The sequence below is a fragment of the Nerophis ophidion genome, linkage group LG07 (assembly GCF_033978795.1).
Source record: "Nerophis ophidion isolate RoL-2023_Sa linkage group LG07, RoL_Noph_v1.0, whole genome shotgun sequence".
In the NCBI taxonomy this organism is placed as follows: Eukaryota; Metazoa; Chordata; class Actinopteri; order Syngnathiformes; family Syngnathidae; genus Nerophis; species Nerophis ophidion.
The window spans coordinates 62291364-62353274 of NC_084617.1; the positions used below are offsets into that span (position 1 = coordinate 62291364).

At 41.5% G+C, this 61911-nt stretch overlaps 2 protein-coding genes across 4 annotated transcripts; both read left to right on the forward strand.

The window, feature by feature from the left end:
* The first annotated feature begins 2463 nt into the window (after positions 1 to 2463).
* On the forward strand, positions 2464 to 5345 carry star (steroidogenic acute regulatory protein). Its single transcript, XM_061905024.1, has 7 exons — positions 2464 to 2636; positions 2753 to 2860; positions 2940 to 3067; positions 3345 to 3503; positions 3569 to 3753; positions 4703 to 4796; positions 4873 to 5345. The coding sequence occupies exons 1-7, from the start codon at positions 2573 to 2575 to the stop codon at positions 4990 to 4992; spliced, it is 858 nt and encodes a 285-aa protein (XP_061761008.1). The 5' UTR covers positions 2464 to 2572; the 3' UTR covers positions 4993 to 5345.
* Positions 5346 to 12256: 6911 nt separating this feature from the next.
* On the forward strand, positions 12257 to 36726 carry elmod3 (ELMO/CED-12 domain containing 3). 3 transcript variants are annotated; one of them, XM_061906803.1, is made up of 13 exons: positions 12257 to 12408; positions 22468 to 23199; positions 23628 to 23693; positions 23774 to 23848; positions 25439 to 25508; positions 25719 to 25781; positions 25882 to 25970; positions 27762 to 27885; positions 27977 to 28099; positions 30258 to 30388; positions 31641 to 31717; positions 31804 to 31931; positions 33342 to 36726. In XM_061906803.1, the coding sequence occupies exons 2-13, from the start codon at positions 23164 to 23166 to the stop codon at positions 33593 to 33595; spliced, it is 1236 nt and encodes a 411-aa protein (XP_061762787.1). In that variant the 5' UTR covers positions 12257 to 12408; positions 22468 to 23163; the 3' UTR covers positions 33596 to 36726. The 3 variants fall into 3 exon arrangements, with proteins under 3 accessions (XP_061762787.1, XP_061762788.1, XP_061762790.1); XM_061906804.1 differs by having other exon boundaries at positions 25722 to 25781; XM_061906806.1 differs by lacking the exon at positions 22468 to 23199 and having other exon boundaries at positions 12334 to 12408.
* Positions 36727 to 61911: the final 25185 nt, after the last annotated feature.

Consider the following 61911-nt stretch of genomic DNA (forward strand, 5'->3'; position numbering starts at 1 on the left):
ACTTATACTTCCATAATTATTTATATCCCACGTTTAGTTTTGCAATTAGTTTTGTAATTAACATTGATCATAGGATTAACTACTGGTGTTGATTCAAGAGTGATGTATTTTTCTAAGACACACCACTAATTTGTATAATTTAGTTTAATTTATAAATAGAATTGGAAATTGTATGTACAAACCCTGTTTCCATATGAGTTGGGAAATTGTGTTAGATGTAAATATAAACGGAATACAATGATTTGCAAATCATTTTCAACCCGTATTCAGTTGAATGTGCTACAATGATGTTCAAACTAATAAACTTTTTTTTTTTTTTTTGCAAATAATCATTTACTTTAGAATTTGATGCCAGCAACACGTGACAAATAAGTTGGGAAAGGTGGCTCTAAATACTAATTAAGTTCAGGAATGCTCATCAAACACTTATTTGGAACATCCCACAGGTGTGCAGGCTAATTGAGAACAGGTGGGTGCCATGATTGTGTATAAAAGCAGCTTCCATGAAATGCTAAGTAATTCACAAACAAGGATGGAGCGAGGGTCACCAATTTGTAAGCAAATTGTCGAACGGTTTTAGAACAACATTTCTCAATGAGCTTTTGCAAGGAATTTAGAGATTTTATTATCTACGGTCTGAAAAATCATCAAAAGTTTCAGAAATGCTGGAGAAATCATTGCACATAAGCGATGATAATACGGACGTTTGATCCGTCAGGCGGTATTGCATCAAAAACTGACATCAGTGTGTAAAGGATATCACCAAATGGGCTCAGGAACACTTCATAAAACCACTGTCAGTAACTAAAGTTGGTCGCTACATCTGTAAGTGCAAGTTAAAACTCTTCTATGCAAAGCGAAAGCCATTTATCAACAACACCAAGGAACGCCGCCGGCTTCGCTGGGCCCGAGCTCATCTAAGATGGACTGATGCAAAGTGGAAAAGTGTTCTGTGGTCTGACGAGTCCACATTTCAAATTATATTTGGAAACGTTGGACGTGGTGTCCTCCGGAACAAAGAGGACAATAACCATCCGGATTGTTATAGGCACAAAGTTCAAAAGCCAACATATGTGATGGTATGGGGGTGCATTAGTGCTCAAGGCATGGGTAACTTACACATACGTGAAGGCACCATTATGTATAGCTCAGTTGGTAGAGTGGCTGTGCCAGCAACTTGAGGGTTGCAGGTTCGATCCCTGCCTCCGCCATCCTAGTCACTGCCGTTGTGTCCTTGAGCAAGGCACCTTGCTTTACCCACCTGCTCCCAGTGTCACCCGCACTGGTTTAAATGTAACTTACATATCGGGTTTCACTTTGTAAAGCGCTTTGAGTCACTAGAGAAAAAGCGCTATATAAATAAAATTCACTTCACTTCACTTCAATGCTGAATGGTCCATACAGGTTTTGGAGCAACATATGTTGTCATCCAAGCAACATTATCATGGACGCCCCTGCTTATTTCAGCAAAACAATGCCAAGCCACGTTTTATAACAGCGTGGCTTCGTAGTAAAAGAGTGCGGGTACTTTCCTGGCCCGCCTGCAGTTCAGACCTGTCTCCCATCGAAAATGTGTGGCGCATTATGAAGCGTAAAATACGATAACAAGACCCCGGACTGTTGAACGACTTAAGCTATATATTAAGCAAGAATGGTAAAGAATTCCACTTTCAAAGCTTCAACAATTAGTTACCTCAGTTCCCAAACGTTTATTGAGTGTTGTTAAAAGAAAAGGTGATGTAACACAGTGGTGAACATGCCCTTTCCCAACTACTTTGGCAAGTGCTGCAGCCATGAAATTGTAAGTTAAAATATCTTGTCTTCGTAGTGCATTCAATTGAATATGGGTTGAAAAGGATTTGCAAATCATTGTATTCAGTTTATATTTACATCCAACACAATTTCCCAGCTCATATGGGAGCGGGGTTTGTATTAGGGCAAACAAGATGGTTTAGCCCTACTCTTAATTTATTAATAAATCCACTAATTTTTGGTGTGTTCCAAGAATGTCTTCCGTAGTGTTTCAAGGTGATCACATGACGCAGTGTCCAAGCCCACCAACAGAACATCAGGGTTAATGCTTCACCATCAATTACAAATGACAAGTGTGTTGAGCTCATGGCAACATACTCTATCAGTCATAATGAAGGTTAGCCGGGAAAGAGCCAAAACCAGCAACAGATTTTTTTTTTTCTCGACAGTTTCAAACCATGAAGGGATAAGATGAGTCATTCTCCCACTGACCTTTCTGCGCTATCCAGTGTTCGCCTTTAGGCACTGGACGTTATCTAACATCGTGTGAGAGTCGGACAAGCAACAAGCAAAAGTACAAGCAACCTTGGCGAAGACTGAGGTGATGTGTGTGTATGTGTGTTTATCTGCGCGGTGATAGCACAGTGGCCTTGTGGGTACATTTTGTATATATACAGGCCCTCTCAGACATCCACAGTCCAGTAAATCCAAGTTCTCTTGACAACACCGTCCTCACCTTAACTATATTTTACAAACTTGAATATCATATTAATATTGAGATTTATTTGCTTTCATAGGTTTTTAATCTCTTCCAGACAAAATGCTGCCCGCAACCTTCAAACTGTGTGCCGGCATCTCCTACCGTCATATGAGAAACGTGAGAGGTGAGTGAGGGAATTCCCAGATCGACACTTTTCTGTTGTTATGGTTTTAAAAATGCATGTTTTCTAAATTGAACTTAAATAATAAATTGGTCTATATTTTTGTCTCCATCTGCAAGGACTGAGAAAGAACGCCATGGTGGCTATTCACCATGAACTAGACCGACTTGTGGGTCCTGGCCAGAGTAAATGGATGAGCCAAGTGCGCAGACGGAGTTCACTTCTCAGTGAGTTATTTAATCCTGGCATACAGGCATGATTGACACATCAAATCTTTTTTTGATTTTCATAAAAGTTTGTTGTAAGGTTCTCCAATTCGGGAGGACGGATACAGTGAGGAGGAATTGTCTTATGTCAAGCAAGGTGAAAATGCTCTGCAGAAGGCTATCAGCATCCTCGGTGAGCAGGAGGGCTGGACTGTTGAAACTGTTGCTGTAAGTACAATCTCTTGTACAGTGCTACCTCAACTTAAGAGTGCCCCAACTTTAGACTTTTTTTTAAGAGAAGAGCTGTCTCTCGGCTAATTGTCATGCTTCACGTTGCAAGCAAATGTCAGGGTCGGTGAGATACGCCCAAAACATGGGGTCTTAGTCGCTGCCATTAGCTGACAGTTAAAGATCGATACAGCTTTGTTTTTACGAGCATGGGAATGAAGAAAGTGAGTGGATGATATTGGAAAGTGACTTACTGTATGTCTGTGATGCACCTCAGGAAAATGGAGACAAAGTCCTGAGCAAAGTGTTGCCTGACATTGGGAAAGTGTTCCGGCTGGAAGTGATGCTCGAGCAACATCCAGACAGTCTTTACGAGGAGCTGGTGGGAAACATGGAGCAGATGGGGGACTGGAACCCGAATGTGAAGCAAGTAAAGGTAGGCTTGGTTTCTAATATAATTCTGCATCTTCTTTCATGTGCTAAAAATGGCCCATCCGACAGATCCTTCAAAGGATCGGCCAGGACACAATGGTGACTCATGAGGTATCTGGAGACACCCCTGGCAACGTTGTGGGGCCTCGAGACTTTGTCAGCGTTCGATGTGCCAAACGTCGCGGCTCCACCTGCTTCTTGGCTGGAATGTCCACTCAGCACCCCAAGATGCCTGAGCAGAGGGGTGTGGTCCGGTAAGGAATGACTGACTGTTGAATGACTGAATAACTTGCACTGTTGCTTTATATCAGGGACCCCAAACTACGGGCCGCAGGCCGCACATGCGTCTCAAGTTTAAAAAAATTAATAAAATAAATTGAGATAGACACCAGGCCCCCCGCGACCTTTTAAGGGAATAAGCGGTAGGGTATGGACGGATGGAAAAATTTTGGATATATTTAATGTTAGGCACAGCTGGACCGTAGAAGAAGGGGATGGAAAGAAGAAAAAAACTGAGGGGGAAATTGTGGGGACAAGAGGGGGGACAAGACAACAACAAATAGGATATATATATATATATATATATATATATATATATATATATAGTCGAGATTTATGTGGTTTATCCATTATACAGTCCTTGATACCAGGGTAGAGCGGAATATACATTAGGTCAGGAAAAAAAAACGCCGAGGGTATTTCATCCCTACAAGCCTGTTTCGCAGGTTTTTCTGCTCTTCAGGGCATTTTATTGATTTTTTTCAAGGGTTAGTTTATTGATTTTATTCAATAAAATCCCCTGAAGAGCAGGGAAACCTGCAAAATAGGCTTGTATGGATGAAATAGTCTGTGTTTTTCCCGACCTGATGTGTATATGTGTATATATATATATATATATATATGTATATGTATGTATGTATGTATGCATGTATATATATATATATATATATATATATATATATATATATATATATATATATATATATATATATGTGTATGTATATATATATATATATATATATATATGTATATGTATGTATGTATGTATGCATGTATGTATATATATATATATATATATATATATATATACACACACACACACAAATAGATAGCCCGGGCCCCCAGCCAAATTATTTTGCCCAATGTGACCCCCACGTCAAAAAGTTTGAGTATCCGTGCTTGAACTACATTTGCATTCGCCAGGGCGGAGAATGGACCCACTTGTATCGTCATGAAGCCGAGCACTGAAGACCCGACTAAGACCAAGTTCACCTGGTTACTCAACATAGATTTAAAGGTACTCAGCAGTCTTTTCTAATTCATTTTTTAATAGCTAAAAATTCCATTCCAGTGACAATGTTTGTTGTGTGCAGGGCTGGATCCCAAAGACCATCATCAACAAAGTGCTCTCTCAGACACAGGTCGACTTTGCCAACCACCTACGGCAAAGGATGGCCGATCACGTGTCCATGGAGATGGCTCACGTCTGCTGACAGAACATTTATAAAATAATAACAGAAGAAACATAGACACTGCATGATCATCATCAAAATACAAAATGGGACATAATAGGGAGATTCATTGATTAGTCTGAGCATACATGTTTCCTGGACTTCCTAGGCAATCCTTCGCTGATATTTTGCAGCTCTCACTCCAATCATACATTCTTTACATTCGCATTCAACCACTCTAAAGTACAATAAAAACACTGTTTTAAAGTAATATCTTTTTGGGTATCGCCTATTGCACTGCCATGAAATGTTATTGTGGTTCTTTATTTATTGATATTGTGCACTTGCCTTGCAATACAATGGCTACCATGTGAATAAACAATTTTCAAATGCCATTGATGTCCACCGTTGCATGATTTTATCCTACTGACCAGTCGAGTCATTACTTCTATTCTAAATGTTACAACAACATCCAGTTTCATGTTGACATTATCATTGGCTCAAATTGTCAACCATTTTTTTCGTCAGTCTAAAGCAGGGATACTTAATCTAATTGTTTTGGGGCCCCATTTCCACAAAGCTAAGACTTCTTTCTTCACTATTATTCTCATTTTGTATTGTCGGGAGAACCAGCATCCACTGAAGTAGACAATTAATGTTGGTATTTTTTAGTGTATCACAGTTACAGGAGCGCTCTGCTTTTTTTAAAGAAAATGTGAGTAGCTCATAAATGTTTTGAACTGAACCTTCGGGCCACCAGTTGAATAGCCCATACAATAAAAAAGAGAGGACTTAAAAATTAACCTTGAGGAACACATAGTGGCGGGCCGTGCATTTGTCATCTAGGCCTTCAGTGATGTCTTACTTATTCCGAATTCACCTCTTAAAATATCGGAATTTATGTCACCACATAAACATGGCTGGAGATAATATACAGAAACACACTTGCACGCTATTGCGTATTGAACCACCTCAACAGTGTACAAAAGGGTCTAATTTTCAGCACATTTAACATTCAATAAACCCGCTTCAGCAATTAAAACATCTTAGGTGGCACTGTCAAAATTAAAAGAATTGTATTAAACAAATGAAACATGAAAAAATAAAGAAATAAAATATTTGAAGCACCCATCCTGTGCCGTGTAAGTCAGTGGTACTGTCTGTAGTCGGTTGATTCGTGTGAAGGTCTCCCGTCCAAAGGCAAAACCCAGTAACTCAATTTTGGTCAAAACTGAGCTGATAATAATTTTGGAGTTCCTAGGTGATATGCTTTACATTAGTGTATGCGATATTGTAATTTGTTCCGTAAGTAAGCTGTTACGCGCATGGCAGGACCTAGCAACTACCACATAACCGCGTAGATACAACAGAAAAACCTAGTATCTCAAGGGACCAATCGGAGCTTCTTTGTCAGTCGCCTTATTGTCTTTAATGAGATATTTGCACGAATGGGGGCCGACGGTCAACCTGATTATGTGATATTATGGCACGAGGGGATATTTGGAAGATTGGCCCAGGACGTTGCAAGCACCTTCATTAAATGTATTGTTCTTGATTCTTCCCCTAGCATACTCTTTTGGGCAGATATCTGTGGAGGTCAAAATAAAAACTGGACGCTGTACACAGCTCTTGCCCAATGTGCAAACAAAGAATGGGGCCCACCCGAGATTGTAATAAAATATCTGGAGAAAGGACACACGTTCATGATGGCAGATTCAATCCATCACTCAATCGGCAAGAAAATGAAAACTCAAGAAAACATTCATACGTTTGATGACTTTGTAGATCTTTGTAAGACAGCATCAAGATAGATTGGTTTTCCTTTGTTTTCTCAAAATCAGCTAGAAGTGAGTTACTAGGTTTTGCCTTTGGACGGGAGAGGTGGCGGGCATTTTTCCATTTCACCGCCGGTGTTGTGCCAAAATGTGGTTGCCTAACATAAATCGATTTCCTTCGCGGGAGCGCGCACCGCTTGCTAAACCTGCGTTGCTAGCCTTTGTCTGTCCACAAGGTGTAAGATAACACTTTAGCTTCATGGTTATTGTATGGGTAAGTTTTCTGAGGCTTGTATGGTTCCGGTGCCACTTCCTGTTTTCGCAACTTGAGATCGGATACTCGCTTGGGACCAGGGTTGCCTAGGGGTGCAAAGTTTTCGGTAAATTTCCGGAAAGTTTCCGGAAATTTACCACCGGAAGTTAAGCTCGAGAAGTTTGGAAATTTTGACCATTTTTTGATTTTTCTAAATTGGACACCGTCCATTTTATTCTGTAGAATAAGATTAGAAGCTTGTAAAACACTAATGCAATGGCACACACATATATAAATAGTCAGCTAAACAATTGGAGTAGTCTTTAAAAATATGCTACTGATGGACAAATAGAAATAGGCTAGATTTGTAAATGAACACTTAATCGGCATGCTAAATCAAACTATAATCTACATTCTTGTATGACAACAGGATGGCTAGCAGAACAGAAAGCAGAGGAAACTACATGTTTTGATTTAGTATTTGCTAGTTGAACTTTCAAGAGGCCTGTTTTATTTATTTTTTTGAACCTGATGCCTCTTTGTTGGTTGATCCGCAGTTTTAAAAATGTTTCTTACCATTTCTATTCAGATGATATTCAACTTTATTGTTCCTTCAATGATTCAGAGTTTCACTTTTTATCTGTGTTCTTGGAACGTGTATCAAAAACTGGTTGTTCTCAAATTTCCTTCAGATAAATTCTAACAAAACAGAATGTCTGGTCATTGCTCCTGATGAAAAGATCCCCCTGATTTAGAGCTACCTTGGTTCTCTTGGTGCATCAAAGCCTGCCTCAGAAACCTTGGGCTTGTGTTCGATCAGTCAATGTCTTTGGAGGGTCACTGTCGTCAACTGACCAAAACTGCTATAATCACCTAAAAAAATGGTTCTAAAGTGAGACATTTGTTGTCAAAATCAGATCTCGAAATGATCATGCATTAATTTCGTCTTATTTATTTATTTTATTTTTTTCCCATCTCCTATTACCTATTGCAATTCTCTTTTCACTCTTTTCAACAAGTCAATGCTAAAGAGACTTCAGAATGTACAGAATGCTGCTGTCAGACTTTTGACCGGTACACCCAAAACAGCTCATGTTACCCCCATTCTATCCGGTCTTCATTGGCCTCCAGTCAAATTCTGAATACAGTTTAAAATGTACATACTGTTTGTTCAATTCAGTTTTTTCAGTAAAGAAAATGAGTCACAACCCTCTGGCCGCACTTTGACCACCCCGCTTATAGGTCTGGTAAAAATTCTAAGTTAATTACCTCATAAAATTAAAAAATACATATTGTAAACTACTCGGTCACATCCTATTCAACAAATAATACATTTTTAGTAGGCTATGTCTCCTCCTCTTTATGTGCACTACACATAGTTTATATGTGTGCATGATTCTACATACAGTAGGTTTGCACAATCAATGCTAAATAAAAAATTATATATAAAAAAAACCACTTCTTGAGCTTTGAATTTGTCTCCTAGTTCAGGGTTCCACAAACTTTTTTGCACCACTGACCGGTTTAATGTAAGCATTATTTTCACTGATGAAAATGCATGAAAGTGCATGAAAAATTAATACATGAAGAACTCATTAGTGGAATTAGTGGGAGCCCCTGGCCTTTTCCCTTTGCAAAAAAGCCCTCCGTAGACTTTTGTTTTTTTACGCGTTTCTTTTTTTGGCATTAGTTTCTGATGGGTTGTAGGTGATACATCACATTCAGGGACAAAAGCACGGATATATATTCAAGCTAGAAATATTTGCCATTAGTTCCAGTATATTTATGTCGATTTTTATTTCCATTTTTATTTGCAATATTTCATACATACATACACTAATGTTAGCTTTTTTTGGTCCAATTTCTCATGCTTAAATACATCTGTTATTGCTAACTACTTGTATAATAGGACTACATGCAATAATAGCAGCACTTTAACTTACTGGGCCAAAGAAGATGTGTATTTTCTACCTTCAGCACAATTATTATATGCAACAATTTAGCACTTCTCCATCTGCCTTATGTGTTGCGATCCGCTACTCTGATTTTTACATATTTCTTGTTTGTTGTTCCTTTTCTGTATCACGTTTTGTAGTTCGACCTCCTTAGTTCCTGTTTAGTCTGTCACCATGGTTTCAGATTGTTTTCACCTGCTACTCACGGTCCCTGCACACCTGTTGTAATAATCACCTTCCTTATTTAAGCTCGCCCCTTTTGTTAGTTCATTGTCATATCTTAGTTTGCTTTCACGCAACTGCTGATGACTTGTCTTTCATGCTCTATCTTGCTAGCTTTCACGCTAAGCTTTATTTTATTCCTAGCATTCATGCTAGTTGGTTTTTTTTTCCCTTTTTGTGCCTTCGTGCCAAGTATCGTGTTTCTGTTCTTATTCCTAGCGCCCATGCTAGCGCCAGTTGTTTACCTGTTTCTATTAGCACCAGTGTTTTTGTTCTTGCCCGTTTTTGAGTTTAATAAATCTCTTAGTTCCTACCTTTTGCTGTGTTCTTGCTGACCCATCAACTTAGGACCGAATCTGGCAACAATATGCCACACAACCCTCACATTATGCACTTTAACTATTGTGATCACTTTGTTCCTGATCGTCCCCGATCCTAGGTCATCAACCTGCTGCGGATTGCAGACGGAACCTAGCTTTTGGCTACAATTAGGCACCTTTAGATTGTATTTTTTTCATTGTCCCATGTAACAAAGATGTAACAAATACAGCAAAGGGCAACTTGGTATCAGGAGTTGTATAATAAATCTATGATCAAGCTCACAGGTGTGTCTGGTGGGACTGGCGAAAGCTAAGTATGAAGAAATGCGGTCGGTCGGTTATAAATTATTTAATGCAAACTGGGTAACACATGGCACACTGACAAAGCTTAACCTATTGTTACTATAAGTTCCCCAGGGTTCGGTCCTTGGCCCTGCACTCTTCAGCATCTACATGCTGCCGCTAGGTGACATCATACGCAAATACGGTATTAGCTTTCACTGTTATGCTGATGACACCCAACTCTACATGCCCCTAAAGCTGACCAACACGCCGGATTGTAGTCAGCTGGAGGCGTGTCTTAATGAAATTAAACAATGGATGTCCGCTAACTTTTTGCAACTCAACGCCAAAAAAACCGAAATGCTGATTATCGGTCCTGCTAGACACCAAACTCTATTTAATAATACAACTCTAACATTTGACAACCAAACAATTAAACAAGGCAACACGGTAAAGAATCTGGGTATTATCTTCGACCCAACTCTCTCCTTTGAGGCACACATTAAAAGCGTTACTAAAACGGCCTTCTTTCATCTCCGTAATATCGCTAAAATTCGCTCCATTCTGTCCACTAAAGACGCTGAGATCAATATCCATGCGTTTGTTACGTCTCGCCTCGACTACTGTAACGTATTATTTTCGGGTCTCCCCATGTCTAGCATTAAAAGATTACAGTTGGTACAAAATGCGGCTGCTAGACTTTTGACAAGAACAAGAAAGTTTGATCACATTACGCCTGTACTGGCTCACCTGCACTGGCTTCCTGTGCACTTAAGATGTGACTTTAAGGTTTTACTACTTTCGTATAAAATACTACACGGTCTAGCTCCATCCTATATTGCCAATTGTATTGTACCATATGTCCCGGCAAGAAATCTGCGTTCAAAGGACTCTGGCTTGTTAGTGATTCCCAAAGCCCAAAAAAAGTCTGCGGGCTATAGAGCGTTTTCCGTTCGGGCTCCAGTACTCTGGAATGCCCTCCCGGTAACAGTTCGAGATGCCACCTCAGGAGAAGCATTTAAGTCTCACCTTAAAACTCATTTGTATACTCTAGCCTTTAAAAAGACTCCCTTTTTAGACCAGTTGATCTGCCGTTTCTTTTCTTTTTCTTTTATGTCCCACTCTCCCTTGTGGAGGGGGTCCGGTCCGATCCGGTGGCCATGTACTGCTTGCCTGTGTATCGGCTGGGGACATCTCTGCGCTGCTGATCCGCCTCCGCTTGGGATGGTTTCCTGCTGGCTCCGCTGTGAACGGGACTCTCGCTGCTGTGTTGGATCCGCTTTGGACTGGACTCTCGCGACTGTGTTGGATCCATTGTGGATTGAACTTTCACAGTATCATGTTGGACCCGCTCGACATCCATTGCTTTCCTCCTCTCCAAGGTTCTCATAGTCATCATTGTCACCAACGTCCCACTAGGTCATTATTGTCACCGATGTCCCACTGGGTGTGAGTTTTACTTGCCCTTATGTGGGCCTACCGAGGATGTCGTGGTGGTTTGTGCAGCCCTTTGAGACACCAGTGATTTAGGGCTATATAAGTAAACATTGATTGATTGATTGATTGATTGATAACAATCTACAAGGTTAATATAGCTTGCTTCTCTTTTTTCCCCTCCATTTCTATGCTTTTTTTTGTATCTCTAGTTATCATTACGCATATGTATTGTTGCATTTGAACAACTGTATTGTTGATAATTATTCATTATAAATAACGCAATTTCTATTGGTATTTGTATCGCTCCATTTGTAGTGTAAAAATGCTCATTGTCATTTCTGTATTATTATTTATTTCACTAACTGCTTCTTTGCTATTACTTTTACCATCATACTTGTACGTATCGTACTTGCTGATGTTGCTCCATTGTTGTTGTTGTTATTGTTGTGTTTGCTGTTGTTGTTTTCGTCCCTCAGTCTAATCCCCCTCTTGTCTCCACAATTTCCCCCCTTGTCTTCCTTTTTTTCTCTTTGTATCCCCTCCTGCTCTGGCCCGGCTGCACCAAATGATAGTATAAAGACATTTAATAAAGTCAAATGCAGCTGAGATAGGCTCCAGCACCCCCCGCGACTACGAAAAGATAAGCAGTAGAAAATAAATGGATGAATGGAAATACAAATAAGAGAAGTATTCCACCCTCGTGACCCCAAAAGGGACAAGCGGTAGACAATGGATGGATAGATGGATGGCGAAGTATCCCACACTTCCCTTTTGTAGAGTAAATTTGTACAGCTGATACGGGCATCTACATCAACAATATGATCTGCCTAAGAAGCTGGACAGGAAAAAAATAAAAATAAATAAATATATATATATATATATATATATATATATATATATATATATATGGATATATGGATATATATATATATATATATATATATATATATATATATATATATATATATATAATGTTTCTTTTTGACAGTTTCTGACTGTCAAAACAGCCCTTTTTTTTAACTCTAATGTGCGCATAAACGAGCCTTCTTGCAAAAAAGGGAACACGCCATCAGAACCTGCGCACCAGAGAACAATGACGTAATGAATTCAGAGCACGACATGAAACGACAATTCCCATGATGCATTGCACTACAGTGGCCGCTGGACGGGGGAAGGGAAGCTGAGATTGGAGGGAGTAACAATCAGAAACTGAGGTACTTTTTTAATTTCTTCATATACCACATATTATACACTGGCGGGGGGCACAGTGCTCACTTGTGTTGTGTTTGAACGGGGCCAAGAGAATAAATTACATTTACTTGGATTTTTGGGGGGGATTTGGGCTCGGACTCCATCACCGTTACACTTCAATAGCGCTACAGTTAGCCCTTTAGTTAGCCTGACAGCTGGCTTTTCTTGTCATAGCCCAGCCTTTCAGCCTCTGTGCTGCACACTTTCTTTGTTTTAATGGCATGATTTTCTTTTTGCTCTGCATCGCGATGACAGACTGCTGTGTTCACAAGTGTGGTGATAATTCCTTCCGTTGCTGGCGATGAAGCTGGAGCTGCGTCTTTGTGCCTGCGGGGTTGCTAGCTTGCTAGCCAGTTGACGTTACAGCTGTCAACTTCTTGCTAAACGCTTAACACACCCAGCTCTTTAATGTGCGAATAACCTTGATATTTTCCAATCCCTTTGTGCTGTTTATTGCCTTTTATAAACTGTTATTTAGCAGTGACTATAAGGACGTATTCATTGTGAAAGTTTTTGAACAATGACTACGGCAGTTAATGTGTTGCAGGTGTGTATTATGCCTCATTACTAAATATATTCAATATATTAGTTCCAATGTGAAAATATTGCCCACTCCACGGGTGTCCAAATTGAGGCCCGTGGGCCAAATTTGGCCCGCCAAGTTGTTTAATTTGGCCCACCAAAGGCTGAGAGCTTTAAAGGCCTACTAAAATGACATTTTCTTATTTAAACGGGGATAGCAGGTCCATTCTATCTGTCATACTTGATCATTTAGCGATATTGCCATATTTTTGCTGAAAGGATTTAGTAGAGAACATCGACAATAAAGTTCGCAACTTTTGGTCGCTAATAAAAAAGCCTTGCTTGTACCGGAAGTAGCAGACGATGTGCGCCTGACTTCACAGGTTGTATGGCTCCTCACATTGTTTAAAATGTGAGCCTCCAGCAGCAAGAGCTATTCGGACCGAGAAAGCGACAATTTCCCCGTTAATTTGAGCGAGGATAAAAGATTTGTGGATAAGGAAAGTTAGAGTGAATAAAAAAAAAGCGACGGCTCCAAGCGGCGGCAGTGGGATCATTTCAGATGAAATGAGACACATTTAATAGGATAATTCTGGAAGATCCCTTATCTGCTTATTGTTTTAATAGTGTTTTAGTGAGATTGTAAAGACATACCTGAAAGTCGGACGGCTGCGGTGAACGCCAGTGTTTCTCAGAGAAGCCGATGGAGGAGCCAAGATCACAGCTGCCTTTTTGAGCTGCAGGAGGAAGTCCCATAATCCACTGAAGTCTCCGTTAAGAGCTGACTTAATATCACAATTTTCCCACCCAAAAACTTGCTGGTTGAAAGTAGAAAACATGTTCGCTTGACCGCTCTGAGTTAAAGCTTCACAACAAACAAAGAAACAAAGGCTGTGTTTCGGTGCTAAAGGCAGCTGCAATCCACCGCTTTCCAGTCTTTATAGTCTCCATTATTAATTGAACAAATTGCAAAAGATTCAGCAACACAGATGTCCAAATTACTGTGTAATTATGCGATGAAAAGAGACGACTTTTAGCCGTGTGTAGAGCTGGGATAATATGTCCCCTCCAACCTGAGATGTCACGCGCACGCGTCATCAATCCACAACGTTTTCAACAAGAAACTCCGGGGGAAATTTAAAATTGTAATTTAGTAAACTAAACCAGCCGTATTGGCATGTGTTGCAATGTTAATATTTCATCATGTATATATAAACTGTCAGACTGCGTGGTCGGTAGTAGTGGGTTTCAGAAGGCCTTTAACCTCTTCAGGTGCAAGCTGTTTGTTTTCATGCTTTTTTAAATGTCTCTTTGCTATTTGGGCTTATTGGACCCTAATTAGAATAAAACTAAGAATCATCTTGTGATTGATTGATTGATTGAAACTTTAATTAGTAGATTGCACAGTACAGTACATATTCCGTACAATTAACCACTAAATGGTAACACCCGAATAAGTTGTTCAACTTGTTTAAGTCGGGGTCCACGTACAAACCCCATTTCCATATGAGTTGGGAAATTGTGTTAGATGTAAATATAAACGGAATACAATGATTTGTAAATACGTTTCAACCCATATTCAATTGAATGCACCACAAAGACAAGATATTTGATGTTCAAACTCATAAACTTTATTTTTTTTGCAAAAAATAGTTAACTTAGAATTTCATGGCTGCAACACGTGCCAAAGTAGTTGGGAAATGGCATGTTCACCACTGTGTTTCATCACCTTTTCTTTTAACAACACTCAATAAACCTTTGGGAACTGAGGAGAGATATTTTTGAAGCTTTTCAGGTGGAATTCTTTCCCATTGTTTTATGTACAGCTTAAGTTGTTCAACAGTCCGGGGTCTCCGTTGTGGTATTTTAGGCTTCATAATGCGCCACACATTTTCAATGGGAGACAGGTCTGGACTACAGGCAAGCCAGTCTAATCCCCGCACTCTCTTACTATGAAGCCACACTGTTGTAACAAGTGACTTGGCATTGTCTTGCTGAAATAAGCAAGGGCATCCAGGATAATGTTGCTTGGATGGCAAGATATGTTGCTCCAAAATATCTATGTACCGTTCAGCATTAATGGTGCCTTCACAGATGTCTAATTTACCCATGCCTTGGCCACTAGTACACCCCCATACCAACACAGATGCTGGCTTTTCAAATTTTCCCCTAGAACAGTCCTGATGGTTATTTTCCTCTTTGGTCCGGAGGACACGACACAACGTTCACCGTTTCCAAAAAACAATTTGAAATGTGGACTCATCAGACCACGGAACACTTTTCCACTTTGCATCAGTCCATCTTAGCTGAGCTCGGGCCCAGCAAAGCCGGCAGTGTTTTTGGGTATCTTTGATAAATGGCTTTGGCTTTGCATAGTAGAGTTTTAATTTCCACTTACAGATGTAGCGACCAACTATAGTTACTGACAGTGGTTTTCTGAAGTCTTCCTGAGCCCATGTGGTAATATCCTTTACACACTAATGTCGCTTTTTGATGCAGTACCACCTGAGGGAACGAAGGTCTGTTATATCATCACTTATGTGCAGTGATTTCTCCAGATTCTCTGAACCTTATGATAGTATTACGGACCGTAGATGGTGAAATTCCTAAATTCCTTGCAATAGCCCGTTGAGAAATGTTGTTTTTAAACTGTTTGACAATTAGCTCACGCATTTGTTCACAAAGTGGTGACCGTTTCCCAATCTTTGTTTGTGAATGACTGAGCATTTCACGGAAGCTGTTTTTATACCCAATCATGGCACCCACCTGTTCCCAAGTAGCCCGCATACCTGTGGGATGTTTCAAATAAGTCTTTGATGAAAAAATCCCCAACTTTATCAGTATTTATTGCCACCTTTCCCAACTTCTTTGTCACGTGTTGCTGGCATCAAATTCTAAAGTTAATAATTATTTGCAAAAAAAAAAGTGTTTATCAGTTTGAACATCAAATATGTTGTCTTTGTAGCATATTCAACTGAATATGGGTTGAAAATGATTTGCAAATCATTGTATTCCGTTTATATTTACATCTAACACAATTTCCCAACTCATATGGAAATGGGGTTTGTAAAACAATTCATGGTATGATGTAGGGCTGGGCGATACAGCCTTTTTTTTAATATCTCAATATTTTTAGGCCATGGCATGATACACGATATATATCTTGATATTTTGCCTTAGCTTTGAATGAACACTTGATCCATATAATCACACCAGTATGATGATTCTATGTCTACATCAAAACATTCTTGTTCATACTGCATTAATATATGCTAATTTTTTTTACTTTCATGCAGAGCGGGAAATTACAAGTAAGTCAATTTACCAAAACTGTATTTTTTATACAGTTATTAAGCAGTGGCACAAACATTCATGTCATTTCAAAACTGAAAGTTCAAGATTGTCAGAGACATTTTTAAACAAGCTATACGTGTATCATTTGAAAAGTCACCTGCTAATAACTTTAATAAATACAGTTTTGGTAAATTGACTTAGTTGTGATTTCCCTGCATGTTTAAAAGTAGCTTATATTAGTGCAGTATGAACAAGAATGTTTTAATGTAGACACATAGAATCATCATATTGCTGTGATTATATGCATCAAGTGTTCATTCAAGCCTAAGTCAAAATATCGTAATATATATCGTATATTGCTATATGGCCTAAAAATATCGCGGTATTAAAAAAAGGCAATATCGCCCAGCCCTAACTCGAATATCACGATATAGTCATTTTCTATACTGCCCTGGGAAAAACCTGCGATATATCGAGTATATCAATATATCACCCAGCCCTAATATGATGTACTTCATGTGTAGTGACATGCTCATTTTTATTTTTACACTTTTTTTTTTCCAAATTCCATTGTATGTTATACTTTTCTGACACCACCAAATAGCAGTATAAGTGTCTACATAAGCGGCATAAGACCCCAATTCAGTAGTGTACACAATTTTGGAAATAAGAATGAAAAGGGGCATGTGGCCACTAAAACCTTTATTAATATTTACATATCTGATTTTGATATCTGATACTGATAAGATATCAGCAAAATAATATATGTGAGGGACATGCTTAGCAGCCAATCATGTAACAGTATCAACTATCATATTTACTTGCGCCATCTTGCTGTCTCGCTGTTGATTCTCTGCATGGACTGAAAAGCTGAACTGAAAACGAGTTGTCGATAAAACAGGAAAAGTCTCCTTGACAACAGTATGGATTTTCGGGGGATTTTTTTCTAACTGATCATAGTCCTTCACCGCTCTTATCTTTTCTTTTCAACACACATCCGTTCCCTATTAGGTTGTACAGAAATTACAAGTGGAAACTTAAGTGCAGGACTGTATAAAAACAATAAATTCCTAAATTTAAAAAAGTAATGATTTTGTCCAATATTATTTGAATAACAATTACTGCATAACATTAATTAATTTCCTTTCCTAAATAAGAATAACAAACCAAATTGAATGTTACAAAGACTACGTATCTTCCTGGCAGTAAACCTGCAACAAATTGTTGTCGTGTTTCTTTATGTTTCTATTTTCACACTTTGCACTGTTTTGTTACACTTAATTAAGCATTTCTTACGTATTTCTTATTTTTGCACCTTAGTTTAAAGAGGTTATTGTTAAGTGTTTATTGTGATTTTAGATTTGTGTTTACATTGATTGTTTGTGTGTTTTCCATGGTTGAGTTGACGTTTCCTTTCCTTTATGCCTTGATAGCTGAGGGGATCACAATCAGAGGAAGGTTACATTTGAAATAAAAATGTTAACATTTAATGTATTTTTCAACTGGTCTACATTTTCCTTAGGTCATAGAAAATATCAATGGTTATCGATATTGACCAAAATAAAAAAAAACTTGTGTCGTGCAGCAGTTTTCAGCCAAATCGCCCAGCCTTTATGTAAAAATGTCCAATATCAGTCTTGCAATTCCTTCAATCAGCACACAAGTTTAGTCTTTTCTTGTATTTTAGTCAAGTCTTTTACAGAAAGGCAAAGTGGGAGGCTATAGGGACTGGCACCTACACAACAGCTAAGCACACAATAATAGCACACAAGCTAGACATAATGCAATAAGTGTCCTTATTCAAACAAATAAAAATTTCTGTCAATATAAACAAGTATCAAATAATAATATTTGCATATTACTTTTACCTACAACTCTTAAAGGCAGAATTAGAATGTATCCAGTAACAAACATGGCCACATTATTCCAGCTTATTACATAACAAGCTTAACTTCATCAATTATTATGTGGGCACAAGATGTCACTAAAATACCAATTACCTCTCCACTTCAGTTCAAAGCCAGCATAAATCCATTCCAGACGGTTCTTGCTATTTTGGCATTATTTTGTCAGGGTAGCTGTTTTTGCAACAATGACCCAGACAAAATCTGATTATGTACTTGGCAATGAAAACAATTCTGATTCTGATTAATAATAGGTTGGTGTTTTTTATACCTACCGGTATCATTGTTTGAATTAATTAATTTGATGAAATATTTGTAATCTTTCCGCACTACAAAACAATAAAAGTATGCATGATTTTTGTTAATGTTTGATTAATATTGGTATTTTTCAATAGTCAAGGCTCAACTATTGGTATTGTATCATAAGTGGAAAAAGTTGTATCGGGGAAAAAAAACCTACTTCAAATCTCTGTTTAGCCCTCGTCCCATTAGCATATTTTCATTGTGGCCCTTGAAGGCAACTCATTTGGCAATCCTTGGCTTAGACCAAAGACTTCTATGGAATTACAACGAAATGAACCCAGATTTCCCTCGCCCGGACGTGGGTCACTGGGGCCCCGCTCTGGAGCCAGGCCCGGAGTTGGGGCACGATGGCGAGCGCCTGGTGGTCGGGCCTGTTCCCATGGGGCCCGGCCGGGCACAGCCCGAAGAGGCAACGTGGGTCATCCCTCCAATGGGCTCACCACTCATAGGAGGGGCCATAGAGGTCGGGTGCATTGTGAGCTGGGCGGCAGCCGAAGGCAGGGCACTTGGCGGTCCGATCCTCGGCTACAGAAGCTAGCTCTTGGGACGTGGAACGTCACCTCACTGGGGGGGAAGGAGCCTGAGCTAGTGCGCGAGGTAGAGAAGTTCCGGCTGGATATAGTCGGACTCACCTCGACGCACAGCAAGGGCTCTGGAACCAGTTCTCTCGAGAGGGACTGGACCCTCTTCCACTCTGGCGTTGCCGGCAGTGAGAGGCGACGGGCTGGGGTGGCAATTCTGGTTGCCCCCCGGCTCAAAGCCTGTACGTTTGAGTTCAACCCAGTGGACGAGAGGGTAGCTTCCCTTCGCCTTCGGGTGGGGGGACGGGTCCTGACTGTTGTTTGTGCTTACGCACCAAACAGCAGTTCAGAATACCCACCCTTTTTGGGTACACTCGAGGGAGTACTGGAAAGTGCTCCTCCGGGTGATTCCCTTGTCCTACTGGGAGACTTCAACGCTCATGTTGGCAACGACAGTGAAACCTGGAGAGGCGTGATTGGGAAGAATGGTCGCCCGGATCTAAACCCGAGTGGTGTTTTGTTATTGGACTTTTGTGCTCGTCACAGTTTGTCGATAACAAACACCATGTTCAAACATAAGGGTGTCCATATGTGCACTTGGCACCAGGACACCCTAGGCCGCAGTTCCATGATCGACTTTGTAGTTGTGTCATCGGATTTGCGGCCTAATGTTTTGGACACTCGGGTGAAGAGAGGGGCGGAGCTTTCTACCGATCACCACCTGGTGGTGAGTTGGCTGCGATGGTGGGGGAGGATGCCGGACAGACCTGGCAGGCCCAAGCGCATTGTGAGGGTCTGCTGGGAACGTCTGGCAGAGTCTCCTGTCAGAGAGAGTTTCAATTCACACCTCCGGGAGAACTTTGAACATGTCACGAGGGAGGTGTGGGACATTGAGTCCGAGTGGACCATGTTCCGAACCTCTATTGTCGAGGCGGCTGATTGGAGCTGTGGCCGCAAGGTTGTTGGTGCCTGTCGTGGCGGTAATCCCAGAACCCGTTGGTGGACACCAGCAGTGAGGGATGCCGTCAAGCTGAAGAAGGAGTCCTATCGGGTTCTTTTGGCTCATAGGACTCCGGAGGCAGTGGACGGGTACCGACGGGCCAAGCGGTGTGCAGCTTTAGCGGTCGCGGAGGCAAAAACTCGGACATGGGAAGAGTTCGGGGAAGCCATGGAAAACGACTTCCGGACGGCTTCGAAGCGATTCTGGACCACCATACGGCGCCTCAGGAAGGGGAAGCAGTGCACTATCAACACCGTGTATGGTGCGGATGGTGTTCTGCTGACTTCGACTGCGGATGTTGTGGATCGGTGGAGGGAATACTTCGAAGACCTCCTCAATCCCACCAACACGTCTTTCTTTGAGGAAGCGGTGCCTGGGGAATCTGTAGTGGACTCTCCTATTTCTGGGGCTGAGGTCGCTGAGGTAGTTAAAAAGCTCCTCGGCGGCAAGGCCCCGGGGGTGGATGAGATCCGCCCGGAGTTCCTTAAGGCTCTGGATGCTGTGGGGCTGTCTTGGTTGACAAGACTCTGCAGCATCGCGTGGACATCGGGGGCGGTACCTCTGGATTGGCAGACCGGGGTGGTGGTCCCTCTCTTTAAGAAGGGGGACCGGAGGGTGTGTTCCAACTATCGTGGGATCACACTCCTCAGCCTTCCCGGTAAGGTTTATTCAGGTGTACTGGAGAGGAGGCTTCGCCGGATAGTCGAACCTCGGATTCAGGAGGAACAGTGTGGTTTTCGTCCTGGTCGTGGAACTGTGGACCAGCTCTATACTCTCGGCAGGGTTCTTGAGGGTGCATGGGAGTTTGCCCAACCAGTCTACATGTGCTTTGTGGACTTGGAGAAGGCATTCGACCGTGTCCCTCGGGAAGTCCTGTGGGGAGTGCTCAGAGAGTATGGGGTATCGGAATGTCTTATTGTGGCAGTCCGCTCCCTGTATGATCAGTGTCAGAGCTTGGTCCGCATTGCTGGCAGTAAGTCGGACACGTTTCCAGTGAAGGTTGGACTCCGCCAAGGCTGTCCTTTGTCACCGATTCTGTTCATAACTTTTATGGACAGAATTTCTAGGCGCAGTCAAGGCGTTGAGGGGTTCCGGTTTGGTGGCCACGGGATTAGGTCTCTGCTTTTTGCAGATGATGTAGTCCTGATGGCTTCATCTGGCCGGGATCTTCAGCTCTCACTGGATCGGTTCGCAGCCGAGTGTGAAGCGACCGGAATGAGAATCAGCACCTCCAAGTCCGAGTCCATGGTTCTCGCCCGGAAAAGGGTGGAGTGCCATCTCCGGGTTGGGGAGGAGACCCTGCCCCAAGTGGAGGAGTTCAAGTACCTAGGAGTCTTGTTCACGAGTGGGGGAAGAGTGGATCGTGAGATCGACAGGCGGATCGGTGCGGCGTCTTCAGTAATGCGGACGTTGTATCGATCCGTTGTGGTGAAGAAGGAGCTGAGCCGGAAGGCAAAGCTCTCAATTTACCGGTCGATCTACGTTCCCATCCTCACCTATGGTCATGAGCTTTGGGTCATGACCGAAAGGATAAGATCACGGGTACAAGCGGCCGAAATGAGTTTCCTCCGCCGGGTGGCGGGGCTCTCCCTTAGAGATAGGGTGAGAAGCTCTGCCATCCGGGAGGAGCTCAACGTAAAGCCGCTGCTCCTCCACATCGAGAGGAGCCAGATGAGGTGGTTCGGGCATCTGGTCAGGATGCCACCCGAACGCCTCCCTAGGGATGTGTTTAGGGCACGTCCAGCTGGTAGGAGGCCACGGGGAAGACCCAGGACACGTTGGAAAGACTATGTCTCCCGGCTGGCCTGGGAACGCCTCGGGATCCCCCGGGAAGAGCTAGACGAAGTGGCTGGAGATAGGGAAGTCTGGGCTTCCCTGCTTAGGCTGCTGCCCCCGCGACCCGACCTCGGATAAGCGGAAGATGATGGATGGATGGATGGATGGATGGGCTTAGACCAATAACAGTTGATCTTTATGCATATTTCTTGGGCGTATCAGGAATGATGAACATAATAGTAATGATAATTACCATATCTGTCTGACTGAAACAAATTATTATTTTGGTGGTATATAGTTAATGTATATACCGGTATGTATAAGTTATACCATTACTGAGCTCTTGCTAGTGTAACAATAGTCATCCTGCCCACCCAAGCCATGGACACACCAGGCTATTTATTTGAGTATAGCTAGTCAGCCAACGAGCTAAACAAAAAATGGGATGACCACTCATAGTCTAGCACAGCTCTTAAGCATCGGAATGTGAGGTTTACACGGCTAACTATTTGTTATGCTGATATTGTCCAAAATGGTGCTGCAAAATAAAATAAGTTACACAATAATCTGTCATTGCATGATATTGACTGGATTTTTATCAATTTACTTCTGTTCTACAGTGTACTAACTCTTCATTGTGTGCTTTCTTTAAAGCTACTTTTGGGTGTGCCTAAGTGAACTTTTTCAATCTTTACCTTGCAGATTGAAACACACATGAGACCCGCCCGTCCTAAAGATTCTGGCAAAAAAGAAGCCCACCCCTGATCCACACTTTCACTTTTTACTTTGGACATGTGTCAATGAATCGCATGATGCTGAAGACATCACAGCTCTGTTGCAAGTCAATTAAAGGGTACTGCTAGCTCTGAGTGCCTATTGGATTCGTGTCTTGAAATCCAAAGTAATGAAGTGTCTGCTATGACGAGAGCGCCAGCCTGAAAAGCTATGTCATTATCCAGCTTCTGGGCACCTCTGACGGTGATGAGGAGCAAACCCACTGGCCAAGCAGTTCTGCGGAGGGGAGCAAGGGAGGAGGGTTCCGGGAAACGTGCCATTTCCTCTAGGTGGTAGACTAATATCTGTGCATTCCTCTCTGTGTGCACACCCAAGGTTAGACTTTTGGAGGAAAACTAGGAGCAGGCAAAACAACAAATCCCGACAGTCATCGCTAATAAAAAAAAATAAAGAGATGTGTACCAACTGGATATTTGTTGCCGGTGTGGTCTAACGTGACCGTGGACATTTTCATGTATATGAGCTAAAGAGGTCACTAGTCATGTGCACGAAAGAAAACATGGTAGCCCTTGTAGCAGATTGTCAGCCCATCTCAGTCCAGGATTTTACAAGCCTTTAGAGGCCACAATCAGGAAGACGCTTGCCAGCCAACGCTCATATGCAATGGAAGAAGACATTGATGTCACTTTCCACCTTGAGGTAATACATGTGGCCTTCCACAAAACATCTCACCTTTTATTTGGACTATTTGCACAAAGTCATGGCCGACACGTCTGTTTTTATGTTAAACAATTAACTAGAGCTTATTTGTTGTCAGCAGTTCAGTCACATGTGTTTAATTTAAGAACTAAGGTCAACAACTCTGCACTGCTTTAGCTGTAATCTCTGGTCTGGCTTGCTTGCCGTGTTACCATAGAAACAGCTGACAGAGCACTTCTCTTATCCTCAGTCTGGTTTTCTCCTAAGTTTCCTTTTTCCTGTGGCCACAATTACACTATATTTTATCTAGTCAACAATTAGTTGAACTGTTAATTTAAAGAGATGTATAAATTCTAAAACAACACTCTTGCTCTATTTTGAACTTGTACAAATGTCATAACCATCTGCTGTGTGACACCTACTCTTAGGGCCAAAATGGTTTATCTCGAGAACCATCAGAAGAGACTACCAATGGACACTTGAACCAAAAGCCTGTGAGTACTGTGCTTGTTTACGCCTTTAGAGTCTTTTCCAGTTTTTCGTTGTCTAAAACGGATCATATATTTTTTTCCAGGTCATGAATGGATTGATTATCAGTCATAATGTCAAAGACCACACCAACGGCAATGCCCCCCTCACATCCCTGCCGGTAACTTACCTCTGCTATGGAGTTTATGTTTTCATTACTGTTAGAGAGCAGGATAGTAATAACCACACTGATTTAATTAAGTGTGACGGGGCAAATACAATTTAGCTTTCTGTGGCCACAAACAAGACTTGTGTGTGGCCACATTTTGGTCTTTAATATTAGTTATGTAACACGCTGCGACTAGGGTTGACTGCAACATGTAGTAAATATTGTTTTTTATTCTTTAGCTATGAAAATATTCAATTCATAAGTGTTTGGGCTGTCAAACAATTAGTATTTAACTGCAATTAATTGCAGTTAAATATTTATAGCTACCTGTATATTGATAGCTATCAATTGCAGATTGATACTATTTTTCATAATTTAAAAGTGTACGGATCATTTTCAAGTTTTTTTTTTACCATGACTGGAAAAATATTTTGCTATAATAAAATGTTTTTAGACATTATGCTTTTTTAAACAGCTCAACACAAAATGGACATAAACAAACTTTTAATGTCAAGAACAAAACTTACCTGCAGTGCATTGGTCACTTGCCATATTTTGTATTTTGTAGGAATACAGAATTTTATTCTTGCTGTTGAAACCTTTGCATTTAGATATCAGTTTCGCATATGACACAAAATTAACATGGTTAAAATCATGGTTTAATTGTAAAAATGTTTGGTAATGTAATCTGCGATATTTCTACCTGAATAATTGCTTCTGAAATTATGTACATTACATGTCGTAAAAGTCAATGGTATTCATATCGCTGCATGACACAGTTTTAATCTTAATTAATAATACCAGTTATAAACACGTGTTTGCTGTATTACTGTTGGTGACCAGAAGTATAATATTTATAACCAATATTTTAATAGGCGTGTGTTTATATATCAGGTAATGTCCAAAGTTTATATGAAAAGGTAAAATATAAGTTGATAGATCCAAGGGGATAGAAAAGTGTTTGATATCAATTCAAAACTGCGATGCTGCACCAACATGAATTGGAAAAGTACAAAAAAAAAAAGGTTAAAAACCATGACAAGACAAATCTTTAGGGGACACTGTATCTTTAGGGGAAAGGTTTGGCTAGGATATAAACTGAAATAATATGGTTGTTTTAGAAATCCGGCCGTAAATTGTCATGACGGCTGCGTTCAAATTGATGCTAAATTAACATTTATCTCTATGTGCTTTTCAATGTGCTGTGATGCTGCCAAATCGAACTTCAACTATTAAAGGATATAATGACTTTCTACTGACTAGAAGTTTAGCAGAGACACAGTATAATTGTATCCATGAAGCAATTCAGTCAATCAAACTAGAGCACAATGACACATTGATAATCATGTAGAGAAATGCCTGTATTTGTTGCAGGGAGTCCTCTTGCTTCAAAAATGTGCAGTTGCATGCAGCCTTGTGACTTGTGGATATGCACAACTCCATGTTTTATTTACCGTTTTAAATTAGAATTGTTTGGCCGTGGTGCTCCTGCTCTATTAATTTTGATTTGATTAATTTATTATCATAATCAGCATAATCTTTAAAAAAAAAAAAATCATTGGTCTTTAAATAAAAGGTGAATAATGTTAAGCTTGTGTCCAGATTTCAGCACTGAAGCAGAATGGTCTCCTGCAGAGTCTAGCAGCAGGAGGAGACCAGCTTAAACCTGCAGGTAACACACAAACTCTTCTTCTCACAGGAAATAATGTATCCTAGATACCAGGCTGCTGTGTTCATAAAACACCCTCTGGGATACCAGTCAGATTGAGGAAAGCTTAGGGCTTCTGAATGATCTTTCAGATAGAAAGAAGTGTATTAGACTATCCGGTCAGTGGCAATATTTTATTACCTCACCTTTTTATGCGTGTGTGTGTCTCCAAAGAAGAAAATGCAGAGTTGGAAAAGGCGAGAGAGGAGTGGGAAGCTCTGGAGAACATCCAACCAGGTCAGAGCCATCACACAATTTCATCAGTTTGTACTAATACATTACTGATGTTTTATATTTGGCCGGCTAAATTAAATACGTGTTTAAACATTTTCAACAGCTATCACTGAGGACTCGAACCCGACACCGCTCATCTCTTTCAATGAAGCCCTTCAGTACTTCCAGACTACAGATCTCGGGGACTTGCTTGTAAGGAAATGATAAAAAAAAATTCAGACTTAAAGTATATTTTTTCTGGCTCCATCTTTGCGTTAAATAATCTCTGCTGAAAAATAGGAAACGTGTAAAGCTGATAAACATGTGCTTCATGCTAAACTCTTACATTTTCACTTAACTATGCATTTGTTGGTACTGTTAACTAACTTTTACTCTTGAACCAGTGCACATGAGGATCAAAGTTTATAAAACCAAGCAAACTTATTGTCAGTTATTTTCCAAAAACTACACCACACAGTGGCACTGTTAATGAACTCCTAATGTTTGACATTATAGGTTGTATTCATGGTCTGCAAAACACCCCCTGTTACTTGAGGTTTAGCCGAATCAATAGATTTCTACTTTTCACAAGGGTTTGGTTGTGGACCCGCCAATGAATGGCTGACAATCAGTGAGTAATTGATATATAGAAATGTCTATTTTTGACACTTGGCTGCTCCCCCCGAAAGTCAAACACCAATACAAATAAACGGGGTAGATATTGAAAGAGTCCAAAAAAAATTTAATTTTTGGGTGTAATAATAGATGGGGAAATGAACTGGAAATCTCATATAAAAATACAACTTCAAATGACAAGAAATATTTCTATAATTAAAAAAGCAAAGCAAGCATGTTCTATACCAAAAATCACAGCACATTTTTATCAGCTTGCTTGTTTTACTAAATCTGAATGCAGCTGAGATAGGTTACCCGCGACCCCGAACGGGACAAGCGGTGGAAAAATGGATGGACGGGTTATTGTGTGGAAATATGGGGAAATAACTACAAAAGCACACTTAATTCACTAACTGTTACTAAACATGTCAGTTAGTATTATTTACTATATTGGATATTGAGAACACAGACTTTTTTTAATTAAATCAAAAACAATGAAATTCAATGATTTGGTGCATTTGCAAACAGTTACAAATATGTACAAAACAAACATGCTACCCAAGAATGTACAACAATTCTTAACAAAAGAGGAGAAATATAACCCTAGAGAAAAATGTCACTTGAAAACATTTGTATGCACGTACAAAACTTAAGACCTTTAGCATATCAGTGTGTGGGATTAAATATTGGGCTTCACGGTGGCAGAGGGGTTAGTGCGTCTGCCTCACAATACGAAATTCCTGCAGTCCTGGGTTCAAATCCAGGCTCGGGATCTTTCTGTGTGGAGTTTGTATGTTCTCCCCGTGAATGCGTGGGTTCCCTCCGGGTACTCCGGCTTCCTCCCACTTCCAAAAACATGCACCTGGGGATAGGTTGATTGGCAACACTAAATTGGCCCTAGTGTGTGAATGTGAGTGTGAATGTTGTCTGTCTATCTGTGTTGGCCCTGCGATGAGGTGGCGACTTGTCCAGGGTGTACCCCGCCTTCCGCCCGATTGTAGCTGAGATAGGCGCCAGCGCCCCCCGCGACCCCAAAAGGGAATAAGCGGTAGAAAATGAATGGATGGATGGATAGAAAAGAGGTAGGATTAAATAAGATTTGCTTCTTCTTACTTCTTTTCAGACATGTAAAGAAATGTGAAAATATTTTAAAATTGTATACATGTTTGAAGTAAACTTACACCAACTACACTATCACAAAGTTGATTGGCACTCAGGTGTTTGCTTTTTATCTAAAGTTAGCTAATAAAGACTCCAGCCCCCTGATTAAAATAAGTTGTTTTGAAAATGAACGGATTATTAGAAGTATTGAGGTAAAATATTGTTTGATTGGGCTGTGTGTTGCTGTGCATTCAATAGATCTTGTTTTGTGTTTGTAATTATTCTTAGACGAACATCCAGCCAACTATTCGCAGGACAGGTCTCGCCGCTATCACACACTTCCTGTTTGGACCCCCTCGACTGCACAGGGAACTCCTTGAGGAACGAGATCTTGTCTTTACCATTGCGCAATGTGAGCATGTGTTCTACTTCCTTTTTCTGTGATTATCCTTGTGTTTACTTGGTAACCACAGACCTTACATGTTTGCGTACGTTCACGACAGGCCACGTGGACAACAGCCAAACTGTCCACATGCGAGTTCTCCAAACCATTTATAAACGGCTCATCGGCTGCAGGCTGGACTGTCCACGATATGGGACACACTGGGAAAACATTGGCTTTCAGGGTAAAATATCTCAACACAGCACTTTTATTTGACATCCAGGGAAAAGCTTTCTTTTTTGCAACCTTTATGTAGATGCCTGGAGGGCACTAACCTTTCCTTGTTAGCGCCTGTGTAACCTGCTTTCTTCGGCTTTTAAAGGCCTACTGAAACCCACTACTACCCACCACACAGTCTGATAGTTTATATATCAATGATGAAATATTAACATTGCAACACATGCCAATACGGCCGGTTTAGTTTACTAAATTGCAATTTTAAATTTCCCGAGAGTTTTGTCTTGAAAACGTTGTGTAATGATGACGTGTACGCAAGACGTCACGGGTTTTTAGGAAGTATGAGCGCTGCGCACACACACAGCTAAAAGTCGTCTGCTTTAACGGCATAATTACACAGTATTTTGGAGATCTGTGTTGCTGAATCTTTTGCAATTTGTTCAATTAATATTGGAGAAGTCAAAGTAGAAAGATGTAGGTGGGAAGCTTTAGCCTATAGCCACACAAACACACGGTGATTCCTTGTTTAAAATTCCTGGAGGCGAAACTTTACTATGTATCAGAGCGCGGTCAAGCGAACATGGATCCCGACTGCATGTCAACCAGCAGGTTTCGGTGAGAAAATTGTGGTTAAAAAGTCGCTTCTTACCGGAGAAAAGCTAAGCTTGTGCCGTCGATAGCTGCAATCGACTCCCCTTAGACATTGGCGTCAAGACACCCATGGACACACCCCTCCGACTATCAGGTACTATTAACTCACTAAAACACTGGCAACACAATAGAAAGATAAGGGATTTCCTATCCCAGTAAAGGTGTCTAAAAACATCGGAATCCGTCCCAATGCAATCGCGTTTTTTTTTTCCCTAGTCAGTCGCTATCAATATCCTCAAACATGAATCTTTCATCCTCGCTCAAATTAATGGCGAAATTGTTGTTTTCTCGGTCCGAATAGCTGTTTTTGTTGGAGGCCTCCCATTAAAATCAATGTGAATATGTGAGGAGCCCCCACACTTGTGACGTCATCGTCTGCGACTTCTGGTAGAGGCAGGGCTTTTCTCTTAACACCGAAAGTTGCACACTTTATCGTGGATGTTCTCTACTAACTCCTTTCAGCAAAAATAAGGCAATATTGCGAAATGATCAAGTATGACCATAGAATGGACCTGCTATCCCCGTTTAGATAAGAAAATCTAATTTCAGTCGGCCTTTAACTACACCCTTACAAATAAGACGCACACTGGCATTAGCTTACGATAAGCTTTTTTGTGTCCGCTATTTATAGCGCTTTGGCTAACCAACGGTAGCTACCATTGCATGTATAGCCCTTCGTAACACCGACAAGACTGCAAATTGTTGCTTCTCTGAGACTGCTTTTGTTTATGTGCCCACGTTCTCTGTGTGAGTGTGGACGAGTCAGCGGTGAGTGATAGCCTGAACTCTAGATACGTTTTTCGAGTTCACAAACAATTTTTAGTGAATATATAGCGGAACCTCAATTTACGAACACCTCATTAAACTAACTATGCCTTTTGCGAAACGCAGACCAAATAAAAATATGTATTTTGTGTACGTACCATGTCTTGGTCTACAAAAATTTCTTCCATCCATTGTGTTCCTGCAGGACAGCTATCTTGTGCCTGGAAGCAGATCCATTGTAGACGGGCTGAACTATTTCCAGTGCTCACTGCTTATTTATTCAGCAGTTAGCTACTGTGCTACTTTGTGACCGTCTTGTGTTTTTTGGCCTTTTTACAAATTGTTTCTCGTTTTGTTTAACATGAAAAGCAATGGACAAGCGATGTGTGGCTTGACACATCTAGGAAGTATCTACAGCATTGTCAACACTGACTTGTCGAGGCTCAAACCCATTTTTCATGTTTACATTGCTCCTTATTGAAAAATTTGCTTAAATATACATTTTTTTATTTACAAACCTTGTTCATGAACTAAGTTCATAAATCAAGGTTAAATTACAACAAAATATTGAGAAGGAAATCTCTATTTTAATTTTTTTTTAAACACTAGCCAGCAGGTGGTGTTCTTGTTCTATTTTTGGATTTGGTTGCGAACAGCCTCTTTGAAGCAGCATCTTTTTTTTTTTTTTTTACTACCGTAGATGTAATTATAATTATCTTTTTGTGTTTGATCAATTGTTTGGGTTCCAGGTACAGACCCAGCCACCGACCTGCGTGGCACTGGCTTCCTGGGACTTATGCACACTCTTTACTTTGTGATGGACCCAGAGACTCTGCCATTGGCTCGAGATATCTACAAGTTATCCCAACACTCTACTCAGGTATCACTGCCCCAATTGATTAAACAGGTAGAAGTACAGTATATGTTTCTATCTATGCTTTTGATTTATAGTGTCAAGTGCCTATTTTCTGTACCTCCAAACATTTTGGCCCTTGGATAAGCTTAAAGCGTATGCTCTGCTGCTTTCCCAGAATGTATTTTAATACATTTAGCTGGTTTCCGTTCCAAGTTCAGTCTGGATTATGCTACATTCGCAATCCTTATGTGAGACAAGAACAATTTAAAAATAAATATAGAAAAACTGCTCATCAGAGGCAGCTAACAATGCAGGTAATGGATACGATCGATTATATGTATAAAGCCTTCTTAAAAACCTTCAACACCATTTCATATACACCCTGTAAGTATATACTGCATTTAATGTAGTAATAGCCACATTCATGATAACATGTAATATTTACAGTATTTTGACCATTTTTAAGCAATACTGAAATTACTTTTCTGGGTGCAATAAATTTACAGAGCACATAGCATTGTTGTTTGTTATGTGCTAAACATTTCAAATACAAAGATAAAACCGTGACTTTCAATGTCTGCTCTCACTAGGATGCCGACTGTGTTGTTTCTTGAGCAGCTAAATTCAGAATAATCTTCACTCCTCAGATACAAAAATGCCACCTAGCGATGTTGCAATGTTCTGCTGTGTTCCATTTGATGAAAATCATATAGTGTTAATCCAGATTCTTTGTGCCTTTTTGTTTACAACTGAATGGAATGCTAACATTGGCGATCCTGACTATTTTGGTCTAATAGTGGTTGTCTACCTTATTTCCATAAGGTAGACTTTGTTTTGTCCATTTCTGTTCACTTGTGGCTTATCAGTAACAAGTGAACTGCAGCAAAGTCCCCCCCACTATGGGGGGTCAAAAAGGAAGTCAATCACCTGTTAAAAAATGTGTGCCGTTATTGTAATTGATAGTTAACGCATTATTATCGTGTTAACTTTGACGGCCGTAATGATATTAGAGTGTCCCTTATATTGTGCATCATAGATGGATTTATTACTTTTTCATCAAAAGATTGAACAAATCTTAAAATGGCAATCTACCAACTTCCCCAATAGGACTCTCCAATTGTCTGGGGTTTATTTAATTAGGTTTTGTTTTCATCCACTTGCATATTTTACTGGATGACAGAAATCTCAAATATGTCTGGTGGGATACATTATCATCTAAGAACATATGTGTTCAGTCTGTGCAAAGGTTTTTAATGTTGTGTCTATGCATCCTTAGAACTTTCCATTTAGTGTGATGTCAATCAACATGACCCGCATTGCTCTTCAAGTCCTCAGAGAAGAGGCCTTGTCCAAGTGAGTCTTCCATTTTGTTTGTCTTCTTCTTGTCCTTCCACATCAGCCATGCAAACCTTGTTGTTTGCCTTTGGCCTCCTCACTAGGGAGTGCAATCGCCGTCAGCAAGTGGTCGGCGTGTTGAATGAGTTTTATGTGGCCACATACCTGCACCTGTACCAACTGTGGAAGACCCAACAGAAAACCATTGCTGACTCTGGCTTTGTACTCAAAGGTAAGAAAAACTGCATCATTTTCCTTGCTCAGAATAAAATAACCTGTGAGCATGTTGGAGGACAACAGTTTTAAAGCATAAGTAGTAAAGGAGATCTTATCCTTGGTGATAATTTACTATTTGATGTGATGTGTGGTATTGTTTATTCGTTTCAGACACGCTCATCACATAGTTATATTTACACCGTTAAAAGAGGCCAAAAAAAGTAAGAAGAATCTTGAGTTAATTTAATCGTACCCCTTCTCCATGTCTATTACTGATTATTCATTTACAATATATTATTTACATTTTAACACCATCTGGTTATTGTTATTTAAATTTGATCACTTCCTGTTTGTATATAAAATATCAACAAGCAAATAGGATTAAAAAAAAGATGAAACTTGGCAGTGTTAAAGTTTCTGTATGTCACAGTTCAGTAGATGCTTAGTGGGCGATCTAACCTTCAAGATATGCACACGCATGAAGAAAAACAACGCCAAAGTGCAAGGGTGGTGTTTGGAGTGATTTATGGTCTCGTTCATCTGTTTATACACTATACGGCGGCCATTTAATCTGGTTTTTAATTATCTCTTTTCTGAAGATCTCTCCTGTGGGTGGGCAAAAAAATGCATGCATGTACACGAAAAATTAAAGGCAATTATACTGGGCAAAGAGCATTGTGTGAAACAGCCCAAAGATAGGTGTGCCAAGCTTGTGGCATCATATTCAGAAAGACTTGAGGCTGTAATTACTGCAAAGGTGCATCAGCAAAGGCTGTGAATACTTACGTACATGTTTTTTTTATTTATTTGTAATACATTTGCACATAAAAAAATCACATTGTCATTATGGGGTATTGTGTGTAGAAATCTGAAGAAAAAAAGGAATTTATTTCCATTTTAGAATAAGGTTTTTACATAACAAAATGTGGGGGTAAAAAGCACTGTGAATACTTTCCGAGATGTTCAAAAATATTAAGATGATGTTAGATTTTTGGGTTTGAAAAATGTATTTGAACAAGTTGCAAACAGCCCATTTAAGGAAAAGGAAGAAACAGTTCATTTGAATGGAAAACAGTTAAATCCTAATAACATTTTAATACAGTTAAAAAAAAAAGTAAAACACCACAATTCATAATGAGTGAAGACATTAAATAGACATGTAAAGCAATTGCTAAATGTATGAGTAATTTGTGGCTAAAGTGTTGTAGCTACAAATTGATCATTACCAATATGATATATTGGTAAGGATCAATGAATAAAATGTATTGCTTGATATTGTAAAGATCTGTAATGTGTCACGCTCAAGGAACACATAACAATTTCCGCTGTAGACTGTTGTCCTTATGTATGCATGCTGACGCTGTTCTTCTACAGCTGGTCCTCTCAACATGAGTCTCACAGTCGGGTGCACTTTCTAACCTTTCAGAAGTGGAGCTGTTTGCCAAAAAGAACCCCAAGCAGATGCTTCGCCGACTAGAGGTCTTCCTGAAAGAGAGGCGGGTAGGTGGAATCCCTCGCGGGACGTCGCCAGAGCCACCGGCTCAGCAGCCTTCCTCTCCCAGCCCGGGAGAGCGAGCGGCCAGAGTGGCGAGCGCACAGGGATGCAAGGAAAAGGAGATGCATTTTACAGGAGTGTGTGAGCTACCGCCTGACATGGAGGGCGACGCCAGACTCATCTAAGCTAGAGTCTGTGTATGTGAGGGTGCTGTTTGTGTGCGCGTGAGTGTGTGTGTGTGTAACTTACTCCCAGAGAGCTAGATGAAGAACACTCCACCCAACACGCCCCCCTCCTCTGATGCTGGGGTGCTGCACTTTTCTCTTTTTTTCAGGGGTGGGGAGATAGAGCTATATTATTTGTTGTATTTATTTATTTTAGCACAAAACAGTCAAACAAAACAATGAATTCACAAAACAAAGCAAGTGAATGATTGCACTTTTCTGAATAGCTGCCATATATTTCACCTGTTTTCAGGGCAGCTGCTTGCGTTGGCATTTCAGAGACTTCATCTCTAGCACGCCATGCGCGTCATGCAACAGTCAGTTCTCGTCACAGGGTCCAAACTGCAGCACAATAGGTGACCTTTCAGCAGGGACTGAAGGTGCGACTTGATAAATGAGTCTGCCGCTTCAATTTACAAAAATATTTGAGTTGCTTTCGTCAAAAAAAGAATTCCATCTTTTTATAGAAGATGAGTGAAGATTTGAACAAAATCCTCCGTAAACATTCTCAGCTTGACATGGCTTCAGCCGAAAGTCTAATATAAGCTTTGTGGACATTCCATTAGTGAGCATGTGATTGTATTTTTGGAAAGGACTGAGCTGACATTGATGAGGTGTGCTTTGGTGCAGTATGCAACTCCAGCTCTAGACGATAATCAAAATGTCTGCTGTGCGACGGCAAAAGGCATTGTTGCTAACTTCAGGGCTCGTGTGCAAGTGAACATAACTTAGTGAGGACATTTGGCAGTGGTAGGAATGACCCCGCTGAGCTTTTCAAGTGATTGTTGTGAGCGCAGACTTTACTCCACACAATAAGCCAGCTTTACTAAGTACGCGATCTAGCTGCATAGATGGTACTTTTGTGGATTTTAAATGGCGGTACTACTACTAGGAAACAAATTCTATAAATAGAAATATGGGTTTGGGCTCCTCAGCAAAGCTACTTTGTGCTTGTGTGGTCTCGATCTGTAGCATGTCCAGGTAGCACTAGTACTGTAGCATCCTATAAAAGCTTGTTGATGTCGCTCTGTGGTGTCTTACTATAGCACATCCACCCCCCCTGTACTGTACTTCTACATATTAGGCAGCGCAGCTTTTCGGAGATGGCTTAACATGTTAATGAGCTCCACTTTGTCTTCTGAGAAGGTAATAACGGTGCCTACGTCGCATAGAATCACGTTAAGGTCGCCTCCTTTGTTTGCGTTCAGCCTCAGTGCCACAGCGGCAGCCTCCTCCATTCTTGCAACCTCAGGCGGGTCACGTTCGTCGTGCTTTCTTGTTTGACGAGGAACTTTGCACGGTTGTGGAGAAAGCGTAAATGTGTGGTATGCAAAAGAAAACCGCCGCTGGCAGGAGCCATAATGTTCATTAGCAGCCACCTCATCAGGTCCTCCTTTCAAACATCGCACCACACTGATCCCTTTAGCTTTCTTCTGTTCGAAGCTGAGGAGCAGTGCCGTGTATGTATATCAGGAAGTTTGTACATAGAGAATTAATGATTGTAAGATGTATGATTGTCTGTAGGGCATTATACGAAAACATTGCTTACCTCAAGACTTGAGACAAATCTCCTTTCTCTCTCCTGACGAATAACTATTTCTATGTTTGCTTGTACTCTGACCTTCTCTCACCAGTCCCACTCATTAGCTATTGTATATCCCACAGCCAAAGCACTATGGAAGAAGCAGGTCCTTGCTACATGTGTACTAGACTAGGAGTGTCCTGATTTAATATTGATATCGGGCCGATATCAATACCGGATGATATCAGCTTGCATCTAAAATGTCCGATCAAAGCAGTCCTGCAGCACGTTTACTTATGCAAAGCTAGACAGCCTGTTAACATCTAAATGGCTTCCTAGAGACACAGGGTTGATATTTCCTTGTTTTTTAGTGAAGTCATTTACAAAAGCTGTGAGGAGGTGGCGACTTGTCCAAGGTGTACGACGCCTTCCCCCCGAATGCAGCTGAGGTTGCCTCCAGCTCTCCCCGTGACCCTAAACGGGACAAGCGGTAGAAAATGGATGGATGGATGGCATTTACAAAAGGTATAGCAGCTACACAACAGCTAAGCGCACAAGCTAAACATACATGATATTGAACAATGTTGCAGTCTAAAACATTTGTCAGTACAAATAAATATCAAATAATTAAAGTTGCATATTACTTACACATACGTCTCCAATATGGAAAGGATCCAGTAACTAATGTGTCCACATCATTCAACTTACTGTCATGACCTTAATTTAATGATTTTTGTGACCGCGAGGTGTCGCCAAAAACTAATATATCACTCCACTCTAAAATCCTAAACATGTAATAAGGTTAGTGTTTTTTATACGTACCTTTGTTCTCTGACTAATTTCACTTGATCTAACATTCCACACTACAACATGATAAAAGTATGTATGATTCTTGCTGATCGTATCTAATTCCTATCGGCATCGGCCAACACTTAAGGCACCAGTATCGTATCGGAAGGGGAAAAGTCATATCGGGACACCTCTATACTAGACTGTTTAGTCCCATATGCTCTCTGGTTCACGTCTGCAAATGTTAATAGACGATATTAAATGTCACTTTTAGCCAAGTTTGATCTGGCTTCCATTGACCATGTTGGAGCTGGTTCTGTTGTGGCTTCAGTGGAGTTGCATTTTCTGTGTTTTTAAGTGTTAACACTGAGAAACAATCGAACTAAGGCCATTACTAACCATACTGTATGCTTTGCTCACCGTGTGTATCAAGTATCACCAAACACAGCAGATCATATTTTACCCTGCCAAATGCACACTTGCAAAACTATAACACGAGAGAACAGAAACTTTTTTTTTTTGGAGTGGAGGCGGCTGTCTGATGTTCCTGCTTGCGACCCAGCAGTGGCTCGGCAAATACAATCTCAACACCCCGCGCTTTATACTGTACCAAGGTGTTTTACTGTCGCCGTCTTTGTCACGTCCCCCAGAGCATTTTATGACTGTAACTTGATTGTAGACGCCCTATTTTATACTGAGAGTTATTTCAGAATACAGTATGTGCTGTTGTACATTAAATGTATTGTATGGAGAAAGCTAAATAAATGCTGTTTAAAATGAGTGTGTTGAAATTATTTAAATTAGCAATTTTTAAATTTTAATTTCAAAATTTGTATAGCTCATGAATTATGTGTTTTATGTATTATGTCAGTGGTTCTCTAACGTTTTTCACTAAATTCGACCTTAGAAAATAACTTGGCTCTCAAAATACTACAATAATGATCAACATTAAAGTACAGTAGCATAGCAGGCCTAAGTATTTGTTAAAAACAAAGCATAGGGTTTTATTTAGAAATATATTTAATACTTTTTGTTTGGCAACACTAAATGCTCCCTAGTGTGTGAATATTTTTGATTGATGGAAACTTTTATTAGTAGATTGAAAAGGAAGAGAATACATTATATGAAACAGTACAGTACATATTCCGTACAATTGACCACTAAATGGTAAGACCCAAATAAGTTTTTCAACTCGTTTAAGTCGCGGTCCACGTTTATCAACTTACGGGACGGCTTGGCGAAGTTGGTAGAGTGGCTATGCCAGCTATCTGAGGGTTACTGGTTCAATCCCCACCTTCTACCATCCTAGTCAGGTCCGTTGTGTCCTTCACCCTTGCTCCTGATGGTGAGCGCCTGGTGAGTGCCTTGCATAGAAGCTCCCGCCATCAGTGTGTGAATGGGCGAATGTGGAAATACTGTCAAAGCGCTTTGGGCTCCTTTTTAAAAGGGGTAGAAAAGCGCTATACAAGTACAACCCATTTACCATTTATGTGAGCGTGAATGTTGTCTATCTGTGTTGGCTATGCGATGAGCTGGCTACTTGTCCAGGGTGTACACCGCCTTCCGCCCAAATGCAGTTGAGCTAGGCTCCAGCACCCTCTGCGACCTCAAAAGAGAAATGCGGTATAACATGGATGGATGGGCCTCTAACATTACACACAGTTTGAACAGTAACACTGTGTTCGAATGTTGCAAACATAAAACAAAAATCACCAAAGTGATTTGGCTCACCACTAGATGAAACCTGTGTACCACTAGTGGTCCCCGTACCACAGTTTGACAATCAATGGTGTGGACATCACCATTACGTTGGACTATCCAAATGGATAGTTGAAGTGTTTCAGCAACACTCGTCCACACAGTTATTAGAACGATGAAATCAATCAAAAAAATTATAAAAATAAAAAGAGCAGTGCAAACAATGAGGCATTTTTTCTGAATAAAACTAAATGTTGGCAACATGGCCAACCAACCTGACAATTAATGCAAGCACTGCTGTTTGGATTTTATCCATTTCTTTTTTGGTTTTAAACTATATAATTATGATGGGGGGAACAATTGTTCTCGAAAATTTGCAGAAATATGTTATGAAAATGCTGCTAAATTTGGACTTGCAAAGTAACATGCTGCACAATCTGACCACAAGAGGGCGATATTCGCCAGCACCACAAATCCAATGTCACTGAGCTGTAACGTCACTTTGTCAGATATTAATTCTCAGCTCTGATTTACATTGTGAAGTGAAGTGAATTATATTTACATAGCGCTTTTCTCTAGTTACTCAAAGCGCTTTACAATGTCAAACCCAATATCTAAGTTACATTTAAACTAGTGTGGGTGGCACTGGGAGCAGGTCGGTAAAGTGTCTTGCCCAAGGACACAACAGCAGTGACTAGAATGGCGGAAGCGGGATTCGAACCCAAAACCCTCAAGTTGCTGACACGACCACTTTACCAACTGAGCTATGTCTGATAGATTTGATTTGACAACATTATTATTGTGTTTGGGGCTCCACGGTGGCAGAGGGGTTAGTGCGTCTGCCTCACAATACGAAGGTCCTGCAGTCCTGGGTTCAAATCCAGGCTCGGGATCTTTCTGTGTGGAGTTTGCATGTTCTCCCCGTGAATGCGTGGGTTCCCTCCGGGTACTCCGGCTTCCTCCCACTTCCAAAGACATGCACCTGGGGATAGGTTGATTGGCAACACTAAATTGCCCCTAGTGTGTGAATGTGAGTGTGAATGTTGTCTGTCTATCTGTGTTGGCCCTGCGATGAGGTGGAGACTTGTCCAGTGTGTACCCCGCCTTCCGCCCGATTGTAGCTGAGATAGGCGCCAGCGCCCCCCGCGACCCCAAAAGGGAATAAGCGGTAGTAAATGGATGGATGGATGGATTATTGTGTTTGTGGTTTGCACAGCATTAAAATATGATTATTCTCTATCTAGTCCAGGGGTCGGCAACCCAAAATGTTGACGGAACCATATTGGACCAAAAATACAACAAAAAAATAAATAAATCTGGAGCAGTAAAAAAACAAAAGCCTTATATAAGTGTTATATAATGAAGGCAACACATGATGTGTCTATATTAGCCAACTATAAAAATTACTTTAAAAGCCTTATAAAAGTGTTATAATTCATACTTGCCAACCCTCCCGATTTTTCCGAGAGACTCCCGAAAATTTCCCGGGACAACCATTCTCCCGAATTTCTCCCAATTTACAGCCAGACAATAAGGCACGTCCACTTTCAGGTCCATGCGGACCTGAGTGACGTTATAACATCTACGGCTTTTGGAGAGTGCACAACTGCACACACAACAAGAAGGAGACTGTTACATGTGTCTCAGAGATATTTTTTCAGCGTGTGTTTATTCCAGCCGGCATGTTACACACAACATCCGGACTCCCATCATGCATTGCTTCAAAATTAAGCAAGTAGTAATGTGAAAAAAAACAACAGAGATGCAATTGAATTTTAATCAATTCTAGCTGTAAATGTAGTTCTCCCCCTTAACTCCAACCCCACCCACTTCAATTCCCCCCCAGTGGTCTCAAACGCACTTTACCTGGGGGCCACTGGATGCAGAGTCTGAGTGAGGCTGGGCCGCAAGAAAAGATTTCTTAAATCATTTTTTGCACACTCCTCAGCATGTCTAGTTGTATAATGAAGTTTCAAATTGTATTCCTTGTCCACCGCAACTTTCTCTGTGCAAATAAAACATGTCGGGGTCCCCACTGTGCTCAACAAAGAAATATTGCATCTCCCACTTTTCCTGGAATTGTCTTTGGTCATCACTTACGTTTCTCTTCACTGTAGGCTTTGAAAAAGACATGTTGGGGGTTGTGGAATATATTTGTATTTAGCCGACGCACGAAGAATAATGTTATTTCCGCAATGTGTCATTACGCTTTTCCTCCCGACAGCAACATGGCGGTCGGCGGATAATAGCCGGGAAAGTACTGGGATAACGAGCGCAGAAAATGGACGTCTCCCGGAGTGTAATCCGGCGTCATGTAGAAATATATGTAGTGTTCATCGTGTGAGGCAATGCAAATTAAACAATTAAAAAAACAAATAACAGCTTGAATTGGTCCAGGTTATGAGAGACTGTCATTACTGACGGACAGGTGTCGCAGTGTGACTGCAGCCAGGCACGTAAGAAAACCCTTGTCTCCATGGCAACGTTTCTGTCTCTTTCACTCATTTGCCGCTTTTCCACTAACGCAGGGGTAGGCAACCCAGAACGTTGAAAGAGCCATTTTGGACCCAAATAACAAACATTTTCTCATGTCGGAAGCCAATGGGGGGGTAGCACAATTAGCCCCGAACGGGCTAACATCACGACTAACGTGTTACACCTCCGATTCGCCCAGCAACTCTCTGTCGGCGTATCAGTGCTGGGGGGTCCAGTGCACCACAGTTTTGTATTGTCGCTCGGTCCTTCGGCGGAGTGCTTCGGAAGCTACCGGGCCGCTCGTCTCTCCCGCCTGGACTGTTTACAGCGGCGCCGGGGGAGGGAGCGAGAGAGAGACACACAGTGACAAAAAGAGAAAGAGAGGGGGCGAGCGAGGAAGGGAGGAAGAGCGCGTACAAGTCTAGCAGCAAAGCGTTTCTCTGCTTGCATCACGCAAGTGTCGTCAATGTTCGGTCCTCGGTCCTTGGTAGATTCCACCAGCACCGCACACAACGCTGTCAAGCGCCAGTTATATAAAACTTGCGGGCCGGACTAACATTAAACTTTCATATTACGGTTGGGGCCGCAAAATTACGTCCCGCGGGCCGCCTGTCTGAGACCCCTGGTTATAAGGGAGACAACACATGATATAAGTGTCTGTAGTAACATATTAGCCTACTACTATCAAAATGACAACGTGTCGCAGGCTGACACAAATCTTTGTTGACAGAAATGTTGAAATGTAATATTTATTCTACACATTTTAGAACATTGGAAAACATGAGTACAACTGAGGCTTCTCAGAAAGTGAGATAACTTCTGGAAATGACTGGCTCAGAATGGCCAAAGGTAAAGATTTGTGTATCCAAGTTAAAGAAAACGGAGGGCTATCTTCTCCTTATGGATTCAATACAATCTTTGCAAGCTGAGTAACGTTTGCTGTGGTCTGGAACAAAATGGTGCACATACAACTAACAAAAATGCAGCCAATATTACATACAGATAATGTGTCATGAGACTTGCAAATATAAATTAAATACACAAAGGACAGGAAATTAAATGAGCTCAATTATAGCTACAAACGAGGCATAATGATGCATTATGTACATACAACTAGCCTAAATAGCATGTTAGCATCGATTAGCTTGCAGTCACGCACTGACCAAATATGTCTGATAAACACTCCACACAAGTCAGTAACATCACACCGGTGAATGAATGATGAATGAATGATAGATGGTGGTCGGAGGGGCCGTAGGCGTAAAAACTGGCAGCCACGCTTCCGTCAGTCTATCCCAGGGCAGCTGTGGCTACAGATGTAGCTTACCACCACCAGGTGTGAATGAATGATGGGTTCCCACTTCTCTGTGAGCGCTTTGAGTATCTAATAATAGAAAAGCGTGATATAAATCTAATCCATTATTATTATTATTATCAACAAAGTTCAACTTTGTGCATTTACACACAGCATAAAACGTTTGGTGGACAAAAGGAGACTGTAAACGGCTTCCTGCCGCCATCGTGTGGGTTGCGTGGTCCAAACAGGAACAACATCGCTTCGCACAGGTTTGACTCTTTATTTTTCAATAAGTCGCTCGCAGTGTCGGTCGGTCGCTCTTTCAGCTCCACCTCCGCTGCTCTCGCCGGGCTCCTTTTCAGTCGCCGCGTCTTTCCTGTGCTGGTCTCGGTTGCTCCGTGGTTCTTGCTCGTCTGGTTGTCTCCGACTACTTCCGCCCCGAGTGTTCCTCCGTCGCCCCTTTTATGCTGCAGCAGAAGATGATGGGAATGAGAACAGGTGTGTAGTTCACGCACCTGACTGGGCTGGCTGCAGCATCGCTCCGAGTGCGCCCTGACTCTCCTCTATGCTGCATGCTCCGCCTCCCGGCCTCCATCTTGGGTAGGACAGCCATATTTCCTAGCCTGCTGTCGGCTCGTCGGCTCAGTCTCTCCACAGAGACAAAGGAGTGACATAAAATATGTCTTTGAAAAAGTTGTAAATGTAAACAAACTACGGTGAGTTCAAGGACGGCCAAAATTAGTAGAACAAAGCGGCGCTTGCCAAATACTCTCATCACAGAATCATGTTTAATAAAAACTGTGATTTTTTTTAACAATTAAGGAGGTTTGTCTCATGTCCTTCTGCAGAAATCATATTAAAGAAACATTTTTTTTTTCCCTCGATCTTTTTCTATTTTCATACATTTTTAAAAAAAAGCTCCGTTAGAGCCGCAGGTTGCAGACCCCCGGTTTAGTCTGTATAAAAATGCAAGATTTCACAAACCATTGGATGTGTTTTCAGGCTTTTCCTGTTTTGTTTGTTTTTAGAAGTAGACTTGAAATGATTATAAAGATCATTCTGCTGCTGCACTGACACTCTCTCACACTTTAAGGCCACAGCCACGGTTCAAAGTTCTTCACACTCTCCTAGGGGAAACAAATCTGTCAGACGTCACTAAAACACGCCTTAAAGGTTGCTGGTACTGCTTTTTCATGGCGTCCTGTGCAGTAAAATGTTTTGCCACCAGCCTACTTCGGTGCAGGGTCAATGAAGTTGGGAATCTTCTCCTCCACATCTGTGCCTGATCAGAGGCTGGAACCCCCACAGAGCTGTGGTGGACTGAATCACTGCACATACCGTGTGGGGGAAATATTTCAGGCATTTCTCATCTCACTAAAAGTAACTATTGCGGTTATTTGCAACAACTGGAAAACATCAAAATAGGATTCTCAACTGAACTGTTTTTATCTTGTATATTTGTCAGGATTTTTTTTTTTTATGCACCTTGCACCATCAAAATGATGAAAAACATTACCAAAATAAAAACGTTCACCCAAATGAAATTAATAAAAATAAATACCAAACATATTGGAATTCACGCACCCCCTCAATCAACGCATGTGTGTAAATCCAGATGGCGTGGCGCAGGGGGAGAGTGGTCGTGCGCAACCCGAGGGTCCCTGGTTCAAATCCCACCTAGGACCAACCTCGTCACGTCTGTTGTGTCCTGAGCAAGACACTTCACCCTTGCTCCTGATGGGTGCCTTGCATGACAGCTCCCTCCATCAGTGTGTGAATGTGTGTGTGAATGGGTAAATGTGGAAGTAGTGTCAAAGCGCTTTGAGTACCTTGAAGGTAGAAAAGCGCTATACAAGTACAACCCATTTATCATTTAAAGCATTAGAGGACTCTCACTATCACTACACTAGAGTAGTGGTTCTCAACCTTTTTTCAGTGATGTACCCCCTGTGAATTTTTTTTTAATTCAAGTACCCCCCTAATCAGCAAAGCCTTTTTGGTTGAAAAAAAAGAGATAACGAAGTAAATTACAGCACTATGTCATCAGTTTCTGATTTATTAAATTGTATAACAATGCAAAATATTGCCCATTTGTAGCGGTATTTCTTGAACTATTTGGAAAAAAATATATAAAAATAGCTAAAAACTTGTGATTTAATTATAAATAAAGATTTCTACACATAGAAGTAATCATCAACTTAAAGTGCCCTCTTTGGGGATTGTAATAGAGATCTTTCTGGATTCATGAACTTAATTCTAAACATTTCTTCACAAAAAAAGAAATCTTTAACACCAATATTTATGGAACATGTCCACAAAAAAAATCTAGCTGTCAACACTGATTATTGCATTGTTGCATTTCTTTTCACAGTTTATGAACTTACATTCATATTTTGTTGAAGTATTATTCAATAAATATATTTATAAAGGATTTTTGAATTGTTGCTATTTTTAGAATATTTCTTTAAAAAATCTCACGTACCCCTTGGCATACCTTCAAGTACCCCCCAGGGGTACGCGTAACCCCATTGAGAACCAACCACTAAATAACGCTATATTTTTTCTCATCTATATATTATTCATGTGACAGAAGCATGTATGTCCCACCTTAAAACGCATCTCTACATTCTAGCTTTTAAATCAATCAATCAATCAATCAATGTTTATTTATATAGCCCTAAAGCACAAGTGTCTCAAAGGGATGCACAAACCACAACGACATCCTCGGTAGAGCCCACATAAGGGCAAGGAAAAACTCACCCCAGTTGGGACGTCGGTGACAGTGACAATGATGACTATGAGAAACCTTGGAGAGGACCGAAAGCAACAGATGTCGAGCGGGTCTAACATGATATTGTGAAAGTCCAATCCGTAGTGGATCTAACATAACGGTGAGAGTCCAGTCAAAAGTGGATCCAATATAGTAGCGAGAGTCCCCGTCCAAAGTGGAGGCGGATCAGCAGCGCAGAGATGCGGCCAACCGATACACAGGCGAGCGGTCCATCCTGGGTCCCAACTCTGGACAGCCAGTACTTCATCCATGGCCACCGGACCTGTGTGTGTTACCCCCCCCTCCACAAGGGAGAGGGAGACAGAGGAGAAAATAAACTCAGTTTTAGACCTGCCGCTTCTCTCTCTTTTACCATGAATTGATTAACGTGGACCCCGACTTAAACAAGTTGAAAAACTTATTCGGGTGTTACCATTTAATGGTCAATTGTACGGAATATGTACTGTACTGTGCAATCTACTAATAAAAGTCTCAATCAATCAATCAATCAAACTATTTTTTGCCTCCTGCTCCTACAAGAAGAGGTTACCAGATAATCCTGGGAGAAGCGCTAGCTGTGGACCACTCCTCTATGACCTGGATGGGGGCCTCCCCCAACCCCATGCCTTGCCCCCCAAGGGACTGACTCTCACATTCTCATGAAATATGTTTTTGTGATTCGTGCAGGCTTCCTCGGGGCATCCTGTGATTAAGGGCTATATAAATATTTTTAAATTGTTTGATTGATGGACATGTTAAGAATTGTACTCATGCAGAAGGTTCCTTTAATGCACACTTTTATTTCCACACTACTTGCATTGACAACAGATGAACTTCAGAAACCGAAATGCTAACTTGCACACCAGTTGATGTCAACAAAGTGTTCATTTTGTTGACTAATCATTTTCATATTAATCAAAAAACAACCTATGACGAAATTAAGACAACAACGAATCAAAACAAAATGCGCAACAAGACACTTGGATGAGGCAACTACTGAAGGAATTACGTGTGAATGCTCCAATGCTGAAGTTGAACTGAAATTCTGGGATATATATTTTTTTTTTATTATTGAATTAGGGCCCACAATTCCCAAACAGGCTGAATATTTTGAAGTTGGAACCGTTTGAATCAGATGAAAAATGTGGGAGTTGTGGAAATTTGAAGAATGTCCCATTGATTTCAATGTGAATTTTCCCCCCCAAAATTGGGAATTTCTGGAAAAGCGCAAAGTTTTTTGAAAATGGTAAAAAAAAAAAAAACTTGAATGGTCTGAAAGCGGTCTGACATCCACATGGACAAAGAGAAGACCTTCTGGAGGAAAGTTCTGTGGTCAGATGAAACACAAATTGAGCTGTTTGGCTACAATACCCAGCAATATGTTTGGAGGAGAAAAGGTGAGGCCTTTAATCCTAGAACACCACACCTACCGTCAAGCATGACGGTATTATGTAGTATTATGCTTTGGGCCTGTTTGTCTGCCAATGGAACTGGGACAATGAAAAAAATGAGGATTACCTCCAATTCTTCAGGACAACCTAAAATCATCACTGGGTCTTGGGCGCAGTTGGGTGTTCCAACAGAACAACGACCCCAAACACACGTCGAAAGTGGTAAAGGATTGGCTAAATCAGGCTTGAATTAAGGTTTAAGAATGGCCTTCCTGAAAAAACAAGTCCATGTCAGAAAACCAACACATTTGCCACCACAGTGACTATGTTTCTTTCACTTTTTTATTCATAGCTGTATGTAGAAGTGTCTGGTTGTATCAGCTGCTTTAATGTCTTTAATGTCCTTTTGTGTTCTTTGATTTTTCCCTCTTACACACGTGTTCTATGGCTATAAGTTGTTTTTTTCCCTGGCCTCAGTCTGCACCCCTTCTCCAGGACCCAGGCTAAGACCGATTTTTTAGAATTTTAATTTAATTTTCTATTTTTTCTCCCCCCTCCCCCCCCCCCTTGTTTACCTGTATATCATCTTTTTTGTAAAAGCCGGCAGACCCGTCAGCTGATCCTGTTCTGTCTCCCTGTAATGTTTGTCTGATCTTGAATGGGATTGTGCTGAAGTTTTTAATTTTCCTGAAGGAACTATCCTGACGGAATAAATAAAGTACTATCTAATCTAATCAAATCTAATCTAATTTAGCTGAACTGCAACAATTTAGTCAAGAGAAGTGGTCAAAAACTCAATCAGAAGCTTGTGGATGTCTACCAAAAGTACCTTATTGAAGTGAAACTTGCCAAGGGACATGTAACCAAATATAAACATTGCTGTATGTATATTTTTGATTTGGTCACATTTTCAGTGGACTCATAATAAATTCATAAAAGAACCCAACTTCATGAATGTTTTTTGTGACAAACAAGTATGTTCTCCAATCACTCTATCACAAACAAATAAGAGTTGTAGAAATGATTGGAAACTCAAGACAGCCACGACTTTATATTCTTTACAAGTGTATGTAAACTTTTGACCACGACTCTTAATTTATTCAGAAAGTATAAATAACGACAAATAAAGATAGGATACTATTATTATTAATGTAAGCGTAAGAAAATAATTTGTACATTTTCAGAATATGTTTGTTCCAGTTTTAAACAAAGAAAACAATCTGAAGTTGTCTTTATTTTTAAGTTATCGTGCCATGATTTTACCAGTCCGGCCCACTTGGGAGTAGATTTTTAAATGGGTTTAACACCCTTAATCTATAGGAAAAGGGTGGAATGCCATCTCCGAGTTGGGGAGGAGACCCTGCCCCAAGTGGAGGAGTTCAAGTACCTAGGAGTCTTGTTCACGAGTGAGGGAAGAGTGGATCGTGAGATCGACAGGAGGATCGGTGCGGCGTCTTCAGTAATGCGGACGTTGTACCGATCCGTTGTGGTGAAGAAGGAGCTGAGCCAGAAGGCAAAGCTCTCAATTTACCGGTCGATCCACGTTCCCATCCTCACCTATGGTCATGAGCTTTGGGTCATGACCGAAAGGATAAGATCACGGGTACAAGCGGCCGATATGGGTTTCCTCCGCCGTGTGGCGCGGCTCTCCCTTAGAGATAGGGTGAGAAGCTCTGCCATCCGGGGGGAACTCAAAGTAAAGCCGCTGCTCCTTCACATCGAGAGGAGCCAGATGAGGTGGTTTCGGGGCATCTGGTCAGGATGCCACCCGAATGCCTCCCTAGGGAGGGTGTTTAGGGCACGTCCAAACCGGTAGGAGGCCACGGGGAAGACCCAGGACACGTTGGGAAGATTATGTCTCCCGGCTGGCCTGGGAACGCCTCGGGATCCTCCAGGAAGAGCTAGACGAAGTGGCTGGAGAGAGGGAAGTCTGGGTTTCCCTTCTTAGGCTGTTGCCCCCGCGACCCGACCTCGGATAAGTGGAAGATGATGGATGGATGGATGGATTTATAGGATATGTTTTGTGTCTCTGGAATGGATCCATTGGATGTACTGTACATTGTTTACTATGGGAATAATTATTTATGTTTTCAACAGAACCTTGTGAAGGAATTAATAACATTTACAGTCACATGTTTACACATTGTCCATGACAGACATGCATGTATCGCAGATGATACCAAATCAATTGCTCCATGAAACCAGAGAGAGTGGACTTAAAAGCACAAAATGGAGGAACGTAAACCTTTTTCCCTTTGCACCCAGTGAGCCTGCTGGATTTCTGCATTTTTCTCTCACTCATACTCCCGTCCTCCCCCCCAATCCCCCTCCTTCTCGCTCCCTGATGTCATTGTTTCCTGCCCACTGGATGCTGACACTTCACTCAAGACAGCCTGCATGCACACACACTCACACACACACACACACACACACACACGAAAAAGAGTTAATATGGTTCATTGGCACCAAATTTAAATAATTTTGCATAATTCAATCAAATTTGTACGTGACTACTGAGGACCATTTAAAAAAAATTAATAAAAGTTCAAATTAAATATGACATGATCCTCAGAGTACAGAATGGATTTGACTATCATTTATAAAGGTTTCCCTTTAGGGGACCTGTTTTTTTTTTTTTTGTCCCCATACCGTCAGAGGTCCCCTAAAGGTGACTGTGTAAACAGAGCGATGTCCCCCATTAAGTAAGCATTGCCAGAACACACACACACACACACACACACACACACACACACACACACACACACACACACACACACACACACACTAGTATTTCTTACCTTCTTGAGACCTCGGAAAAATGACCGCCTTTTTTCGACCACCCTTTCTAGATATATAAATATTTGTATTTACAGCATTAATAATATATACATACTATGCAAATAAAAAAAAACTTGTTGTGAAAAAGTTGTTGAAATTTCACAAGAAAAAAGGTCACAATTTCACAAGAAAAACTTATCATTTTGGCAGTATGAAAATAAAAGTTGTGTTTTTACTCAACGCAGGTCATCATTTTACAAGAAAAACACAACATTTGTGCAATATTACGATAAAAGGTGGAATTTTACTGAACAAAAGTCGCAATTTTACAACAAAAGCTTTAAATTTTGGCAATTTTATGAAAAGAGTCGTAATTTTGCTCGACACAAGTCAAAACTTTACAAGAAAACTTAAACACCTGGGCAATTTTATAATGATAATAATCAGAATTTTACTTTGGCAAAATTATGACAAATGTCATAATTTTACTCAAACATTTTTACTATTTTACAAGAACAAAAACATGCAATATTGTGATAAAAGTTTGAATTTTGTATGACAAATATCACCGCTTTGCATTAAAAAGTAATAGTTTTGCAGGAAAATATTGCAATGGTTACAGAAACAGAAAGAATATGAGAAATTGTTCCCAATTTTATAAGGAAAAAAGTCGTCACATGAGAAAAAGACTGCTTTTTTTTAATGTTTTGTTCTTGAATCTTTTTGTCTGAATTGTTTTTTAATCTTCATTATTAACTTGAAGTTATTACAGTATGTCTCTATATACATATTTAAATTTTGTAATTAATTTTGGCCAAGGGGGGCACATTTCAATTTCTTACACACACTTGTTATTTCATATGTTGACCAGAGGGGGAGCACTTTTAAAACAGACAGAGTAAAATTAAAAATCCATCCTTTTTGGGACCACCCTCATTTTGATAGATTTCACCACCAGGGGTGCAAATAAGACATTCTCTATTAGATGCAATCGTTTCCGTATTGGGACCATGACTTCGGTCCTAACTTGTTCACCGGTCCTCATATGGAAGGTACTTTTCCTTGTTGATGTCTCAAGAAGGGTAGAAATACAACACACACACACACACACACACACACACACACACACACACACACACACACACACACACACACACACACACACACACATTTGTATTTCTTACCTTCTTGAGACCTCTGAAAAATGCCTACCTCTTTAGGACCACCCTTTCTAGATATATGAAGATTTGTATTTACAACATTAATAATATATACAGACTAAGCAAATATAAAAAGGCTTGTTGTGAAAAATGAGTTGGAAATTGACCAAAAAAAGGGTCACAATTTCACAAGAAAAACTTAGAATTTTTGCAGTTTTATAATAAAAGTCGTAATTTTACTCAACGCAGGTCATCATTTTACAAAAAAAACGGAACTTCTTTCCTTATTATAATAAAAGTTGGAATTTTACTGAATAACAGTCGCAATTTTACAAGAAAAACTTGAACATTTTGGCAATTTTATGAAGTCGTAATTTTGCTCAACTTAAGTCACAACTGTATAAGAAAACTTAAAAGTATTGGCAATATTTTAATAATAATCAGAATTTTACTTCTGATTATTATTATAATATTGCCAACATACTTGGCAAAATAATGACAAAGGTCATAATTTTACAAAAAAAAAATTCACTATTTTACAACAACAAAAACATCTGCAAATATTGTGATAAAAGTCAGAATTTTATATGACATATATCATCGTTTTGAATGAAAAAGTAATAATTTTACATAAAAAAGTAATAGTTTTATGAGAAAATATTGCAATATTACAGAAATTGTTCGCAATTTAATAAGAAAAAAGTTGACACATTATGAGAAAAAGAGGGCTTTTAGTAATTTTTTTGTCTGTAATTGTTTTTTGATCTTCATTGTTTACTTGAAGTTATTACACTATGTCTCTATGTTCATATTTATTTAAATTTTGTAATCAATTTTGGCCAGAGGGGGGTGCATTTCAATTCCTTACACACACTTGTTATTTCATATGTTGACCGGAGGGGGAGCACCTTTAAAACAGACACAAAGTCAAATTGAAAAATCCCCCCTTTTTAGGACCACCCTCATTTTGATAGATTTCACCACCAGCAAATGAGACATTCTCTATTAGATGCAATGGTTTTCCATATTGGGACCATGACTTATGTCCAAACTTGTTCAACGGTCCTCATATGAAAGTTACTTTTCCCTGTTGATGTCTCAAAAAGAGTGGAAATACAACACACACACACACACACACACACACACACACACACACACACACACACACACACACACACACACACACACACACACACACACACACACTTGTATTTGTTACCTTCTTGAGACCTCTGAAAAATGCCCACCTCGTTAGCACCACCCTTTCTAGATATATAAAGATTTGTATTTACAACATTAATAATATATACGTACTATGCCATTATAAAAAAGCTTTTTGTGAATTCTTTATTTTTTTTCATAAAAAAAAGGTCACAATTTCACAAGAAAACTTAGAATTTTGGCTGTATTATAATAAGTCATAATTTTACTCAAAGCAGGTCATCATTTTTACAGAAAAACGGAACATTTGTGCAATATTATAATTAAATTTGGAATTTTACTGTATAACAATTGCAATTTTACAAGAAAAGCTTAAAATGTTGGCAATTTTATGGAAAGAGTCGTAATTTTACTCGACAGAAGTCACAATTTTATAAGAAAACTTTAAAATGTTGGCAATATTAGAATAATAATTTTACTTTTTATGACAAATGTCATAATGTTACTCAGAAAAATGTCAGTATTTTACAAGAACAACAAAAACATCGGCAATATTGTGATAAAAATCTGCATTTTATATGACAAATGTCACCATCTTGCATTAAAAAGTAATAATTTTATATAAAAAAATAAATAGTTTTACGAGAAAATATTGCAATATTACAGAAACAGAAAGACTATGAGATAGTGTTCCCAATTTTATAAGAAAAAAGTCAACACATTGTGAGAAAAAGACGGCTTTTAGTTAATCTTTTGTTGTTAAATTTTTATGTCATCCATCCATTTTCTATCGCTTCTCCCTTTCGGGGTCGTGGGCGGTGCTGGAGCCTTCCAAAGATTTTCAATAATATTTGAGATACAGAATATTTACAGGCCGTGATATCGACCTGATGTATCTTTATTCAAGGAAAGTTTTTTTTCTTCTTTTTTTACAGTTTTCGCTCGATGGCAAGATTCATTATCATCCAGAAAATTAAGGCCATCCTCCCTAAACATTCTCTCAACTGATGTAATAAAAAAAGTCTCCAAAATGTCAACGTACAGGTCTGCATGTATTGAAGATGTTAAAGTTAAAGGTAAAGCACCACTGATAGTCACACACACACTAGGTGTGGTGAAATTACCCTCTGCATTTGACCCATCCCCTTGTTCCACTTCCTGGGAGGTGAGGGGAGCAGTAAGCAGCAGAAGTGGCCGCACTCAGGAATCATTTTGGTGATTTAACCCTCCAATTCCAACCCTTGATGCTGAGTGCTAAGCAGGGAGGCAATGGGTCCCGTTTTTATAGTCTTTGATATGACTCAGCCGGGGTTTGAACTCGCAACCTAACACAAGGCCACTGAGCAGGTAATGACAGCCATGTCCCCAGTGCCATCACCGGACATGTGGAAATGTGCATGTTTTCTTCAGGCAGTCGTCTTCATAAATGTCATTAGAACGGCACCAAACAAAAGTTGCAGCATCATGACTTTGCCCGACGCATATTTGCGATTCATCACTGAATATGACTCATCCTTTAGGCCGGGGGTCTGAGAGAGCCATGAAAGCCGAATGTTTCAAAATGTATTTCCGTGAAAGCCGTATAATATTTTTTAAACACTGAATACAACTAAATTTGTGCATTTTTAAGTAAGACCTGTCATTTCTTTGTGATCATGTTCTGTTTAGTTATGTTCTGTTTTGTTTTTGACTCCATTAGTTCCTGTTTTTTGCGCACCCTGGTTTGTTTTTGTTTCCATGACTACCAATCGGTTCACCTGTTTTCACGAGTCACACACCGGATTCACTTGAACTCATGTACCCGTTGTCAATCACCACGTCACCATTTAAGCCTGCAGTTGCCAGGCAGTCAGCCTGGCGACATCACCTCCTACACACCTATGTTATCCATGCCGATGATCCATGCTCTTTCTCGGTCCAAGTAAGTTGTTCATGCCATAGTTTGTAAGTTTTATTTTATGGTCATAGTTCTCCCATTGTGCGAGTTTTAGTTTTCGTAGCCAAGTTTTTAACCCCCACTGATAGCGCCTTTTGTTTATACCCTTTGTTTTTGTAATATTTTTGAGTTAAGATTAAAGATGTCATTACCTTCACGCCATGTCCGTTCCAATCACTTTGCACCACGGGAAAACAAACCACACCATAGTCCAGGTCTTGACAAAACCAACATTTTTAGAGTGTAATAGGTCTATTATTATTTTTAATAACATTGTTATTTTAAATTTAACCAATAATAAATATATTACTTCTTACCATTAATGCGACATCTTGGACAAGTGCGATAGAAAACGGATGGTTGGATTAAAATGCATGAGAATGTTTTATAATTTGAACGTTATTTTTAACACTGTGATTACCATCGTAATTATTAATTACTTATCGTGTTAAGCAACGTCAGCTAAGGTTTATCTGAGAGCCAGATGCTGTCATCAAAAGAGCAACATCTGGCTCTAGAGCCATAGGTTCCCTACCCCTGCTTTAGGCGGTTTCCTAAAGTTCGGTCACAGATAGTGACTCCAGTTTCCACCCATTTGTTTTGCTCTGCATTTTTTTTTTTTCCCAAGACGTCTTTCTTTAATTTTTCTGTCTTGAGGCTTTGATGTTGTCCTTGGTCTACCACTACTCTTGCCTTTTACAACCTTCCCACGTTGGCTGAACTTTGTCCAGAGTTTAGACACAGCTGACTGGGAACAATCAACATATTTTATATGGACTCTTTCCATATACACAGCAGCAATAACACCGGGGTTGGAATGTGGGTACAGTATGGATCCTTTAGCTGGCTGCAGGGGGCGGCGGGGAGACGTCCCTGTCGCTGCTCCACCACCCAGAGATGTTCCGGGATTAAAGGAGCGAAACATCCGTGAAGGGTGGCTCCCGGCTGATGACCCTGCAGCCGGCACCACATGGCACTGTCGGAGGTGCGTCAGGCAGTAATGCCCTGCAAGTGTTGATTTGTGCTTTCATCTATCTTAACTGGCTTTCCAGTGACTACTGTGAACAGAGCAGTTGGCATCCAGGAAAAGACTGGTGGGCAGCCAGGGAAGACTGGCTGGCAGCAGGAAAGACTGCACCAGGGGTGGAGGGGCCAGTTACCCTTTTCCACATGTCTGTGAAGCAAGCTCCATGGACTCCCTAACCTAACTACAAGCAGCATAAGGAAAAAACAGCCCGGCGGTCCACCGAGAGGCGGGATGGAAGATGGACCAATCAGGACGGATAACACGGAAACGACTGATACGGCAATGACGAACGAGCAGAGGATCCTCAGAGAATGTGGCTGTGGGTGGGCCAAGGAAACAACCTACCGGGGCCTGCGAATACATCAGGGAAAGGCAAAATGCGGCGGTGGCCGCAACCAGATGCAAGCTTGCACTGCAGAAGCAGATCAGACAAGGAGGAATCTTAGCCAGGTTGAGCACCACAGTGCTATTGATCCCACCATTGCAACTGGTGAGAGAGAGGAGGACCAGCCTTCCCAGCAGGAGGGGCAGCAACAACAGCACAGCCCGCAGCACAGTGAAACACCAAGTACAGAACCCACAAGAGGAACATCAGAGAAGCATATCCGGAAAGCCAAAGTGAAGTGGCCAAAAGCCAACGACAAAGACTCTTGGAGCAGATTCGATGTAAATTTATGCACCACCCTCCAAAGTGTGCTAAGAGGCAGTGTAACTTCCAAACTAAACATTATGGGAGACATTATCTACGAAGAAGGGAAAGAGCGATTCGGATTGATGCCACAGAGGAAGATCGTTCCCAAACAGAACGGGAGACGGGAGAGGGAAATCCTCCAGCTCGTAAAGGAACGCCGCCTCTTGCGCAAGCAGTGGAGGAAAGCCAACGACCAGGAGAAAGTCGGCTTGAAGAACCTGTGGGACCAGATCAAAGCAAGACTCTCACAACTGAGGAGAGCTGAAAGGATCAGGAAACGCAGAAGCCGCAGGGAGAAAGCAAGGACAAGTTTCTTCCGGGACCCCTTCAAGTATGCTCGAAGCCTGCTAGAGGAAAAGAAGAACGGGACACTCCAGACCAGTGAGCAGGAGTTGGAGGAACACATGACAGTCCAGCTCAGTGATAGCCAAAAGGAGCTCCCCCTCGGATCACCGGGGCACGTACCTCGCCCACCTGAGCCTTCCTCGCAGTTTGACGCCACCCCCCCAAGATGGGCTGAGGTTAAACAAGTGGTTGAGCGTGCAAGAACTGCTTCAGCACCCGGACCGAACGGGGTACCTTACAAGGTTTTCAAAAACTGTCCCGGACTCCTGAAGCTGTTGTGGAAGCTGATGGGCGTTGTCTGGAAAACCCAGTCAATACCATCATCATGGAGCAGAGCAATAACAACCTTTATCCCAAAGGAGAGCAACTCCTGCAACATCGACCAGTTCAGAGGTATTGCCCTACTAAATGTGGAAGGGAAGCTTTTCTTCACCGTGGTGGCGAAGCGGATGACCAACTACCTTCTGGCAAACAATTACATCAACACCAGTTGTCAGAAGGCAGGCGTTCCAGGCTTCCCTGGCTGCGTGGAGCACTCAGCCATGATCTGGGAGCAAATCCAGTCAGCCAAGCGCAACAAAGCGGACCTGCATGTGGTTTGGTTGGATTTGGCAAATGCCTATGGATCGGTTCCACATCAACTCATCAGCTTTGCACTCAACTTCTTCCACATTCCATCATGCATCCAAAGTCTGGTAGTAAACTACTTTAACAACTTCGAAGTCTGCTACACGACTCAGGAGATCTCAACTGGTTGGCACCAGCTAGAGAAGGGAATAGCAATGGGTTGCTCTATCTCTCCAATACTGTTCACAACAGCCTTCGAGATAATCCTTATTGGTGGAAGACAGATGGTCCGAGGAGTGAGATCTGAGTCAGGCCAGCGACTCCCGGCGCTGCGGAGCTACATGGATGATGTTACCACCCTCCTCCAGACGGCTGCATGTACCTCCAGACTCCTGAAAAGACTTGGGGAGCTCTTAGCATGGGCACGGATGAAAATAAAACCTGCCAAGTCCCGCAGCCTCTCCATCCGGAGAGGAGCCAGGAATGACAACATCTCATTCTCAGTGGATGGCGAATTAATCCCACGCGTGGTCGACCAACCTGTGCGGAGCCTCGGAAGGCTTTACACTGCTGACATGTCTGATAAGCACATGGCTGCCTCCGTCACTTCTCAGCTGAAGGATGGCCTGAACAAAATAGATCAAAGTTATCTTCCAGGGAAATTCAAGGTCTGGTGTTACTAGTTCACCTTATACCATCGCCTGATGTGGCCCTTGAAGTTGTGCGACATCACCTCCACAACAGTCCTCAAAATGGACTCAAAAGCCAATAACTACATCCGCAAATGGCTGGGCCTTCCCAGATGTCTTTCCAACACGGCACTGTTTGGAAGAGCCATTCTGAAGCTGCCACTGAAATCCATCAGCTTGGGCTACAAACAGGAGAAGGTAAGGCTCGTGTTCGAGCTCAGAGACTCACCTGATCCGTCTGTCCGTAACACCAAGACCCAAGTCTGTACAGGGCGTAAGTGGAATGCTATGCAGACAGTAGACCAGGCCATCGTCCGGCTGAAACACCAGGAGATGGTAGGACAGATACAGTCTGGCAGAGCCGGCTTCGGATGGGGAACAGCACCCAAGATGTGGTCCAAAGCCTCAAGGAAGGAAAGAAAAGATCTGGTGATCTCAGAAGTGGTCAAGATGGAAGAGGAGAGCTATATGATCAAGGCTGTGGGCCAACAGCAGCAGGGGAGATGGACCAATTGGGAGGCCGTTGTCAACAGAGTTGTTACGTGGGCAGACATGTGGAAGATGCCCCAGGCGAGGCTAAGTTTCCTCATCAGGGCCACGTACGATACCCTCCCCAGTCCCAGGAACTTGCATGTGTGGTACGGGGCAGAGGTGATCTGCCAGCTCTGTGACTCCCAAAACCCAAGCTTGCATCACATTCTTTCTGGCTGCAAGGTGGCTTTGTCGCAGGGCCGGTATGGTTGGCGGCATGACCGCGTCCTGCGGAAGCTGGCTGAAATTCTGGAGACACGCAGAGTGGAAGCAAATGGGGCCACTCCGGGAACAGCACAGAGGTTGATTAAGTTTGTCAAGCAAGGTGGCCAGCCTTGCAGCAGCAGCAAGAGCATCCAGTCCCTCCTGTCAGCTGGCGGCGAGTGGAGCATGAGGGCTGATCTAGATCGTCAGTTGAAGTTCCCTCAAGAGATTACAACAACCTTGTTACGCCCAGACATTGTCCTGTGGTCCACCTCTAGTAAAACTGTCATCATGGTGGAGCTAACGGTATCATGGGAAGAGGGAATGGAGGCTGCTTTTGAAAGAAAGAGTGACAAGTATTCAGAGCTGGCAAGCGACTGCGCACAAGCAGGATGGAGGCCCTTCACCTATCCAGTAGAAGTTGGCTGTAGAGGCTACACTGGAGCGTCCACCCAGCGGCTCCTAAAGTCCCTCGGGATCAAAGGCTCCAATCTAAAGAAAGCCCTCAAAGCCCTGGCAGAGGAGGCAGAACAAGGGAGCTTCTGGTTGTGGCTCAGAAGAAACGACAAGGCTTGGGGAAAGCAGGGTGTGTAGACAGGGGGAAGTAACATGGGTCTCGGGGTGCTGGAATAGCAGCACCCTGACACCCATGTTAGGGTATGCGGTCAGGCCTTCGCTTGACTCAGGGAGATGGACGTCCCTGCCATGCATAGTCCTTTAGGACTCTTTCCATATACACAGCAGCAATAACACCGGGGTTGGAATGTGGGTATAGTATGGATCCTTTAGCTGGCTGCAGGGGGCGGCGGGGAGACGTCCCTGTCGCTGCTCCACCACCCAGAGATGTTCCGGGATTAAAGGAGCGAAACATCCGTGAAGGGTGGCTCCCGGCTGATGACCCTGCAGCCGGCACCACATGGCACTGTCGGAGGTGCGTCAGGCAGTAATGCCCTGCAAGTGTTGATTTGTGCTTTCATCTATATTTGTGTGTTGATTTACATTCTTGAAGAAGTTTGATAATCCTCTCCTTTGATTCAATTGACATCTCTCGTGTGGGAGCCATGATTCATGTCTATCTACATGGTGCAACAGCTCTACAAGGTTTGAACACTCTTTAACTGCAGACTAATGAACCGTGCTAGATCTAAAAATGAAACAATGTATATTCTTCACTTATGTTAGTCTTTCTTAAAGCCAAACAGTTGCCATTAAGAATGACTATAGCTTAGTTTCAAAACTAAACAACCGAAGGAACATCCTCCAAGTGTGGTAATTCCATCATTTTGCCAGGGTTTGTATTTAAAGACCTTTACAACTCTGATGGTCAACTTAGTGGAACAACTGAATTGGAATTGTTTTGGAGAAAATAATGAACTTTTATGTGAACATAATAGATAAATGTTACGACTGTCGTCTGCAGTCCAACTATCCTACAAACCTTGTTTCCATATTAGTTGGGAAATTGTGTTAGATGTAAATATAAACGGAAACAATGATTTGCAAATCATTTTCAACCCATATTCAGTTGAATATAAGTTGAGGGATGCTCATCAAACACTTATTTGGAACATCCCACAGGTGTGCAGGCTAATAGGGAACAGGTGGGTGCCATGATTGGGTATAAAAACAGCTTCCCAAAAAAATGCTCAGTCTTTCACAAGAAAGGATAGGGCGAGGTACACCCCTTTGTCCACAACTGCGTGAGTCAAACAGTTTAAGAACAACGTTTCTCAAAGTGCAATTGCAAGAAATTTAGGGATTTCAACATCTACGGTCCATAATATCTTCAAAAGGTTCAGAAAATCTGTAAAAGTCACTCCACGTAAGCGGCATGGCTGGAAACCAACAATGAATGACCGTGACCTTCGATCCCTCAGACGGCACTGTATCAAAACCCGACATCTCTAAAGGATGTCACCACATGGGCTCAGGAACACTTCAGAAAACCAGTGTCACTAAATAGTTTGTCGCTACATCTGTAAGTGCAAGTTAAAGCTCTACTATGCAAAGCGAAAGCCATTTATCAACAACATCCAGAAACGCCACCGGCTTCTCTGGGCCCGAGATCATCTAAGATGGACTTAATCCAAAGTGGAAAAGTGTTCTGTGGTCTGACGAGTCCACATTTCAAATTGTTTTTGGAAATTTTCGACATTGTGTCATCCGGACCAAAGGGGAAGCGAACCATCCAGACTGTTATCGACGGAAAGTTCAAAAGACAGCATCTGTGATGGTATGGGGGTGCATTAGTGCCCAAGGTATGGGTATCTTACACATCTGTGAAGGCCCCATTAATGCTGAAGGGTACAAAAAGGTTTTGGAACAACATTTGCTGCCATCTAAGCGCCGTCTTATTCATTGACGCCCCTGTTTATTTCAGCAAGACAATGCCAAGCCACATTCAGCACGTGTTACAACAGCGTGGCTTCGTTAAAAAAAGAGTGCGGGTACTTTCCTGGCCCGCCTGCAGTCCAGACCTGTCTCCCATCAAAAATGTGTGGCGCATTATGAAGCGTAAAATAGGACAGCGGAGACCCGGACTGTTGTACGACTGAAGCTCTACATAAAACAAGAATGGGAAAGAATTCCACTTTCAAAGCTTCAAAAATTAGTTTCCTTAGTTCCCAAACGTTTATTGAGTGTTGTTAAAAGACAACGATTTCAAACTAGAAAAACAAGTCAATGGTGTTTTAAAATCGTGTTTTTATCACCTTCGTCTTTTAGTAAAGGTTAAACCGTTTTTATCTTTTAACCTTTTTGAATAAGTCGTGCATGCTTTTATTTCAAGTTGCCTGGATGACTGCAATGTTGGCAGGGATTGCTGCTAGCGGGCTGTATAAAATAGTCAGGAATTGTCATGAATACAAAGGATTCTGGGTATTTGTTGTGTTTTGTTTATGTCGTGTTACTGTGAGGATGTTCTCCCAAAATGTGTTTGTCAATCTTGTATTGTGTGGCTTCACAGCGTGGCGCATATTACTAAGAGTGTTAAAATTGTTTATATCACAACCATTAGTGTACTCTGTGTCACCCAGCATGCCTTGCAGTCGTGTGCGTGTTGCCGCGGAAGCCACACACAACATGATGCTGGACTGACAAGCAGATCATACATGTTGTAGTAGGCGACAAAGTCAATGGCTTCATAGCACGCCCTAATACTTATTATCTGGGTGACTGCCGGCAGTCATTCTAGAGAATAATAGTGTCTCCTATTGCCTTCTTCGCTTTGTGACACGGGTCTTAAATGGCTCTTTGAATGGTAAAGGATACCCATCCCAGAACCATGTATATCAAATATTTCCGGATAGTTCAACCGCCACCTGCCCGAATCTAATTAAAATCTATTTTTTCGTCATGTCACCCGCCCAACCCGCGGTTTTTCCGCGGACTCCGCGGATGAGATCGCAAACCGCGCATCTCTAGTGCACAACAACAGGAACTAAGGGAGTCAAAAACCAGCAGAAGATAACTAAAACATGATCCTGGCCACGGTTCATGACAATTACTCACATGCGCATTAGAAAAGACAGATTAGAAAAACTGATGTTAAGAGGAAAACTAGTAGGAAAGAAAGCTCCAGGTCGACAACGAACAACATACAGTTATATCAACAGCCTAAGAAATGTTAACGGAAATATCAAAAACATAGAACTCATACATAGAGCGGACGACAGAGAAGACTGCAGAGCCCTGATCATCGATGCCTGCAAACAGGCCTGATACCCCATGAGGATGACTCACATGTGCTAACCCGTTAACAGTCCTACTTTTGATCCATCCATCCATCCATCAATCCATATTCTTCCGCTTATCCGAGGTCGGGTCGCGGGGGCAGCAGCCTAAGCAGGGAAGCCCAGACTTTCCTCTCCCAAGCCACAGTATAGCTCGGTTAATAGAGTGGCCGTGCCAGCAACTTGAGGGTGCCAAGTTCGATCCCCACTTCTGCCAACCTGGTCACTGCCGTTGTGTCCTTGGGCAAGATACTTTACCCACCTGCCCCCAGTGCCACCCACTCTGGTTTAATTGTAACTTAGATATTGGGTTTAAATATGTAAAGTGCTTTGAGTCACTAGACAAAAGCGCTATATAAATATAATTCACTTCACTTCACTTCGTCCAGCTCTTCCTGAGGCGTTCCCAGGCCAGCCGGGAGACATAGTCTTCCCAACGTGTCCTGGGTCTTCCCCGTGGCCTCCTACCGGTTGGACGTGCCCTAAACACCTCCCTAGGGAGGCGTTCGAGTGGCATCCTGACCAGATGCCCGAACCACCTCATCTGGCTCCTCTCGATGTGGAGGAGCAGCGGCTTTACTTTGAGCTCCTACCGGATGACAGAGCTTCTCACCCTATCTCTAAGGGAGAGCCCCGCCACCCGGCGGAGGAAACTAATTTCGGCCGCTTTTACCCGTGATCTTGTCCTTTCGGTCATAACCCAAAGCTCATGACCATAGGTGAGGATGGGAACGTAGATCGACCGGTAAATTGAGAGCTTTGCCTTCCGGCTCAGCTCCTTCTTCACCACAACGAATCGATACAGCGTCCGCATTACTGAAGACACCGCACCGATCCGCCTGTCGACCACACCATCCACTCTTCCGTCAATCGTGAACAAGACTCCTAGGTACTTGAACTCCTCCACTTGGGGCAGGGTCTCCTCCCCAACCCGGGGATGGAACTCCACCCCTTTCCTGGCGAGAACTATCGACTCAAACTTGGAGACTTTTGATGCAGCTTTCAGAAAAAGCTGCCACAAATTCAGGCATTTTAAGCTGCAACAATAAATAAAATAAGACCGCCAAATCCTCAAGGGACCGATTTATGTTCTCAGTGACCTCTGACATCATAAAATGTATACCAGCTTCCCAACCTACGAGAACACACACACACACACACACACACACACACACACACACACACACACACACACACACACACACACACAAAAAAACATGTAACTCAATTCAAATAGGCCAAAACCAAATACCGGTATCCACTGCAGTGGAGGAGTTAGTCGAGTGGGAGGATGAGCTTCTAAAGAAAACAAGACGTTCTGAAAGTTAAGAATGTTGTCTTCTTCTAACAATTGTGCAGCACTGCATTACATCATACTGCTTCTAAAAAAAGAATATGTGCCTGTTTTCATCTGCTCTGATGTTTGCTGCTTTAGAGTTTTTATTAACACACACACATTTCCCTTCTTGGCAGCCCCCCCCCCTTTGCCTGTCTGCAGTGGAATTCAATGACCCC

Coding starts and splice junctions, on each gene's coding strand:
- star (XM_061905024.1), top strand. CDS start 2,573: ATGCTGCCCGCAACCTTCAAACTGTGTGCCGGCATCTCCTACCGTCAT. Junction 3,068..3,344: donor GGACTGTTGAAACTGTTGCT/GTAAGTACAATC, acceptor GATGCACCTCAG/GAAAATGGAGACAAAGTCCT. Junction 3,504..3,568: donor CGAATGTGAAGCAAGTAAAG/GTAGGCTTGGTT, acceptor CCCATCCGACAG/ATCCTTCAAAGGATCGGCCA.
- elmod3 (XM_061906803.1), top strand. CDS start 23,164: ATGGAAGAAGACATTGATGTCACTTTCCACCTTGAG. Junction 23,200..23,627: donor ATGTCACTTTCCACCTTGAG/GTAATACATGTG, acceptor ACCTACTCTTAG/GGCCAAAATGGTTTATCTCG. Junction 23,849..25,438: donor CCCCCCTCACATCCCTGCCG/GTAACTTACCTC, acceptor GCTTGTGTCCAG/ATTTCAGCACTGAAGCAGAA.